Below are 72,089 nucleotides of genomic sequence, written 5' to 3' on the forward strand. Positions count from 1 at the left end.
AGTAGATGTCTGATTACGCCACCAAACAAGTGAGTCAACAATCAATTTTGCATTCCCACGATTGGGTCCACCATCAAGTTTGGTTCCACACAAAAGAATCGACAATCTATTCTACATCCCACATGAGTCAATTGACAATGAATTGTTTGCACTACACTAGTGATTCGGCCATTGGTTTTGTACATCTTTCAAGTGAATTGACAAGCAATTTTGCACACAAGCCTAGTGAGGCGACAAAGAGAATGTGCATTCCACATGGATCAGTTGACTCCAAACGAATGGGAAGATGATCGATTTTGCATACCAAACCAGTGAGTGGACGATTGATTTTTGCACAGCACTGGAGTGAATCGAAAATTCATTTTACATTCCACACGAGTGGGTTGACAATCAATATTGTATTCTGCATGAGCTAGTGAACAAGCGATTCTGAATTCCACAAGAGTTGGTCAACTCCACACGAGTGAGTTGACAGAGATTTGTGCACACGACACGAGGGAATTTTGCATTCCACGCTTGTTGGTAGAAAATCGATTTTGCACACCGCACGAGTGAATCGACAGTCTAGTTTGCACACCAGATGAGTGAGGCGACAAATAATTTAGCATTACACATGAATCAGCAGGGCAGCACTGTAGCTTCACAGCGCCAGGGTCCCAGGTTCGATTCCCTGCTTGGTCACTGTCTGGGCGCAGTCTGCATGTTCTCCTCGTGTGAGCGTGGGTTTCCTCCGGGTGCTCCGGTTTCCTCCCACAGTCCAAAGACGTGCAGGTTAGGCGGATTGGCCATGATAAATTGCCCTTAGTGTCCAAAAAGGTTAGGAGGGGTTATTGGGCTACGGGGATAGGGTGGAAGTAAGGGCTTAAGTGGGTTGGTGTAGACTCGATGGGCTGAATGGCACTGTATGTTCTATGAATCAGCTGACCTCACACGAGTAAGTTGGTAATCGATTTTGCACAGAGCATGATTGAGCCATCATTTGCTTTTGCACAGAACATGTGTGAGACCAATATCGATTTTTGCACCACGAGAGAATCGCTGATTGATTTGTTAGCACACACAGGTGACTTGACAATACTGCATTCCACACGAATGAAGCGACAATTGAGTTTGAACACTACAGATGGGATCGGTGAATCGAGTTTGCACTCGAGTGAACATATGATTTTGCAAAGCACCTGAATTCATTTGCACTCAATTTGCAAACCAAAAGAATGGGTTAGCAATCAATTTTGTACAGCACACAGGTGAATCAGCAATCTATTTCGTATTTCAGACGAGCAAATTGACAATTGATTTTGAACACCATGCAAGAGTAGACAATCAATTTGCAAATCAAATGAGTGAATCAATGATCAATTTTGCACAGCAGACAAGTGAATTGACAATTAATCTTTCATCCTACACGAGTCAGTCGATAATCGATGTTGCTCAGCGTACGGGTGAGTGGACATTCGATTTTGCATTCAAAACGTGTCAATGGATAATACATTTTTCGTACCACATGAAGGATTTAATGACCAATTCGACATGAGTGAATGAATCATTGGTTATTCACACCACATGAGTGAGGCGTTAATTGATTTTACACACCAGTCCAGTGAATTGAGAATTGATTTTACATTCCACATGAGTGTGTCAGGAAAACAAACTTAGTTTTAAGGAATTTATAATTGTATTGTTCAAAATTAGAAATAAGGGTTGGTATTCAGTGGGTTTAATTCAGTTTTGCTGTGTAAGTAAAGGTAAATCTACAGCTACATTCAGGTTAGATGAGGTTTGTACGTGTGGGGCTTTTGGTTAGTTGAAGCTGAGCTTCTAGAACATAGAACAGTACAGCACAGAACAGGCCCTTCGGCCCTCAATGTTGTGCCGAGCCATGATCACCCTACTCACCCTATTCTGCTTAGAGAGATTAAGGCAAGAAATTAAATGACAAAAGGAAATAGAAACGAAGAATCTTGAAATGCAGGAAAGAGAAAGAGAAAAGGAGAGAGCTTTTCATAGGGAATTGGAAATGGAAGAGTTAGCAATGGTAGAAATAGAAAAGGGGAAAGATAAAGGGTGGAATTCTCTGTTCCAGCGGCTAAGTGCTGCGCCAACGGAGAATCCGCGGGTATTTCACGACAGGTATTTCACGACGGGTATTTCACGATCGGTATCGGTGAGGCGCTGCGTGAACCATCCATGGATCTTGTGGAAAACGGCCGGAGAATGGTCCCGGGCCGTGCATGTGCAGGCTGACGGACTGCACTGGACGCGGCGGAAAACATGGCGCCGGCCGCGCTGGAACTCTAACCCACCCACCCCGCACCCACAGCTCACCCCTGGCCTGCCCCATCAGTCCCCCCAGAAACCTGAGCAGAAACCACCCCCCCCCCCAGACAGCAGCACGGATCGCGGACGAGTGTGGCGGCATGGGCACAGTCCGCAGCTGGCACGGCGCGTTCCCAACCGCTGGGAGCACACGTGGCCCATGTCTTCGGGAACTCAGCCCATCGGGGGCAGAGCATCGTGGGTGGACCAGCCGGTGACATGCAAACGGCTTTACGACTGCGCGTGTCCTGATGATGCCAGTTTGGAGGAGGCGGAGCATCGCAAACCGGCGTCAAACCAGCGCCCGCCCTGATTCTGACAACGGAATCCATTCTCCGCCCAATCGTCGATCCTGATTATGGCGTCAGGCTACGGAGAATCCAGCCCAGAGAATTTAACCTTAAAAATGGATAAAGCAGAGACACTAGAGCAGGTTGAGGAAGGAAGTAGTTCTAAACAAGAACCGAGTGGAGAAATGTTTAAATTTATACAAGCGCCTCCAAAATTTATTTCTTTTGAGAAAATAACCAAACAGATGAAACGGCCAAAATAAATTTGGGACATTAGTTTTGCAAAGTAGACTGGCAGGTAGATTTAGTGAGGTGCAGACGTCATTGTCAGAAGAGGTAACTACAGATAATGTCTTTGTAAAACAAAAGCGTAAAGTCAGAAATTTTGGAATGTAAGAAAACAGCAAGGACAAACGTATGTTGAATGTGGGAGGCTAAAGCAAAACAATTTTCACTGTTGGATGTGGGCGTTAATGATAGGGAAAACAGATGAAACCCTTAGAGAGGTGATTCTTTCAGAGAAATTTAAAGATTCACATGCTTTGGTTATCCGGAGACATGTTGAGGAATTAAAGGTTAACCTGCTAGATACGCAGCAGAGCTAGCTGATGATTATAAACTGGTACAAAGAACCAGACATTTGTGAGTCGATAATTGATTTTGCATTCCACACAATTGAGTCAACATCAACATTGCACGCCACAGGAGTGAATCGACAATCAAATTTGCACGCCAGACGAGTGAGTGGACAACTGATTTTTCAAACCAGATGACTGAATTATCAATCGAATTTGCATTTATGCATCAGTGAATCGACACCCGACTTTCTGTTCCAGAGATGAGTGAGTGGACCATCGACTTTGTACTCCAAACGAGTCAGTTGACGTTCGATTTTTCATTCCGCATGAGTAAATCGACAATTTCTTCAGTTAAATGAGAGTCTATTTCGCATTCCACATGACTAAATTGACCATCGAATTCCAGTCAGGACAAGTGAGTTGCCTTTCGAATTTAGATTCCGCCTGAGTGAATCGACAATCGATTTTGGATTCGAAATGAGTGAGTCAAAAAAGAATTCTACATTCCACACGAATGAGTCGACAGTTGATTTCTGCACAACACTCGACGGATTCGACAATCAATATGACGTTCCAACAAGTTATTCGACAATCGATTGTGCACACCCCTTGAGATAATCAATAATTAATTTTTGCATTCGACCCGCGTCGGGTGCCAATCAATTTTGCACAACACGAGTTCCTGTGCACACAACCGCAATGGCCAACCCACCTCCCCAGCCAGATACTACCAGTGGTAGTAGCCACGCTCCCAACATGGAATCAAATGAGGCAAGACTTTGGACAAGCCGAAATGTCCACCATGGCCCCCTTCTGCAATAATCCCAGGTTCACTCCTGCAACAATGAACGCCTCCTTCAAGAGGTGGAGACGGTTCGGGACACGTACACGGACGGTAGAGTAGCAAACCTGGGAGAATCCACAGAGAAGTTTCCACTCCTGAGAGGGAACGACCCAAGGTATATACAGGTCAAAACCTTTCTGCGTCAGGAAACGACGATGTACACCCAGATACCAGGACAGTCACTGCTAGAAAGACTACTGAACACAGGCGACCTAAGGGAGGGGAACTGTTCAGACTTGTATGAACGACTGTTAGAAGAGTTATGCTCACCCCTGAACAAGACAAGGAAGAAGTGGGAGGAAGAACTAAGGAAGGAGATAGGGGGACAATTCTGGATCAAAGCACTGCACAGGGAAAACGTCACCTCCACATGAGCAGGGCAGCGGCCAACGCTATTAAAGCTGGTTTAGCTCAGTGGGCTAGACAGCTGGTTTGTGATGCAGAACAAGGCCAGCAGCGCGGGTTCCATTCCCATGCCAGCTTACCTGAACAGGCGGCGGGAAGGTGGCGACTAGGGGCTTTTCACAGTAACTTCATTGCAGAGTTAATGTAAGTCTACTTGTGACAATAAAAATATTATTATTAATTATTATTAAAGGTGCTACACAGGGGGCACCTAACGAGAACACGAATGAGAGAGTTCTACCTGGAGGTGGAGGACAAATATGAACGGTGCCAGGGAGGCTTGGCCAACCACACCCACATGTTATAGACGTGCCCCAGACCTGTCGGGTACTGGTCAGCCTTCTTTGCGGCCTTGTCCAAGGCTGTGAGAATGGAGCCTTGTCCACTAGTTCATCACCTTTTTTCAAGACCTGTTCATAGCCAGCAACCAACAAAGTAAGGAAGGGGAGGCGGCGGGGGGGACGCAGAGCTAGTCACAGAACAAGGAAGAGAAAGAAGGGGGGGGGAGGACGGGGGGGGGGGGGGAATGCACCCAAGAAAGGCTGCTTTAGCTCAGTGGGGTAGACAGCTGGTTTGTAATGCAGAACAAAGCCAGCAGCACGGGTTCAATTCCCGTACTGGCTTACCCGAACAGGCGCCGGAATGTGGCGACTAGGGGCTTTTCACAGTAACTTCATACTTGTGACAATAAAAGATTATTATTATTATTATTATTAATAAGAGGAAGACGGGGGAAAGGCAGATGGGGGGGGGGGAAGCTGCAAAAGACCGGTTTGCTTGCAAATTAATTCTTGAACCACACTGTACATAAACCTCTGTAAATCTGTGTTTTGGCCAAATTTGACAATGTAAAGTCTACAAGAGAAATATATTCATAAAGGGGAGGGGGGGGGGGGAGCTATTGTTACAGTTGTCAGTTGTAACCTCTTTGTTGTTGATATATGTGTTTATTTTGTTTGGCTTTGTGAATTTATGGTTTAAAAAGCTCAACAAAAATATTTCCAAAATAGATTTTGGACAACACATGAGTGAGTGGGTATAGATTTTGAACTCCAAACGAGTCAGTCGACATTCGACTTTTCATTCCACCCAACTGAAGCGACAATTTCTTTCGAAGTCCGCAGGAGTTAAGTGAGTGTTGATTTGGATTCCTCATGACTAACTTGACAATCGATTCTGCATTGCAGTCAAGTAAACCAACAAGCAATTTTGCATTCCGTGTCAGCGCATCGACAATCAAATTTGGATTCCAAATGAATGAGTGGACAATCGATCTTCCATTGCTCACGTGTGAGTCTCTAATCACATTTGTATATCAAACAAGTGAACATGGTGAATGAGAATGGACAGATTTAGTACACTCCACAATTGAGCCAAAAAGTAATTGATTTTGCACACCACTTGAGTGATTGGAAAATCAGTTTGGGAGACCGTGGATTGGAAGGTCCGTTCCTGAGGCTAAGTGCCGACGCCTATGGAGGATCCGTGGTGTTTAACGATGGGAAAATCGGCTCAAAACCCTCACCGATTCTGGTACCCGTGAGGGGCTAGCACCAGCGCCACATGAAACACCCGTGGAACGTGCGGAAAATGGTTGGAGAATTGGCGGGTCCCATGCTGCACATGCACAGGGTTGACAAGCTGCAGCCGCCGAATGCCTGCACCCCCCCCCACCCCCCACACGCACCGATCGCACCGGAAAGGAGGGCACTGGTTGTGCTGTATCCGCCCACCCTGACCCCACAGCCCTAAACCTGGTCACCCCCCACCACTCCCGCCAGCCCTGGCAGAAGCCCCCCCCGGCCAGCGGCATGGATCTCGGCTGAGTGTGAGGGTGCTGGACACTGTCCTTATTCCCTCTTTCTCTCCCCACACCATCCCTGACACCACACGTGGCCCACACCATCGGGAACTCGGCCCATCGGAGGCGGAGCATCGCGGGTGGGCCCAATAATGACGTTGCAACGGGGTTGGGACTGCATGCGGCGCACGTCTCAATGACGCCGATTTGGAGGGGGCGGAGCATCACGACCCAGTGTCAAAACGGCACTGCCGTGATTTTGGCGTCGGGAGCCATTCTCATTGACAATCGACTGTGCACAACACACAAGTGAGCCAATGATGGCTTTTACATTCCAGACGAGTGAATTGACAATCGATTCGGAACACAAGCGTAGGTCTCCATTCGATTTTTCATTCCATGCGAGTGAATCGATAACCGCTCTTGCATTCTACAGCAATGATTCAACAATCACATTTCTGTGGTGATCTTTGTGAGGGGTTTCCAGGACGGAAGGTGTAGTGATCACAAAGATACTCTTTTGAAGAACTAAACCAATTTTATTAACATTACTAAATTTGAGTTCAACACTTATTCAGAATAGCAAACATACATGTAAGAATTAAACTACACTCATTAACACTATCTCTATCTACTAAGTATAACTATTATATCTTAACTACCCCTGGAACACACTATGAATCTTGGGCAAAATTCTCCGACCCCCCCCGCAGGGTCGGAGAATCGCCCGGGGCCGGTGAAAATCCCGCCCCCGCCGTCGCCGGAATTCTCCGCCACCTGGGAATTGGCGGGGGCGGGAATCGCGCCGCACTGATTGGCATGCTCTCCGCGCCGATCGGCTAGCCCCCTGTGGCAATTCTCCGGCCCGCGATGGGCTGAAGTCCCGCCGCTGAGAGGCCACTCCTGACGACGTGGTTTAAACCACCTCTGGTGGCGGCGGGACTGGCGGCGTAAGCAGGACCCCGGGGTCCTGGGGGGGGGGGGCGCTGGCCGATTGGACCCCGGGGGGTGCCCCCACAGTAGCCAGGCCCGCGATCGGGGCCCACCGATCGGCGGACGGGCCAGTGCCGTGGGGGCACTCTTTTTCTTCCGCCGCCGCCACGGCCTCCACCATGGCGGAGGCGGAAGAGAACCCCCTACCGCGCATGCACCGGTGGTGACGTCAGCGGCCGTTGGCGCTAGTTTTGGCGCCAGTCGGCGTGGCGCCAACCACTCCGGCGCGGGCCTTGCCCCAAAGGTGGTTGGCGCCACTCCGCTACGCCGGGACCCCCCGCCCCGCCGGGTAGGGGAGAATCCCGACCCTTATCTTTGTCAGCTCCAGTCTAATTTCCTCCCCTTAGCTTAAGAGCCAGTGCAATTTATAGTACTGTCCCTTAGTTCCCTCTAATGGCTTGGCTTAACATTACATTAACTATTCACATGCTGCACATTTGTATCATGTCACAATTTCCATTCCACAGGAGTGAACTGACAGCCAATTTTGCACATCACATGAGTGAGACGTCAATCGCTTTCACATTGCACTAGAGTGAATGGACAGTCCCTCGTGCATTCTCCACAAGTGTGTTGACAAACCAATTCCACTCCACACGAGGGAATCGATAATTCATTTTGCATTCCACATGATTGAGTCCAAAATCGATTTTGCATTCCACACCAGTGAAAAGACAATCGCCTTTTCATTCTAGACAAGTGAGTTGAGAAACGATTTGGCATTCCAGTCCATTGAATTGACATTCGATATTGCATTCTATGCAAGTCAACCAACGTTCAATTTTGCATTCCATAGGAGTGAATCGACAGTCAAATTTACATGCCGCACGAGTGAGATGGTCATCGATTTTGCAGTCCACACCAGTGAAAGGACAGTCACTTTTGCATTGCACGAGTAAGCTGACAATAGGTTTTGCACACCACAAAGGTGAGTCAATAATGAATTTTGCACACCTCGCGAGTGAATCAAAAATCTTTTTTGCGCACCGCACGTGTGAGTTGACAATCCGTTTTTCACGCCACATGGCGGAATCAACAATTGACTTTGCACGGCTCGTGAATGAATCAATTTTGCACAGCAGGAGTGAACTGCCAGTCGATTTTCCACTCCACATAAGTCAATCAATCTCCTTCACCAGACGAGAGAATTGTCAATCTGTATTGCATTCCACACAGATGAAGCAACAGCCGATTTTACGTTCCACATGAATGAAGAGTGAATTGACAATGATTTGGCATTCACGAAAAGTGTGGCAACAATCGATTTTGCACTGCACAGGAGTGAGTCAACAGTCGAATCTCCACATCACCCGAATGATTCGGCAGTCGTTTTTCATTCCACCGGAGTTTATTGGCAGTTGATTTGCACACCGCATGAGTGAGACATTTGCGTTCCAGAAGAGCAGGTTGATCATTATTTTTGTATTCCAGAGGAGTCTGTCGCCAATCAGTTTTGCACAACCGACGCGCGAGTCAACAATCAACTTTGAGCACCACATGAGTGACTTAACTGTTGATTTTGCCTTGTACACAAGTGAATCGACAATCAATTTTGAATTGTACACGAGTGAGCCGCCAATCAATTTTGCACACTGGACGATCAATTCTACAATAGATTTTGCTTTTGAAATGGGTGAGTTGACAACCAATTTTGCACAGCACACGGGCGAATGTGCAGTTGATTTTGCATTTGCCCACGAGAGAGTTGACAAACAATTTTGCATCCACAGAAAGGGTACGGGAAAGGGCTAAGGAGCTGGAGGTGGAATGGGCTAAGGTGGAGGAGATTTTCTGTACAGCATTGGCCACGGCCGCACTCCCAGCTAGATACTGAAAAATTCCAGTGATAGTGGCCATGCTGAGGATGTGGATCTGACTGGAGCCCCACTTCGGCCTGACTGTGATGTCCAGCATGCCCCCCATCTTCAAAAACCATAAGTTCACCCCCGCAACTTCAAAAGGTGGAGACAGGACGAAGGGACACTGATGGTAGGGGACCTGTACATGGACGGAAGAGTAGCGACCCCGGGTGAACCCACTGACAAGCTCCAACTCCCCAAAGGGAACAAGCTAAGATACATGCAAATCAGAAACTTCCGCCGAAAAGTGACAATGACATTCCACCAAATACCACAACACTCATTACTGGACAGATGTCACACCACAGGCGTACTAGCGGATGATAACTGCACTGATATGGATGGATGGATGCTGGAAGAAGTACGGACGTCACTTGACGAGACCCATGAGAAATGGGAGGGGGAACTGGGCATGGAGATAGAGGAGGACTCTGGATCGAAGCACTGCACAGGGTGATCGCCACCTCCAGATGCGCAGGGTTGAGCCTAGCGCTGCTAAAGGTGCATGTTCTGGTCTTGCCCCAGGCTCGTTGGGTACTGGACGACGCATGAGGACATGTCCAAGGTAGTAGGGGTGAGAGTGGGGCAGTGCCCACTAGTGGCGGTCTTCAGGGTATCGGAGTAGCCAGATCTCTTTATGGGGAGAGGGGACGATGCCCTTGCCTTTGCCTCCCAGATCGCGGCTGAAGACTCCTGCACGGCTGCTGGTCGGCAGTGCCACTCAAGGCCGCAGACTGACTGCCCGATCTGGCAGAGTTTCTCAAATCGGAGAAAGTAAATTACACCATCCAGGGATCAGAGGAAGGCTTCCACAATGTATGGAGGCCATTCACCAGCCTGTTCCAAGACCTGTTCAGGACAAGTAAACAATAAGCAAAATGGGAGGGGGGGGGGGGGGGAGGTGAGAAACAAAACAGACAACTGAAGAAAGAGAGGAAATGGGAGAGGAGATAGGCAGGGGGTGAGGGGGTTGGGGGTGGGGGAAGATGCCGGGGAAACACAGGACAAACAGGAAAGGGGAACCATAAGGGGCAAAGGGCAAGAGTACAGATGGAAACGACCAACAGTGGTGGGACCAAACTACGCCAGGCTGACGCCAGCACCAAACCCTGGTACGGTTCAGTAACAGGGGACAACGAAACGGGGGGCAAAGCTACACAGCGGTGGTGACCGATCAAGGGGGGCTCGCAACTAGGCGCGCCCACAACTGTACATAGGCTTTATCAGAACCGTGGTCCTGCTTGATCGGTGCCTTACTGGCCGACCTTATACTCACCGGGTAATTGAGATATCCCGTCCCTAGCAGGGGAGCACGTACTCCGCTAGGAGCACAGGGAGACAAGCATTCCCACTCCGTAGGTGTGGGATATTACAGTTCGTAAAGCGCTTTGATTCGTCTTTTGTTTGCCATGTTACAGAACAATAAATTGGTCATTTAAGATGTGCATTGAATGTAATTTGACCTTGCATTCATGCGGCAGCACTGGGTGTCACAACTTAGCTTTGAGAGAATGAACGGAGGAATTGATAGGGTGACCTTTCTGGTGAGCGCAAATATGGGGAGTGTGCTTAATTGATGAAAAAGTAAAGATTACGAATGAAATTCTGTTTGTTAAACTCGGAACTTGAATATTCATGGGACTGCAGAACCAGTTGGCAGGCATCCAAGAACAGAAGCAGAGAAGTCGGGCAAGCCGTACTAAAAAGGGTTGTCTGAAGCTAATTAATGAGACGGATCGCACCAAGGTGTGTTTTCCAAGGTTTAACAGGTAAGAATCCCGGGATCCTGGGAATTGTAACGTAATTGACAGGTACGGTGGATCTTAAATATCTTTAATTTTTTCGAGACATTTGATTAGGATCCTTAGCAGACACTTGTGTTAAAGTTATTTGGCAACAAAATAGGAACTAGCAGTTTTAAAATAATACTTCTGAGTGACGATGAGAAATTGACCTCGGGACCAGTCCAGCTACTTTTGCTGTTCACAATGTTTTCAGCTAATTTAGATTAATATAATAGAAGAACATTAATGCTTGCAGACTATAGGATTTGTGAAAAGTTCTATATTTAGAGTGTAGGAGTACAGTTTGATAGGATTTCAGTCACAATTTTAATTTGGGTAGGAAATGGAGTGTGCAGGGGCTTCAGTATTTCCACCATCCTTGCCCAACACGAGGCCCTGGAAATGTTCATTGTCAGGCCGTATTGAAAATTTTCAAAACTGACTCCTTCTTGAAGACGATGGAATGTTGTGAAGGGATATGAAATGAAATGAAAATGAAAATGGCTTATTGTCACGAGTAGGCTTCAAATGAAGTTACTGTGAAAAGCCCCTAGTCGCCACATTCCGGCGCCTGTTTGGGGAGGCTGTTACGGGAATCAAACCGTGCTGCTGGCCTGCCTTGGTCTGCTTTCAAAGCCAGCGATTTAACCCAGTGTGCTAAACAGCCCCTATGGAATATGGAATGGAGGGGGAAGTTGCACAATCGCACACTTCTGGCTGGGTCTGAACATGCGGCTAGGTCGTCTGGTTTGAATGCAGTTGAACATGGGGTAGTGGGGGGAAGCCCAGGACAGGGAAAGCCTAAGAGCTCTTTGTTGAGCCAGCAGGAGCTCTTTCTTGGCCACAAAGAACTTCACCCAAACTTTTCCAAAGAATAGCTATCCCGACCGCCTCTGGCCCGAGGCTGCTCCATGCCGGCAGCTTTGGAGTGATCCCTGAATCACACATTTCAGAGTTACAATTATCTCAGGCTCAAAATGATGTCATCCTTCACTGACAGTTCAATTTGTACGATGCCTCAACCTATCTACTCTGTCCAGCCCGCTCATGATTTTGAACATCTCTAGAAAATCTCCTCCCAGCCTTCTTCTCTTCAAGATGAACAGTCCCAATGGCACCGACCTATCCTCATAACTGAAGGTTCTCATTCCTGGAACCAGTTTTGTAAACCTCTTCTGAACTCTCACCTGTGCGTTCACATCCTTCTGGTAGTGTGGCGCCCCCGAACTGCACACAATATTCTAACTGAGCTCTAAGTAGCGTCTTGTAAAAGTTCAACATAATCTCCTTGCTCTTATACTCTACGCTCCTATAATGATACTCAGAATACAATATGCTTTACTAACTGCTCTCTCCACCTGTCCGACCAACTTGAATGATCTACATACATATACACCCAGGTCCCTCTACTCATGCACCCCTTTAGAAATTTTACACCCTAATTTATATCGTCTCTGCATGTTCTGCCTATCATAATACGTCATCTCACACTTCTACACATTGAACTTCACCGACCACCTTTCTGTCCACCCCACCAAAGAGCCTTTGTCCTTTTGAATTGCTACACTGTCCTCTTCACAGTTTACAGCACTTCCAAGTTTTGTGTCATCTGCAAACTTTGACATTGTTCCCTTCACACCAAGATCTAGATCATTAATATGTATCAGGCAAAGCAAGGGCCCCAACACTAAACCCTGGGGAACACCTTCGTTCAGCCCAAAATCACTTAACTGAATGGAATAGATTTGGAACAATCTAGCATCTCAACATTGGGCCTTCATGAGAATCCATCATCAGCAGCAAGATTGTATTCAACCACAATCTGCAACCTCATGGAATGACATGTCTCCATCTTCCCCTCTGACATTACCATCAGCCCTGGTTCAATGGTGGGTGCAGGAGGGCAGATCATTGGCAGCACCAGGTATATCTAACAAATGTGAAACTGCCAGGCAACAACGTAGCGTGCGATGGACAGAGTGAAGCGATACCACAAATAATAGATCAGATTCAAAGTCTGCAGTCCTACCATATCCAGTAATGAATGGAATATAGGAACAGGAGATGACCATTCAGCCCATTGAGCCTGATCCGTCATTCAATACAATCATGGTTTCACTTCAGTGCCTTTTGCACACATTGGTGATGGACAATAAAGCGACTCACTGGACAAAGAGCCTCCACAAATATCCCCCTCAATAATGGGTGACCCAGAATATCAGCACAAAATACAGCTGAGGCATTTGCAACCACCTTCAGTCAGAAATGCTGAGTAAATAATCCACCTCAGCCTCCTTCTGACGTGCCCAGCATTACAGGTGCCAGTCTTCAATTCGATTCACTGCACGTGATGTCAAGAATTGGGCTGTAGGCACTGAATACTGCAAAGGCTTTGGGCCTGGACAACAACCCAGCAACAGAATGGTCACAGCAGAGAAAGAGGTCATTCAGCCCTTTGTCTCCACTCTGTGCGAGAACAAGTCAAGCAACCCCACTCCACTGACTTTTCCCCATAGCCCTATAAATCTTTTCTCCAGATAGTTATCCAATTTGCTTTTGAAAGCCACGACGGAATCTGCCTCCGCCACGCTCTCAAGACTGTGCATTCCAGATCCTGACCACCTCACTGTGCAAAAATGTTTTTCCTCTGGTTACTGTTGCTTCTTATCCCAATTACCCAAAATTGGCGTCACCTTCTGCCAATGGAATCAAATTATCCACACTGAAGATAATAAACTATTTTCAGATAGGTAAAAAGGCTATTTTAATGTAAATATTAAAGACCAGTTTGAATACCCATTTTAAAATAAGGATTTCAGTACTCATAACCTTAGGTTATGACAAAACACATAACTTAAACAGAAGAACAAAGCCTCCTGACACATCCACAAACTAATTGGAGATAAAAACAACATTTTTGCTGACAACATGAACGAACGATTGTTCTAATGAACAGATTTCAAAGTTAGTTTCATGTTAAGAAATGAGCTGTACCAGTAATCAAGATCAAGGTCGAAATAAGCACCATAGCAGAATGTGGATAAAGTAAAGTCAGCAGAAAACCAGTAAAAACTAGTCTTGATCACAGCACAAAATCTCATTCTATAGCATTCTATAGCATACACAAATATTCAAACATGAAACATTCAGAACTTATGTTGCACATTGAGGATTGACACTTGACCATCGAATCAAATGTATTTGATTCTTACCCAAACCAATTAGGACGACATAGAGGTGTGGACAGATGGCTTCAGACTGATACAATTCTCTTTAAACATGAGGGTCCGTACGGCCATCTTTATTCTGAGATCTATACTTTGATCTAGCTACTTACTCGTAATCTTTATTTTCATATTTTCACTTTTCCACTCTAACTCTTGAAGTTCATGCAAGCTGTTTTGCCATAAGTAAGAAACCATTTCTATATTATTTTGAAAGTTAAATTGTTTTTATAAATTACTTCTCTTTAGGTCCTTTGCTAGCGGGGCTTTATTGAGAATAGATTTGAGTTTCTCTCAATTGTAATTAAGTAGAGGCAATAAAAGATTTTTATTTGCATCCGGGACGGTTAACTCGAATTTCTACTGAGTTTTTAGTGTTGCGAGACTTCACTAGTTCCGCATGGTAGATCTCTACAATTGGCGCAGATGGCAAAAGAGGAGGAGCGCAGAGTCGGAGGAAATCGGAAGACCGAAGAAAGGACCGAAAACCCAAAGACAACTATCCGTAAAATGGCTAAGACTGGGGTAAGAAAATATCTTTTTCACCCATTAAAAGTCTTAAAGCCGCATCACATAGTGCTTCAACCCCTTAGAAAGGACCTTTTTCAGAAGGTGTTATTCAATCGCGTGCCGGTCCTAGAAACTGAAAGAAAACGGGACTGAATAGTAAATAATCGCGGTAGTGTAATCAAAGATTGCACAAAAACATAGTTGACGACCAAAAAAATTTGACGTAAGGCTGAGTTTATGGCGGACATGAATCCTAAAATAGATTTAGAACCTTCAAAAGGTAGAGAACAACTTCCCACAATTTCAAATGGGAGGTCGCGCTGTACCAGATATCTCTGTTGACGATATACTGGGATATCTTAGATCTTTGATTTATAAACATTTTGGACTGTCTGAAGTATCCACAAAAATTGAATCAAAATATGACACCCCTGAAGGACAGTGGTCCCTTGGCGACATCAAAAAAGCTTTGGAAAAAAAACAGATGAATGACCAAAAAGAAGCCTATGAAATGGTCTTTTGCCATAATGGAACAGCACCTTAAGCAGTAAGAAACAATCACAAACAAAAATACACTGCGAACTTAAAACTGCCAAAGAAAAACTAGTGGCAGTCATTGACCAATTGCGAGCTGGAAAATCTATACTCAAGAAATCTGATCAAACTGAAACACTATTGGCAGACTCAAAATGCAGAACTCAGCTATTACTGTCACAAATGGATGAACTCCAAAAGAAAAATACTGACTCAGAATCCAAACTTCAACAGTTAATATCAGAAAATGATGGTCTTTAAAGTCGAAATTGTCAGTTACGTGAGAAAAAATGCATTTTGGTGAGTGACATGGACACCATGAAATGTCACAATGAATTACTGACAGACAACTTAACAGCGCCACCAATGGGAAGAAGTTGAAATGATTTTAACTAAGGCCCAAGATGTACCAGTGATACCTAAATCAAATTCTGCATTATTGCAAGCTGCTACTGACATGAAAACAATGAATACACTGATCGAAGTTCCACAGGAGCAGTCTGGCCAAATGGACTATCTGTCCATTCCGGGTTCAAGGACCCTTTGACCCCAGAACAAACCGCTACCTTACTCTGAAACCAACCAAGAAATGCTGCTGGCCACGATCCAAAAGTCTCTCATGGCAGCTTTAACAGACTGACATTTTTAAACAAGACAAGACTATTCTGTTGAACAACGAGCCCAGTGGCAAACAAAGTGTAATACAACTTAACCCATTAAGCACCAAACAGCTTGGAGTTGAAGTGATAAAGACAACAGCCTGGGTTTTCAACCATTTCAAAGATCTATCATCTAAAACCCATTTTGTCATTTATTTAAAACCAGAACAGTCTGCAGCTTTAAACATGATCCTGCCAGGACCTCAGTCCCAGTCCGAAACAGCAACTGCTAAAAATAGCACATTAATCGTTGCTTCTCCTCCTCCATTAATGACAAATCCAACCCCTGTACTCACTTCGATAAAGAATTCCAGAAAATATATGAAATTCCTTTCTCATGTTGAAGTTGGCCATTTTGCGAATTTCAGATTTCATGATTACAAACTGGACTCCAACGATGAAGACCCGGTTCCTGGCTATAGGGATACGCCCTAAGTCACGGATCGCCAAAAAGTTGCCATAAACTGTTGAGAAAACTGTAATTTTGAATGTTGCTTTATTAATTTAAAGAAATTAACAAATCTTGTGCGGGATTCTACGGCCCCCCGGGGGGGGGTCGGAAAATCGCCCGGGGCCGGAGTCAATCCTGTCCCCGCCGTGTCCCGGATTCTCCGCCCCCGAGATTCGGCGGGGGCGGGAATAACGGCGCGCCGGTCGGCGGCCCCCCCGCGGCGATTCTCCGGCCCGCGATGGGCCGAAGTCCCGCGGCTGACAGGCCTCTCCCGCCGGCGGGATGACCCCACGGTGGCCTGGCCCACGATCGGGGCCCACCGATCGGCAGGAGGGCCTGTGCCGTGGGGGCATTCTTTTTCTTCCGCCTTCGCCGTGGTCTTCACCATGGCGGAGGCAGAAGAGACCCCCTCCCCTGCGCATGCTCCAGCGCATGCGCGGACTTACGGCGGCCGGCGAAGTCCTTTCGGCGCCGGCTGGCGTGGTGCCAAAGGCCGTTCACGCCAGCCGGTGGAGTGGGAACCACTCCGGCGCGGGCCTAGCCCCTCAATGTGAGGGCTTGGCCCCTAAAGGTGCGGAGAATTCCACTCCGGTGCGGTTCACGCCACTCCGACATGCTGGGACCCCCCGCCCCGCCGGGTAGGGGAGAATCCCGGCCCTTGTTTGCTGTGCTTTCTTTAACAGAGCCAATGAATTAATCTACAGAAAACCAAATAATTCAGCGCAAAATTGGTTCAGTCATTTATTCAATAAGTTATTGTGTTTGATATTTTAAAATAAATGTTTAAAATTAGCTTGGAAATTAAAACTTCAAACAATGTGGAAGCTGTTTTTAAAAAAAAACCCAACTCTGATTAAAAGCAAATCTATGTTTCAAGAGCGCACTGTTCTAAGGCAGTTGGTAACCACCAATTTGGCAGCAATCCAACTTTACTCAACGTTTAGAGATGCGAATGGCATCATTAATATAAATCAGGTAGGTAAAGCAGTGGCCCTAACATCTAGAGCTTGGGAGCAACCATGCATCATCATTTGATTTGATTTTGATTTGATTTATTGTCACGTGTACCGAGCTACAGTGAAAAGTTCTGTTCTGCATCCGGTACAGACAGAGCATTCCGAACATGAAAAAACATAGGACATACCATAAATGCACAATACAAATACATAGGCACAAGCATCGGGGGAAGCATATGGAGCGTAGTGCTACTCAGTACAGAAGATGTGTAAAGAGATCTGTTCAGTCCATAAGAGGGTCATTCAGGAGTCTGCTAACAGCGGAAAAGAAGCTGTTTTCAAACTTATTAGTGCGTGTTCTCAGATTTTTGTATCTCGTGCCTGATGGAAGAGGTTAGAGGAGAGAATAACCTGGGTGCGAGGGGTCTTTGATTATGCTGCCCACTTTCTCAAGGCAGCGATAGGTGCAGACAGAGTTAATGGATGGGAGGCGGGTTCGGGTGATGGACTGAGCTATGTTCATGACTCTCCTGTAGTTTCTTACGGTCTTGGGCGAGCAGTTGTCATATCAGGCGGTGATGCCGCCAGATAGGATGATTTCATATGGTACACCTGTAAAACTTGGAAGAGTCAAAGTGGACATGGTGAATTTCCTTAGTTTCCTGAGGAAGTATAGGCGCTGTTGTGCTTTCTTGGTCGTAACGTTGTTGTGGGTGGACTAGGACAGGTTTTTGGTGATGTGCGCACCTAGGAATTTGAAGCTGTCAATCATCTCCACTGCAGCATCATTGATACAGACAGGGGTACGTATGACACTTCACTTCCTGAAGTCGATGATCAACTCCTTAGTTTTGCTGACATTGAGGGAGAGATTGTGGTTGTTACACCACACCACCGGTTCTGTATATGCTTCCTGTACTCTGACTCATCGAGATTTCACTCACACAGTGGTGTCATCAGCAAACTTTTAGATGGAGTTGGAGCCATATTTTGCCACACAGTTGTGTGTGTATAGGGAGCATAGTAGGGGGCTAAGTACACAGCCTTGTGGGGCCCAGTGTTGAGGACTATTGTGGAGGAGGCGTTGTTAGTTATCCTTGGTCAGGAAGTCAAAGATCCAGTTGCAGAGGGAGGAACCAAGTCCTAGGTTTTGGAGTTTTAAAAGGAGTTCCAGGGATGAGTGTAGGGCCAGGGAGATAGTGTCTGCTGTGGACCAGTTGTAGCGATATGCGAATTGCAGTGGATCAAGACATTCTGGGAGCATGGAGTTGATGCATCTCATGACCAATCTGTCGAAGTACTTCATAATGATCGGTGGCCACAAACACACCCGCCAGTTGTTCTGTGCAGGATCTGAGTGCACGATCAGGGACTCCGTCAGGACCCGTTGCTTTCCGAGGCTTCACTTTCAAGAAGGCCGATCTGATTTTGGAAGCTGTGACGGTAGATTTGGGTGTGCCCAAAGCTGCTGGGGCAGTTCACAACGGTTGTTGGTTTCCTGCTCGAAACGAGCATAGAATGCATTGAGTTCATCGGAGAAGAGTGTGCTGCTGCCAGAGATTCTACTCTGTTTCCCTTCACTCAGCTGACCTTGTATGCATTCTGCTACTGCCATTTGTTATTGCATGGTCTTTGATTTTGCTGATAATCCTGTTATGTGGCACTTTATCACATGCCTTTTGGGAGTCCATGTATGGTACATCAACTGCTTTACCCTTTTCAAATCAACCTTCCCTATTACCTCATTAAAAAATATAATTGAGTCAGTTAAATACAATTTGTCTTTAACAAATCCTTGCTGGATTTCCTTAATTGAGTTTTCCAGGTGAAAGTCCTGAATTTTGTTTCTAAAAACTTTTCCACCACTGAGGTTAAATTAATTGGCTTGTGTTACAAAAGCAAAGTTTCCAGATTGTTATGTTTTGGGTCTGCCTCATTCATTTGAAATAAAATTGATTAATAAGGGATGTCATGTGATGTGCTTTGAATTCTGTCTGACAACAAGACTGGGTGGCTAGGTTGCTAGAGCGACAAAAGTCTTGATGAGAATGTTCAGGATGTTCACACCTGTGGACAATGGCAAGCGTACCTTTTCGGACTGTGGGTAGGTTGTTAGTCTTCAAGTCTCAGGGGGAGGTGATAGGAATGTAAGGGTTTGTAAATGGTTGTACTTTAAATTGTCTACTTAATTCCATAATGTAGTTGGGGCCTAAAGGATAGCTAATTAGCAGCTCTACCTGGATACACAGCCCATGTGATTCATTCTGCAATGGAAATGGCTGTTACAAACCACACTGCTACTAAATGCAAGGATATCCCAAAAACGAGAAGGGTAACTTGGAACAGCAGTTCGTAGTGATGTGTGCAGGACACCTCTTTTGCGAAAAACATGTAACATTATGAGCTAAATTGAGAAAATAATTACAACCAGGTTAAGGTGGTTGCATCTGGGAAATGGTCTTCAGGATCAGCGAAGGTGAGAAATGGCTGCTTTCCTTCGGGAGACTAAATCTGGAACCGCCAGTTCTGATGTTAGCTGTCCCTCTCTTTTCCTTAGTTAGTGTCCTATAGTTGGACTATTTCTTTCCCTGTGATGTCATTCACCCCATGGAATTGGCTTTTGGCAGGGATGTGTTAATATCCTTATCTCTCCACTTCAACGCCATCACCTCGGTAACCCCACTGTTTTCTCCAGTGACATATGTAAAATGCTTGTTTTCCACTGATAGGTGAATTCACATCATAATGTCTCCAGACATCTGCGTCTAATCAACTCCCTGTTTTAATTTGTTTTTTAAGTTTAATTTTCCCCCACTTAACAATGGGCTTCAGGGAAGAAAAGTCTGTGGAAATACATTCTGATATTGGGTTGCATGTTTTCACAACTTAGCCTGAAACTCACGACACAAGCCAATCTGCAAGTATCTTAGAGAATGAAGACGTGTGCGACAGAACTATATGCACCCGAGCCAAGCTGTTCCAGTACAGCTGCTACTTGACAATGCGGAAAGTATCCAGTACTGTACACAAAAAGAAGGGAACATCCAATCCAGCCAGTTACCACCCCTTCAGCCTCTCCTTCATCTTCAGTAAAGTGATATAGGAGTTTGTCAACAGTGCTACCAAGCGGCACTTACTCAGCAATAACCTGCTCCTGATGCTAAGCTCCTGACCTCATTACAGCCTTGGTTTAACCATGGATAAAAGCGATTCACTCCAGGAATAAGGTGAAGGTGACTGCCCTTGACATCAAGGCTGCATTTAAAAAAAAAATTTTGAGTACCCAATTCTTTTTTCCAATTAAGGGCCAATTTAGCGTGGCCAATTCACCTACCCTGCACATAGATTCATAGAAGATTCATAGCATTTACAGTGCAGTGGGAGGCCGTTCGGCCCATCGAGTCTGCACCGGCCCTTGGAAAGAGCTCCCACCTAAGCCCACACCTCCACCCTATCTCCTTAACCCAGTAATCCCACCTAACCTTTTTGGACACCAAGGACAATTTATCATGGCCCATCAACCTAACCTGCACATCTTTGGACTATGTGAGGAAACCGGAGCACCCGGAGGAAACCCACACAGACATGGGGAGATCGTGCCCCAGACTCCGCACAGACAGTGACCCAAGCCAGAATCGAACCTGAGACCCTGGAGCTGTGAAGCAACTGTGCTACCATGCCACCCATCTTTGGGTTGTGGGGGCGAAACCCATGCAAACACGGGGAAAATGTGCAAACTCCACACGGACCAGTGACCCAGAGCCGCAATCTATCCTGGGACCTCGGCGTGAGGCAGCAGTGCTAACGCCAAGGCAGCATTTGATCGAGCATGGCATCAAGGAGCCCGAGCAAAAGTGGAACCATTTGGGAACCGAGGGAAACTCTCTGCTGGTTAGAATCATACACGGCACAAAGGAAGACAGTTGTTCTTGCAGGACGTCAATCATGATGGTTGAAAGATGTTTCTGTGCCTGGAAGCCTGTTACTGGTGGTGTTCTGCAGGGATCGGTGCTGGGTCCCTTGCTGTTTGTAGTGTACATTGATGATTTGGACGTGAATGTAGGAGGTATGATCAGTAAGTTCACAGATGACACAAAAATAGTGAGTAAGCAAGTCTTCGATTAGACGATGATATAGATGGGCTGGTTAGATGGGCAGAACAGTGGCAAATGAAATTTCCAACCTGTATCCAACTAACCCTCGTTATATGGGGAACCTTATCAAGTGCCTTACTGAAATCCATATACACCACATCCACTGCCCGACCTTCATCAATGTGTCAAGTCACATCCTCAAAGAATTCAATGAGGCTTGTGAGGCATGACCTGCCCCTCACAAAGCCATGTTGCCTATCTTTAATAAAAACTATGTTTTTCTAAATAATCATAAATCCTTACTCTCAGAATCCTTTCCAATATTTTGCTCACCACAGACTTAAGACTGACTGGTCTGTGATTCCCAGGGATTTCCCTATTCCCTTTCTTGAATAGGGGAACAACATTTGCCTCCCTCGGCGCAACAATATCCTCCCTCGTTTCCCGTAGTAACCTTGGGTATACCCGTCAGGCCCAGGGGACTTATCTATTGTTATAACCTGCCTGCTTACCACTGGCTGAGGACAACTGACAATCCCACAATCCTATGGGAGTATGCGCTTCCTCAATGAGGGGGCGGAGAAATCATTAGCAGACTCCCTGCATAAATAGAGCTGGCCAGTTTGGAACCAGAGAGAGAGAGGAGTGAGCAGCAAGGGAAGTTGTTGCTGCAGTTGTGTATATATGTTATTGTAAATAAATGTTATTTCTTTGTATCCTGAAAACTCGTGCTGGATTCTTCGTGGCCCTCACAAAACTGTCGACGAGGGTTAAAGTGAATAGCTGTCTACACTGCTGAAGCCACCTCCCTGGATTTTAGTTGGATACAGGTTGGAAGTTGTTTTCTATTACACCATGCCTCTGTATGGACATTTGGATATTTTTGATGCTGCGCTGGAAAGTTGGAACCAGAACGCACAACGGATGCGTTACTATTTCCGGACAAACAACATCACCGAAAACGAGCGCCAGGTGGTTATATTGCTCACCGCCTGCGGCCCGCATACGTTTGGGGTGATTAGGAGCCTTACGTACCCAGCTGCGCCGGACACCAAAATGTTTGATGAACTTGTGAACTTAGTGGGGCAACATTTTAATCCAACCCCATCGACGATAGTCCAACGTTACTGGTTTAATACCGCTGAGAGGACTCCAGGAGAATTCCTTGCCGACTTTCTATCCAGGCTACGCAGGATTGCGGAGTACTGTGACTATGGTGAGACCTTGTCAGAAATGCTACGTGACACATTGACTTTTCAGCAGGCCATTCAAATAGTATTGTCCCGAGAGAGCGCAGAACAAGGAGTGCAGCAGCTACAGGGAATGGAGGTGCATGCCTTGGGGCGCAACCCCTTCCGTCCAAAAGCGTCCCCATGCACCCCTGCGGTACCTTGGGCGAGGCGACATCCGGATCGATGCCAGTGGCCGTTGGACATTCCACCCCGAAGGGAGCCTTCTCCAGAACCAATGGATGAGGAGCCATGTCCGTGTCAGACTTGTAGCCGCCGATCCCGTCGCGGACGCCGATCCTGGGGGCGCCAACCGTCGTACCGACCGAAACTGGGGCCAGCCCAGGGACCGTACCTGTCATTTGGATGAACCTGTGGCGACTACTCCCAAGGACGTGGAGACGGAGGATGACTGCCTGCAGCTGCATTGTGTGACAGCTCCCCGTGTGGCCCCTGTTAAAGTGACAGTATGGGTCAATGGTCACCCGCTTGAGATGGAGTTGGACACTGGCGCAGCGGTCTTCGTGATCGCCCAGAAGACATTCGACAGCATCAAGCAGGGTATACAGACCCTTACATTAACCAACACATAGGCCAGGTTGGCCACCTACACGGGGGAACCATTGGATATTGCAGGACCTCCGATGACCCTTGTTGTTTATGGATGCCAGGAGGGGCGTTTCCCACTTATCATGGTGCGCAGGCAGGGGCCCAGCCTGTTGGGTCGGGACTGGTTGCGCCATTTGCGGCTGCAGTGGCAGCACATCCTCCAAACAGTTTCTGGAGGGTTGACTGAGGTGCTAGGACAATACCCAGATGTATTCCAGCCCGGTTTGGGGAAAATAAAAGGGGCCGTAGGCCGCATCCAAGTTGAACCAGGAGCCACGTCGCACCATTTCCGGGCACGCCCGGTGCCTTATGCCTTGCTCGAGAAGGTTGAAGGGGTGCTCACTCGTTTGGAGACTTTGGGTATCATCAGGCCCATCCGTTTTGCTGACTGGGCAGCACCAATTGTACCTGTAATGAAGCCAGATGCCGCAGTTTGCTTGTGCGGCGACTATAAACTTACAGTGAATGCAGCTTCCCGACTCGACTGATACCCAATGCCTCGCATAGAGGATCTCTACGCGAAGCTTGCAGGCGGACTCTCGTTCACAAAATTAGATATGAGTCACGCCTACCTGCATATGTAACTATTAATACACACCGGGGCCTGTATGAATATACACGTTTGCCCTTTGGAGTATCCTCTGCCTGCGCTATTTTCCAATGCGTTATGGAGGGCATCTTGACAGGTTTACCGTGTGTTGCTGTCTACTTAGATGACGTTTTGATTACAGGGACGTCGGAGCAGGAATATTTGGAAAATTTGGAAGCTGTCCTTAGACGCTTTTCGGAGGCTGGAGTCCGTTTACGTCACACAAAGTGCGTCTTTCAGGCGAAGGAAGTAGTCTACCTGGGTTATCGGGTGGACCACGAAGGTTTGCACCCCGTCGCAGAGAAGGTGCGCGCGATTCAACAGGCCCCCGCCCCGACTGACACTTTGCATCTTTGTTCGTTTCTCGGCCTTGTAAACTATTACGGAAAGTTTCTCCCCAATCTGGCAACTACGCTGGCCCCGTTGCACCTTCTGCTAAAGAAGAATCACACCTGGGTTTGGGGTCAGCCGCAAGAAACCACTTTCCAGCGGGTAAAACAACAATTGTTGTCGTCTGGGTTACTAACCTACTATGATCCTGGAAAGCCTTTGCTCGTCACATGTGATGCATCCCCGTATGGTATTGGGGCCGTCCTGTCCCACAAGATGGAGAACGGGGCCGAGCGGCCGATAGCTTTCGCCTCCCGCACATTGACTGCAGCGGAAAAAAAGTACGTGCAGATCGAGAAGGAGGGCCTGGCAGTGGTCTTTGCGGTGAAACGCTTCCACCAGTATGTGTATGGCCGCCACTTCACTATCGTCACTGATCATAAGCCTCTGCTGGGACTTTTCAGAGATGATAAGCCAATACCGCCCATTGCTTCCGCACGGATCCAGCACTGGGCTTTGTTGTTCGCTGCATACGAGTATTCTCTGGAACACAAACCAGGAACCCAGATAGGGAATGCCGGCGCACTGAGCCAATTGCCTTTATCGACCGGCCCCATGTCGACCCCCAAGACCGGTGAGGTGGTTGCAACCCTAAATTTTATGGACACCTTGCCTGTCACGGCATCACAGATCTGTGAGTAGACACAGACGGAGCCAGTCCTGTCAAAGGTTCGGCACATAGTCCTGTATGGAGGGCAGCATAGACAGCTCCCAGGTGCGTTGCAGGCATTTTCCTCCAAGCTGTCTGAATTCAGTGTGGAAGACGGCATCCTTTTGTGGGGGATGCGTGTGATTATCCCGGAAAATGGACAGGAGCTGATACTGAGAGACTTACACAATGGGCATCCAGGTGTGACAAAAATGAAAATGTTGGCCCGGAGTTATGTCTGGTGGCCAGGCCTCAACACCGACATTGAGAAGGTGGCCCAAAACTGATCCATTTGCCAGGAGCATCAGAAGCTTCCGCCGGCCGCTCCCCTACATCACTGGGAATGGCCAGGGCGGCCTTGGGCGGCTTGCATGCAGATTTCGCCGGCCCTTTTCAAGGATCCATGTTCCTGCTATTAATCGATGCCCAGTCTAAATGGCTAGAGGTGCATAAGATGGGAGGCACAACGTACTGCGCAACAATCGAGAAGATGCGTTTGTCTTTCAGTACGCATGGCCTCCCCGAGGTGCTGGTCACGGACAACGGCACTCCGTTCACAAGTGAGGAGTTTGCGAGGTTCATGAAGTTGAACGGCATACGCCATATCCGCATTGCCCCTTACAGCCCGGCTTCCAATGGGTTGGATTGGGCGGCGTGTAACGAGACGGAGACCGGCGCTTCCGTGATGAACGGCGAGACGGTTGTACATCCACGGCCCGTGGGCCCGAGGATTCCCCCTCTGAGGTGTCTTGTGTCTCCATCTCAGAGTCAGAGTCTGCTGCCTCCGTCATCTCGGTGTCTTTATCTCCACGCGGTTCTGTCACGACCTGCGCAGGCTTTGAGTGAGGAACCAGAGGAAGATTGTGAGGAATACTTTCCATTGTGTCTGGTCTCTGTGGCTGCAGAAATGAGCTCCTGGCGGAGCGTGCAGTGCAGACATTCAAACGAGGCCTAAAGAAGCAGTCTTCCGGGTCGATGGACACGAGACTGGCTTGTTTCTTGTTTTCATACAGGACCACCCCCCATGCGGTGACTGGGGTAGCTCCCGCAGAACTCCTAATGGGCCGGAGACTTCGCACCCGCCTTAGCATGGTTTCCCTGGACATTGGCGTAAAGGTACGCCGCACACAAGAACGGCAGGGTCATGGTTTTTCTCAGCATCGGCCGATTCGCCAGTTTACGCCCGGTGACCCAGTGTTCGTTCGGAATTTTGCTGGTGGTGCCCAGTGGGTCCCTGGCGTAATCTCTTACCAGGTGCAAGCCCAGGGTCGTCTCCAGTGCAAACATGTAGACCACGTTCGGTCCAGAAGACTATCCCCTCCAAAGATTCCCCGCCCCAGGAGCTCAGTCCTACAGCCAGAGACCAGACACAATGAAAAGTATTCCTCACAATCTTCCTGTGGTGCCCCGCCTGATACAGCGCCTCGTGTAAATGGTGTCCGGCCTGCGGCAAAATGAGTCCGCCGCCCTCCTTTGCCAGGGTCTTCGGTGGATTCCTTGGACTTTGAGGGGGAGGGATGTTATAACCTGCCTGCTTACCACTGGCTGGGGACTAATGACAATCCCACAATCCTGTGGGAGTATGAGCTTCCCCAATGAGGGGGGGCGGAGAAATCATTAGCACACTCCCTGTATAAATAGAGCTGGCCAGTTTGGAACCAGCAGAGAGAGAGGAGTGAGCAGCAAGGGAAGTTGCTGCTGCTGGTGTATATATGTGTTATTGTAAATAAATGGTATTTCTTTGTATCCTGAAAACTCGTGCTGGAGTCTTCGTGGCCCTCACAAATCTATCCTGATATATTTCAAAATTTCCATCACATCCTCCTTCTTAATATCAACCTGTTTGATGCCTGGTTCATGCTGTTCTCATGAGCAACAAGGTCACTCTCTCTCGTGAATACTGGAGCAAAATATTCATTTAGGGCCTCCCCCATCTCCTTGGACTCTCGGCTCAAGTTCTCTCCACTATTCCTGATCAGCCCTACTCTCGCTCTGATCATCCTCTTATTTCTCACATAAGTGTATAACACGTTGGGGTTTTCCCTAATCCTTCCCGCCAGGGCTTTTTCATGCCCCCTTCTAACTCTCCGAAGTCCATTTTTGAGTTCCTTCCTGGCTACCTTGTAACCCTCTAGAGCCGTGCCAGATCCTTGCATCCTCAACCTTACATAAGCTTCCTTCTTGCTCTTGACTAGAAGCTCCACTTCTCTTGTCATCCAATGCTCCTTCACCCTACCATTCCTTCCTCGTCTCAATGGGACAAAACTATTCAGCACTCGCAGCAAGTGCTCCATAAACAACCCCCACATTACTGTTGTGCATTTCCCCAATAACAACTGCTCCCACTGTATGCTCCTCAGCTCCTGTCTAATAGCAGTATGATTTCCCCTCCCCCAATTAAATACCCTCCCGTACTGTCTGTTCCTATCCTTCTCCATGACTATGGTAAAGGTCAAGGGGTTGTGGTCACTGTCACCGAAATGCTCTCCCACCGAGACATCTGACACCTGGCCTGGTTTGTTGCCGAGCACCAAGTCCAATATGGCCTCCACTAGTTGGCCTATCTACATACTGAGTCAGGAATCCTTCCTGTACATACCTGATAAAAGCTGCTCCATCCAAACCATTTGCAGTAAGGAGCTTCCAGTCAATATTAGGGAAGTTGAAGTCACCCATGACAACAACTCTGTTACTTCTGCACCTTTCCAAGATCTGCCGCCCAATCTGTTCCTCCATCTCTCTGCTGCTATTGGGGGGGGGGGGGGGGGGGGGGGGGGGGGGTCGGGGGTCTATAGAAAACTACCAATAAAGTGACTGCTCCTTTCTTGTTAAGAAAGATAAGGTTGTTAAGAAGACAGGTGGGATACTTGCCTTTATTAGCTGAGGTATAGAATGTAAGAGCAGGGAGGTTATGATGGAGCTGTATAAAATGCCCGATAGGCCACAGCTATGATACTGTGTGCAGCTCTGGTTGGCACACTACAGGAAGGATGTGATTGCACTAGAGAGGGTGCAGAGGAGATTCATCAGGCAGTTACCTGGGCTGGAGTGTCGCGCAATCAAGAGAGACTGGACAGGCTGGGGTTGTTTTCCTTGGAGTAGAGAAGGCTGAGGGAGGACCTGATTGAGGAGTATAAAATTATGAGGGGCATAGATAGGGTGGATAGGAAGAAATGTTTGCCCTCAGCAGTAGGGTCAATTGATTTAGGGGGGTGTCATAGATTTAAGGTAAGAGGCAAGAGGTTAAGAGGGGATGTGAGGAAAAACCTTTTCACCGAGAGCGTGGTAGGAATTTGGAACTCGCTGCTAAAAGGGTGGTAGAGGTGGGAACCCTCACAACATTGAAGAAATATTGAGATGAGCACTTGAAATGTCATAGTGTACAAGGCTATGGATCAAGTGCTGGAAAATGGGATTAGCATAGATAGGTGCTTGACGGATGGCATGGACACGCTGGGCCAAAGGGCCTCATTCCTGACTGTAAAAACTCTATGGCTATTGACCAGAAACTGAGCAGCCAGTTAAATACTGTGGTTACAGGAACAGGTCAGAGACTGTGTTTTCTGAGGTGATCAACTCACTACCTGTTTCCCCCTAGAAGCTGTCCACCATCTACAAAGCGCACGTCAGGAGTATGATGGAATACTCTCCACTTGCTTCGATGAGTGCGGCTCCAACAACACTCAAGAAGCTCAACACCATCCAGGACACAGCAGCCCCGCTTCATAGGCACCCCATCCACCAACATGGGCAGCACGGTAGCATTGTGGATAGCACAATTGCTTCACAGCTCCAGGGTCCCAGGTTCGGTTCCGGCTTGGGTCACTGTCTGTGCGGAGTCTGCACATCCTCCCCGTGTGTGCGTGGCTTTCCTCCGGGTGCTCCGGTTTCCTCCCACAGTCCAAAGGTGTGCAGGTTAGGTGGATTGGCCATGATAAATTGCCCTTAGTGTCCAAAATTGCCCTTAGTGTTGGGTGGGGTTACTGGGTTATGGGGATAGGGTGGAGATGTTGACCTTGGGTAGGGTGCTCTTTCCAAGAACCAGTGCTGACTCGATGGGCCGAATGGCCTCCTTCTGCACTGTAAATTCTATGATTCTATGAGAAACATTGATTGCCTCCACTACCGAAGGACAATGGCAGCAGTGTTTACCCTGGACAAGATGCACTGCTGCAACTCACTGAGGTTTGTTGGACTGCACTTTTAAAACCTCTACCACTTGGATGTTCAAGGGCAGCAGTGACATGGGAACACCACAACTGCACGTTCTCCTCGAAGCCACACATCATCCCAATTTGGAAATTTATTGCTGTTGCTTCTCTGTCGCTGGATTAAAATCCTGGTACACCCTCTCTATCAGCACTGTGAGTGTACATACGCCACATGGACAGCAGCGGTTCCAGACAGTAGGTCACTACCACCTTCTCAAGGGCAATTAGAGCTGACCAGTCACACTCATAGACCATGGAGTAGAATCCCTAAAGTGCAGAAGGAGGCCATTCAGCCTATCGAGTCTGTACCAACCCTCCGAAAGAGCATTTTACCTCGGCCCATTCTCCCTCCTCATCCCCGTAACCGTGGATCATGGCCAATCCACACAACAATCTCTCCCTCAATGTCAGCAAAACTGAAGAGCTGGTCATTGACTTCAGGAAGCAAAGTACTGTACACACCCCTGTCAGTATCAACGGGGCCGAGGTGGAGATGGTTCACAGCTTCAAAATCCCTAGGCGTGCACATCACCAAAAAACTGTCGTGGTCCACGTCGATGCTACCACCAAGAAAGCACAACAGCACCTATACTTCCTCAGGAAACTAAGGAAATTCGGCATGTCCACACTAACTTTTAAAGGTGCACCATAGAAAGCATCCTATCTGGCTGCATCACAGCCTGGTATGGCAACTGCTCGGCCCAAGACCGCAAGAAACTTCAGAGAGTCGTGAACACAGCCCAGCCCATCACACAAACCTGCCTCCCATCCATTGGCTCTGTCTGCACCTCCCGCTGCCTGGGGAAAGCGGGCAGCATAATCAAAGACCCCTCCCACCCAGCTTACTCACTCTTCCAACTTCTTCCATCGGGCAGGAGATACAAAAGTCAGAGAACACGCACTAACAGATTCAAAAACAGCATCTTCCCTGCTGTTACCAGATTCTAAAACATCTCTCTTGTGGACTGATGGACATATGGACTGTTCTGATCTCTTCACACATCTTCTGTACTGAGTAGTACGATACTCCTGTATGCTTCACCCGATGCCTGTGTCTATGTATTTACATTGTGCATTTTACGTCTGCCCTATTATGTATTTTCTTTTCATTTACGGAATGATCTGTTTGAGATGCTCGCACAACAATAATTTTCACTGTACCTTGGTACACGTGACAATAAACCAATCCAATCCAATCCTTGGCCCACGCCCCATGAATGAACAAAAAGAAATCTACCACTCAAACTGCACTCGACTGTCACTTACTGCACTGCTGTTCTCAACAACGTTATCAGTTAAAGGTACAGTTAAAGTTAATATTCATTATCTACTTAAAATTTCAGTGAGATTATTAAATATTAACAGATCGCTGAGCTATATTTAACTTTGTGTTAACAGTGTGTAATTATGGAATAGGCTGCCATCTAGTGCAGCAAGTCATGATTGAGGATTCAGGAGGGAATTCAATGGGTTACTAATGCAGGTGGCCACTGAAAAAGGCAAAGCATCTGAAGGAGGTAAGCAGCTTCAGTAAGCAGCTCGTGCTTACTTGGTACTCTGTGTCGCAACAAAAATTTGAATTCTTATCTTAAAGATAAGTCCACATGCATGAGTTCCAAAGGATCTGCCAAATTTGATGGTTCCAAATATTTTCAGCTTCTGACACAGGGTTTCAGGGTTAATAATTGGTTCTTTTTTTTTGCCAAATATTTCATCATGTTTATTTTAGATTAACGGGATGCGTCTGGGAAAGTGGTGTCGGAGATTGGGGGGTGGGGGTGGGGGGGTAGTATAAGGGACCCTGCCTCCAGGCCTGAAGCTCTGAGTCATGTCCCACGCCTGGGCTTGATGACCAAGGGATGTGCGAACACACAGTTTGGGTATCAACCTGCAAATCCTCCCAACACGCACCAACGGCAGGCGGGAAGAGCAGGTGGGTTTCCTGGGTGGCACGGTAGCACGGTGGTTAGCACTGTTGCTTCACAGCGCCAGGGTCCCAGGTTCGATTCCAGGCTTGGGTCACTGTCTGTGCGGAGTCTGCACGTCCTCCCCGTGTCTGCGTGGGTTTCCTCCCACAAGTCCCAAAAGCCATGCTTGTTAGATGAATTAGACGTTCTGAATTCTCCCTCTGTGTACTCGAACAGGCGCCGGAGTGTGGCGACTCGGGGCTTTTCACAGTAATGTCTTTGCAGTGTTAATGTAAGCCGACTTGTGACACTAATAAAGATTATTATTATGGTCAGCCATGTGATGGAAGGAAAGTTGGAGGCTCAACCATCACCGTTCATAGCTCCAGACTACAACATACAAGTAAACATGTTGCCTTAGCATGGCAGGCTCCCTGAGCGATCTGTAACACGCTGTGGACAAAGGCTGAGGAAAAAAAAAGCTTCACTTGTTTGTGGCTTTGGTAGTTTTGGTTGCATTGGAACTAGTTCGGGCTTTTGGCTAGTTTGTGTGCATCTGCGATTCAAAACACAAAAGGTACATCAAGCCACTCACTGCTCCCAATGAAGCAACCAATCTATCACTACCTGTAGGCCTAAATCCTCCAGTCCCACCCATTGCAAGAATCATTGCAGGCGGGGCAGAGAATCGACGGAGAACCGAAAGTTTCCTGACCTCGGGTGGGAATTTCCAGTCCCTGGAGCGGGCGGGACTGGAAAATCCTGCTCGGAATATGTGTACGGACTTACAGCCACATGTTTTTCTTCAAAAAGTGCAATTTAATTTTAGGGAGGAGCCCATATTTTGCGAAATATTCAGAGAAAATATCAGACCATCTTGAAATTCAATGGCAAAATGGTAAACCTCAACAATTCATTGGGTTTCTTTACTAATGAACTTGCTTGAAAAAATATTAATTCTTATACAAAGGTTTTGGTCATAAGATTTTATCACTTACAAATTTTGGAAGAGGTTTGCCCTGAATGTCTTGATAGTTGATCGCTAAGCTATTGTATCAATATGTCTATCCAATTTCACTAATACCAGATATTATCTTCATTGACGCAGTATGTTAAGCCGCATGGCATTAATTGGTCATTCAGTAATGAGTGCAACCAGTCACAACTCCTCCACTGAAAGGACTAAAATGTTAAATACGGAGTCATTTTCTTAAGGATTTAATTACCGACTATTAAATGAATTACTGTTCATGGCTATTCCTTTATCAAAAGCCTAAGCACAAAACATCCCAGCATGAAAGACTGAGGAAATGCACATTCCTATAACTTGCTTTGTCCGCTGCAATCTGGAATTTTGTTTTTGCATATCTGACATGCCATGACCATTTAAAACATGGAGTAATATCAGGACATCACTAGGCAGGCATTGTTGCATGTTTTTATAAAATTAGTTTCCCTCAGTGATCCAAGGTTATGAAATGTCATTTGAATTCAAAATGTGTGTGTGTGTGCGTGTGAGAATGTGTGTGTGCGCGCGCGAGAATGTGCATGTGTGCATGAGAATGTTTGCATGTGTGAAAATATGTGTGTATGTGCATGAGAAAGTGTGGGTGCATGTGCACGTGCATGAGACACTGTGTATGTGTGTGCGTGAGAATATGTGTCTGTGCATGAGAATGTGCATGTGTGCGAGACTCTGTGTGTGTGAGGGTGGGTGAGTGTGTAGTTGTGTGTGGGTGCATGAGAATATGTGTGTTTGTGTGGTAGGGGTAAGTGCGTGGGAATGTGTTTTTGTGTGCGTGCATGTGAGAATGTGTGTATGCCCATGTATCTTTGTGTGTGCATGTGAAAATATATGTTTGTGTGTGGATTTCGGTGTGTGCGTGAGAATGTGTGTGGGTGCGCGTGCGTGTGTGCATGGGTGCGTGCATGTATGTATGGATGTGTGTGTGGATGTGTGTGAGAATGTGTGTGTGTATGTATGGATGTGTGTGTGGATGTGTGTGAGAATGTGTATGAGAATGTGTGTGTGTCAGTATGTGTGTGTGTGTGTGTGTATGTATGGATGTGTGTGTGGATGTGTGTGTGTCAGTATGGGTGTGTGTGTGTGTATGTATGGATGTGTGTGTATGTATGTGTGTGTGTGTGTATGTATGGATGTGTGTGTGTCAGTATGTGTGTGTGTGTGAATGTATGGATGTGTGTGTGGATGTGTGTGTGTCAGTATGGGTGTGTGTGTGTGTGTGTATGTATGGATGTGTGTGTATGTATGTTTGTGTGTGTGTGTATGTATGGATGTGTGTGTGTCAGTATGTGTGTGTGTGTGAATGTATGGATGTGTGTGTGGATGTGTGTGTGTGTGTGTGTCAGTATGGGTGTGTGTGTGGATGTGGGTGAGAATGTATGTGTGTCAGTATGTGTGTGTGTGAATGTATGTATGGATGTGTGTGTGGATGTGTGTGTGTCAGTATGGGTGTGTGTGAGAATGTGTGTGTGTCAGTATGGGGGTGTGTGTGTGTATGTGTGTATGTGTGTGAGAATGAGTGTACGTAGGAGAATGGGTGTTGGGGTGTCTGTGGGTGCTTCGTTTATGACGCTGTTATATTACTTATATGTTACTCATTTGTTTATGCCGAGAAGTTCTTAACTTTGATGATGATGAATACTTTAAGTCATCCAGAGATAACAAATAATTTATTGAGTAACTATTCAATTAACTTGAGAGTTTGATTCTTCAATACTTTTACTAGCTATCAAATTCAACAAATAGAATTAGATCAAACTATGAATATTATACTTGCACTCTGAGCTAACTCTACACTTCTGCAGGGGCTGGTTTAGCACACTGGGCTAAATCGCTGGCTTTTAAAGCAGACCAAGGCAGGCCAGCAGCACGGTTCAATACCTGTACCAGCCTCCCTGAACAGGCGCCGGAATGTGGCGACTAGGGACTTTTCACAGTAATTTCATTGAAGCCTACTCGTGACAATAAGCCATTTTCATTTTCATTTCACTTCTGTTCTCTAGTCACAACACACTCGAAGAGAGCGGGAAAACAGATTGAACTTGTATTTATTAACCCCCTGCTAGTGTTGCCCTCTAGTGATCATCTGACTATACTGACTACACATTAACCCTTTATGTATATACATATACAGAGATCACTACACCTTTCAACATCAATCAGTCGACACAGGAGGTGATTGACATTGCAACGGTCCTTTACTGCTACAGGAGTTAAACTAAAAGAAAACATGGATTCTGCAATTCCACAATGGACTGTCCTGCAAAATATAGCAATCCAGACTAGACAAATCATACATAACATATTCCTCCCTCTTTATTGGAAATGCTGGTTTGATAAAAATATTTTGTGACTATAGGAAGAGGGTAGACTGTCCAAAAGAAAGTGCATAGGTTTTTCTTAACTATTACTCAGATCTTTAGGAGGTTTTCTTTTCGGCTGCGCTTTATCATGGGCTTCTGGCGCTTTTACAGAGTAATGTTTAATGGAGACGGATGACAATTTATGACTTCTACCAAATCTGAAGTTGTGTCTAATGCCAGCAAAGGTGAGACGATTTCAACTTCAGTCAAGCTAGACTGAAGAGGTGAGGCTGGAGTTGTATTTCTTGACTTGGAGATGGCTCACTTGAAGTGGTGAAATCAGGATCTTCCATAAGACGTGTATCCTTTCTTGGTTCTTGACTTGACAACAATTGGTCAACATGTCTCCGCCAGGTGAGATGATTCACCGTTTGGATTGCGTATGAAACAAATCCTGGCTGAGCAATCACAGTCACAGGATTCCATTTAGCTCAACTGGCATAATTACAAGCTAGAACCTCTTGTCACGAATAGAAAATTCTTGGCTATGATCTTTGTGCTCTTGTCTTCACTTAGTCATGTTGTTGATCTTGCACAACTTGTTGTTTTTCTGTTAGTTTCAGCAGAGCAATGCAAGTGTGCAATTACCATCGCATCAGTAGGAATGCTGGAGATGCTTTAGTCATAAGACCATAAGGCATAGGGGCAGAATTAGGCCATTCGATCCATCAAGTCTGCTCTGTAATTCAATCCTCACCCCCATTCTCCTGCCTTCTCCCCATAACCCCTGATCCTCTTATTAATCAAGACCCTATCTATCTCTGTCTTGAAGACACTCAGTGATTTGACCTCCACAGCCTTCTGCGGCAAAGAGTTCCACAGATTCACCACCCTCTGGCTGAAGAAATTCCTCTTCATCTCTGTTTTAAAGGATCGTCCCCTCAGTCGGTTCCCTCATAGCACGAGACGTGTTTCGATCAGCGGGAATGTGTCCAAACGCTTTTGAATAGAGGAATGCCTTTGTGACGACTGGGTGTTTCCTGGCTTGAACAAATCTCTCTGGTAATCCATTGGTGGATGGCGATACAGTGCTGAGGTGATGCGTTGAATTCCATTACGCCTCAAAGAATTCTCCTGCGAGACAAGTTGAGGTCTACTGCCTGTCGTAAGCTGTTCTGGTAACCTGTAATGACTGAACATTTCGCTGAGCCTTTGAATTGTACTCTCAGCAGTAATAATGGACTTGGCTGAAACTTCTGGCCGTTTCGAGTGAACATCCATAACCGCCATGAACATGGTTCCTTCAAATGGACCAGTAAAATCGATGTGGATGCACAGCTAAGAGTTTTATGTCCAGTCCCATGGGTGGAGGATGCCATTTGTGACATCTTATGCACACTCTTGTCTTAGCTTCTATGCTTTTGTCCAGGCTAAAGTAGCCCCTGGAGATCCCTTTATTGCAAACTATTCCACAGTGTCCAGAATGCCGTTGGTCCAACACTTGTTTTCTCAATGTTGGTGGAAAAGTAACTCGCGTGCTCCAAAGCAAACATCCTTGAATGACTGATAACTTCATCTTCCTGGAAACTTAAGGATGAAGATCAGGTGAGATTTGGAAGCCCGAGGAAGATTTTACATGCGCCCCAAGGTGCATGACTTTGGACAACGTTGCGTCCACCCGAGCAGCCTTCTTGATTTGGTTTGAAGTGATGGATATGTTTTCCACGTGTGCAAAGTAGAATTTGTCTTTTAAGAAGCGTCCCTATGGCTGACTGATAGTGGCGGCCTTGAAAGACATTCCGTATTGCCGTTCAAGGTAGCTCCTCGAGATTTGATGTCATATGGGTGAACACAAAGCATCAAGGACCAACGCTGCCACCAGCTGGCAGGGGCATAGATTTAAGGTAAGGGGCAGGAGGTTTAGAGGGGATGTGAGGAAACTCCTTTGCCCCCAGGGGGTGATGGGAGTCTCGAACTCACTGCCTGAAAGGATGGTGGAGGCAGAGACCCTCATTTTTTTTTTTATAAATGTTTTTATTCAGTTTTCATATTTTATATTGAACAAATTACAAATTGTTAGGAGAGAAAAAAAAACAAAAAAAACAAACAAACACGCAAAAATTAACATACATATTTACAGGTAAGCATCTTCGTAGTAGTAACTGCGCCCGCCCCCCCCCCCCCCCCCCCCCCCCCCCGCCCCCCCCCCCCCCTCAACATGTTTATTTAGTTTGGTTTTGGGCCTTAGCTAGCCATCGAACCCCCGTACCGAACCTGTAGCCCCCCCCCTCCCGCTACCTTCCCCCGACTATTCTTCCTCTTGTACATTGGCCACAAATAGGTCCCGGAACAGTTGCATGAATGGCTCCCACGTTCTGTGGAAGCCGTCGTCCGACCCTCGGATGGCAAATTTGATTTTCTCCATTTGGAGAGATTCCGAGAGGTCGGACAGCCAGTCCGCAGCTCTGGGCGGTGCTGCTGACCGCCAGCCAAACAGGATTCTACGGCGGGCGATCAGGGAGGCAAAGGCAAGGGCGTCCGCCCTCCTCCCCAGGAATAGATCTGGCTGTTCTGAAACCCCGAAGACCGCCACTATCGGGCATGGCTCCACCCTCACTCCCACCACTTTGGACATAACCTCGAAGAAGGCTGTCCAGTACTCCACGAGTCTGGGGCAAGACCAGAACATGTGGGCGTGGTTGGCCGGGCCTCTTTGGCACCGTTCACATCTGTCTTCCACCTCCGGGAAGAACCTACTCATACGGGTTCTTGTTAAGTGGGCTCTATGTACCACTTTTAGTTGCGTCAGGCTGAGCCTTGCGCACGTGGAGGTGGAGTTGACCCTATGCAGTGCTTCGCTCCAGAGTCCCCACCCTATCTCCATCCCCAGGTCGTCCTCCCATTTCCTTCTTGTTGCGTCCAGTATGGTGTCGTCCCTATCTACCAGTCGGTCATACATGTCACTACAGTTCCCTTTCTCTAGGATACTTGCGTCCAGTAGGTCTTCCAGTAGTGTCTGTCGTGGCGGTTGTGGGTACGTCCTTGTCTCCTTTCGTAGGAAGTTTTTGAGCTGCAGGTACCGTAGCTCGTTCCCCCCAGCTAGCTGAAATTTCTCTGTCAGTTCGTCCAGTGTTGCGATCCTGTCGTCCGTGTATAGGTCCCTGACTGTCAGTGTCCCCCCGTCCTGCCTCCACCTTTTGAAGGTGGCGTCAGTCAGTGCTGGTGTGAACCTATGGTTGTTGCAGATGGGAGCCCTGTTCGACATTTTGGTCAGGCCAAGTTGCTGCCGCAGTTGGTTCCAGGATTGGAGGGTGGCTGTCACCACTGGGCTGCTGGAGTGTTTTTTGGGTGGGGATGGGAGTGCTGCCGTGGCGAGGGCCCGGAGGGAGGTTCCCATGCAGGAGGCCTCCTCCGCACGCACCCACTCAGCCTCTGGCTCCTGGATCCATCCCCTTACTCGCTCGGCTGTTGCCGCCCAGTGGTAGAATTGTAGATTCGGGAGGGCTAGCCCTCCCCTGGTTTTTGTTTTTTGTAAGACCTTCTTTGGGATCCTAGCATTTTTACCCCCCCATACGAACGCCATGATGAGTTTGTCCAGCGCTTTGAAAAAGGCCTTGGGGATGTAGATCGGAATGGATCTAAACAGGAAGAGGAACCTGGGCAGTACGTTCATTTTGATCGTCTGAACTCTCCCCGCGAGGGAGAGCGGGAGTGTGTTCCATCTTTGCAGGTCCTTTTTAACTTCCTCCGTCAGGCTGGTGAGGTTCCATTTGTGGATCCCTTTCCAGTCATGGGCTATTTGGATCCCCAGGTAGCGGAATTTATGTCGGGCTTGATTGAACGGCAGCCCCTTTAGTGCTGCCCCCCCCCCCCCCCCCCCCCCCCCCCCCCCTTGCGGGTGTACTGGGAAGATCTCACTTTTGCTCATGTTGAGTTTGTAGCCCGAGAAGGCTCCAAACTCTTTCAGGAGCGCGATGATTCCGTCCATGCTGCTTTGTGGGTCCGAGATATAGAGGAGCAGATCATCCGCATAGAGTGAGACTCTGTGCTCTCTACCTCCCCTTCGGATCCCCCTCCAATTTTTTGCTGCCCTGAGCGCGATTGCTAGCGGTTCAATTGCTAGTGCGAACAGCAGCGGGGACAGTGGGCATCCTTGTCTGGTGCCCCTGTGCAGCTGGAAGTATTGGGAGTTGGTATTGTTGGTCTGTACACTCGCCATGGGAGCGTTGTACAGGAGCTTTACCCAAGCGGTGAACCCTGTTCCAAGCCCGAACCGCTCCAGTACCTCTATGAGGTATTTCCACTCGACTCTGTCGAAGGCCTTTTCTGCGTCCAGGGAGACGATCACCTCTTGTGTTCTCTCCCCGGAGGGGGTCATTATCACGTTCAGCAGGCGCCTGATGTTCGCGGTAAGCTGTCTACCTTTGACAAAGCCCGTCTGGTCCTCTGTGACCACCTCAGGTACACAGTCTTCTAGCCTCTTGGCTAGGATTTTGGCCAGTATTTTGGCGTCTGCATTCAGCAGAGATATGGGTCTGTATGACCCACATTCCGTTGGGTCTTTGTCTTTCTTAGGTATCAGCGAGATTGAGGCCTGTGCTAACGTGGGTGGCAACGTGCCCCTAGCTAGCGAGTCTGTGGGCAGAGACCCTCATAACATTTAAGAAATACTTAGATGTGCACTTGTAATGCCAAGGCATACAAGCGATGGGCCGACAGGCCTTTTCTGTTCTGTAGACCTTGAGGACTCTAAAGAGTGTGTGCGTGGACTGAATATTGAGGTGAGTGGCCGATGATCAGTCAGGAGCATGAATTTCCATCCAAATGAGTACGGATGAAATATCTGGATGCCGGAATCATCTCCAGTGCTTTGCGTTCAATTTGAGTATATTGGCTGTCAAATGCTCTGGGTTTTTTCATTATGTGTGAGCCAACATCCCCAACTCCCCAACTCCATGAGGTGGTGCATCACCTGCGAGCTGTAGAGGAAAGGAGAGGTCAAAATGCGTCAGTACCTCTGAATTTGTCAGAGCTGCTTTAGCCTTCTTGAACGCAGCATCACCAGTTTATGTCCATTTCCCGGCTTTGTTCCGATACAGGAGCTCACATAGGGATTTCAGCAGGTTTACCAACTGTGGAATGAATCTCCCCTAATAATTCGGCAGCCCTAAGAATGGGTGAAAATGGCGGATATTCTGAGGTGCTGCAGCATCCAGAATGGCCTTGACCTTGGAGGGTGCTTTGCGAATCCCAGCAACATCAATGACAGGCCCCAAATATTCCACAGAGGGCTGAAAAAACTCGCATTTGCCTTTGCGAACCCGACTATAGGCCATCGTCCTCTTGCCTAGGTAGGATGGCTTTGAGGTTCTTGAGATGATCCTCATCCGTCTTGTCCATTACCAAGATGTCATCAAGGTAGCACTGGAGTCCAAGCAAGACACTCAGGATCTGGTCCGTGGCCCTCTGTAACAGGGCTGGAGCTGACATTGTGCCAAAGGGCAATATCTGTACAGTCTCTCGTGCGTTGTGATGGTAAAGATATTCTTGTGACTTCTCAGCAACGTGAATTTGTAAGTAGGTCTGCCAAGGTTCTATTTTGCTGAATCTCTGACCACCAGCCAGACCAGCAAAGATGTCCTCAATCCAGGCAAGTGGATTTTGTTCAGCACACAGCACGTGGTTAACCTTGAAATCTCCACAGATGCATCTGGAGCCATCTTTCTGAAGCACTAGAATGAATGGTGTAGTCCAATCACCAAGAGGGACAGATACCAAGACTTCTATCTTCAACAAGATACTCCAGGTCAGCTTCGACATTTGATTGTGTGGCCTCAGTCTGACCTTCAGAAGTTTTAGTTGAGAGTCAGCTTTGATATTCAATATTATGGTAACCTTCTTCATGCTTCCCAAATCTCCTTTGAAAATAACAGAATGTTGTTGTATAACAGCTGTCAGGCCAGTTTCCTCGGTTGCAATGCAATGTACCTCCACTCCATTAATTGGATCTACTCCAGCCATGACTGCCCAACTAAAGCGGGGTATTTGCCTTTCACCACAAACAGTGGTAGCTCAGCAATCTGCCAATTCCGTTCCACGTTAACTTCCGTCCTGCCCATCATAGGTATAGGTTCCCCAGTATATAATTTCAGAATGACTTTTGCTGTTGCCAAGGGAAGATGTTTCAGTTTTTCTTCATTGATGGTGGGCGGGATTCTCCGTCCCGGCCGCATCAGATTTCTGGTGTGGTGCGCCCCCCGGGATTCTCCGTCTCGCCAGCCGGCCAATGGGGTTTCCCATCGTGGGCAGCCCCCGGGCTGCCGGCGCGATGGAGACTCCCGACAGGGGAGAATCCAGGCCAGCATCGGAGACCAGAGAAAGAGCTGCCCCGTATGTATTGATTGGCCCTCAAGCAGCAGTGTTACCCAGTAGTCCTGTGAAGTACTTGCCATGGACAAGATGTGAATGGGCCCTTCTTCTTTGGACTCTGTGCCTCTGGGGTCCTCCCAGCACTGCTGCATAATTTGCAGGTTCTTCTCCTGTAAGACCATGTGACCATAAGACATAGGAGCAGAATTAGGCCACTCGGCCCATCGAGTCTGCTGCGCCATTCATTCATGGCTGATATTTTTCTCATCCCCATTCTCCTTCTTAATCAAGAACCTATCCTTGTTTCATCGAACTCCAGATACCCTTTCCCCTGGTTTGCTTTTGTGATTCAGGGCATCTTCTTTGTTCATTAAGCTATGCTCAATGTGTCCCTTCTTACCACACTGACAGCATTCACGGTCTCTGCATTTTCTATGCTCATTCTAGATCTTACAATACTGGAAAATGCACCAAATAAAATGTCAAAATAATCTTTTTTCTGAGGGGATGACCCTAAATCAGGTTACAGTGGTGATTCTTTTTGATTGCAGTCTTTTTTTCTGAACGAAGACGACACTTTCAGTTGGACACAGAGAAGTTGCAAAAGAAATTCTGAATACAATGTTACTGGAAGAGTTGAAGCTCACAACATTAAAAGTTTACAAGGCTTCAAATTTGCAAAGCTCTGATTTTCTCTCTCTGATTTGATGAAATCTCTCCAAGAATACAGTGTAAGAACTTTTATTTTTCTCATGAGATGATAGAATTTACAGTGCAGAAAGGGGCCGTTCGGCCCATCGAGTCTGCACCGGCCCTCGGAAAGAGCAACCCTGCTTAAGCCCACACCTCCACCACAACCCCGTAACCCAGTAACCCCGCCTAACCTCTTTGGGCACGAAGGGCAATTTATCACGGCCAATCCACCTAACCTGCACATTTTTGGACTGTGGGAGGAAACCGGAGCACCCGGAGGAAACCCACGCAGACGCGGGGAGGAAGTGAAAACTCCGCACAGACAGTCAGCCGAAGCCAGAATTGAACCTGGGTCCCAGGCGCTGTGAGGCAGCAGTGCTAACCATTGTGCCGCCCCATACTTACAAAACTTCAATCAACACCAGGAAGTCATATCGATACAGCAAAAGGTATATGTTTTGGGTTTAAAGATTTAAACCTACATAATACTCTTATAACATTTTGGGAGTACAATCTTTATGGTGCTTAGGTTATTCTTGGATCTATTCTATTGAATTGGAAACACAAACACCGACCACACACATACACACAAATGGACAGATATACACGCACATACACACACTGTTACGTCACGCTGGGAAAATGCACAGCCACTTTCAGCTCCACAAGTCCCAGAGTCCTAAAAACAAGTGAATTAACCAATAACTCATATAATACTTCCCGGAATATTTGGCCCTTGGCTGCCCAATAATTTAAGTCACCAGGTTTATAAGTTAAAATAAAAATGCTGTTTATTTTTAACAGAAATAAAGATGAAATATGCAGTAATTACAATGGAACATGACAAGTAACCTACTACCCCCCTTTTACTGTCCCACCCTCCACTTACACACACAAGACAGCCAAAGATGCCGGCGTCGGAGTGGGGTGGGCACAGTAAGAAGTCTTACAACACCAAGTTAAAGTCCAATAGGTTTGTTTCGAATCACGAGCTTTCGGAGTGCAGCTCCTTCCTCAGGTCAATGATTTGAAACAAACCTGTTGGTCTTTCAGCTGGTGTTGTAAGACAGACAAACACAGAGGGAAGGAAAGGGGTAAAAATAATAAGGATTAAGGTGAAAAGGATAAGAGTCCTTGCTTTCAATTATGATTTCTTTGCTGCAGGCGTTCCTCACTGATTGACTGAAGCCATTGGTGTACAGCTGTTGATGGTCATCTTGGAGCAACATTCATTCAATACTCACAGGTAGTAGGATTCATACTGGAGAGACATTTTAGCTCTGAGTAAACTGGACCTTCAACTCAAAGGTCCAACTCTGAGTCTACTTCTCTCTTAAGACACTTTGTCTCACATCAAACCCAGCGTCCAGCCTGAGTTTTAACCTCAATCCTTTGCAGTTTCAATAAAATGACATTCAGCCTTACGGGGGGGGGGGGGGGGGGGGGGGGGGGAGAAGAGAAGGGTTCTTACACTGGATTCTTGGAGACATTTAATCAAACCGGAGAGAGAAAATCAGAGCTGCTCCTTCCAGCTTCAGAACCAAAAGCAAAATTAAAAACCCAGCCTTATGACACTGAGAAAGGGGCCAGAGAAATCGGCAAAGCCCAGATCTATGAGCCAGTCAGTCAAACTGAGTCATCGCTGATCTCTCCTGCTTGAACTAAAGACAAAGGCTGCATTAAAGTCACAGGTGCATTAACCATCCATGGATCAATATTGTAATAGCAAAAAATAAAAGGGAAAAATAAAGGAATAAACAGGGTTTAAAAAGGAGGACCCATAGAACACACAGACAGACAGATACTGACATGCACACACACACAAATAAACAGGCACACCCATACCGAGGAATACATACACTCACATATACAGGCAAACACACACGCACACAAATAAACAGGCACATACACACCCAAACACACACACCGCCGCACACAAAGACACACACACAGATACACACATGACATGAAAATGAAAATCGTTTATTGTCACAAGTAGGCTTCAAATGAAGTTACTGTGAAAAGCCCCTAGTCGCCACATTCCGGCACCTGTTCGGGGAGGCTAGTACGGGAATTGAACTGGGAATTGAACTGCTGGCCTGCTTTCAAAGCCAGCGATTTAGCCCTGTGCTAAACCAGCAGTAGCATGCAGACACAGACATGCACACACATGGGTACAAACAGGCACCCACACACCGACACGCACACACACACAAACACATGCATGCATTCAATATGGTTTGCCATTCATTATTTCCTTCACAAGACTGAGAAAGCTCAAATCCATAATTTAGAGGAAAAATAATCACTGAATTTCTAATATTTCAGTGACTCAGATGTGAGCATCAAAGGATTAGCATGATTGCAAATCTAATAACTAATTTTATAGGTGTTATTTTGAAGCATAATTATCTCTGTTTGTGTATGATATTACATGTACTTCAGATTCACTCATTCTTCCTTTATTACTACTTAAAAAGTCCTGTCTATGAGAATTGTAATGTCTGATCTTTCTGCAGTCGCTGAATAACCTTATGCTGCCTCGATACGTATGCTAAATTATACTTTAATTACACCAAAATTAGTTATATTATGAATGATCCCTGCGGCGGGCCATAAAGCACAGTCTGTGTGCTTGCCTGTTTAATGACGACAATTGCAGATTAGCTGCTAATAAACAGACTTTGCAAGTTGTGCAACGTGACGGAGGGTTGAAAATTTCCGTTCTGTTTAAGTAAAAGAAAGTTGAACACGATAAAGCTCCTCAATCGAAGTAAAAAGGTGACCTTACTTCCATGTCTTGTTGCTAGCGTCACGCGTGTTTTTTTTACAGAGTAATTCTTGTTGAGGCTAGCTGCAGAGGAAGCCCGGGTCCGAATAGACAGCTCCATGCTCAATTCATAACCAGCAGATGCACAATCCACTCAGGTATTTGCAAATTCCACATGACTGCAATTATTTGGATCATCTTTCCAATTAATATCCATAATTGTTTGGTTTTATTTGCTGTTGGAAGTTCATTACTAATCATTTCAATTTATATCAGCAGATGACTGTTAAACGGCACGCTGCTGTCCCTTTGGGTCGGTTTCCATTCGTAGAGGGGCCAATAACCATTGGGCATAGATTTAAGATAAGAGTTAGAAGACTTAGAGGGGAGTTGAGGAGAAGCCTTTTCACCCAGGCGGTGGTCGGAGTTTGGAACTCACTGCCTGAAAGTGTGGTTGAGCCACAAACCCTTGTAACATTTCAGTAGTATTTAGATATTCCCTGGCGCTCCCATAACCTTCAGGGCTGTGGGCCAAGCACTGAAAAATGGGATTCATGTGGTCAGATCCAGGTTGACCAGCACAGACACAATGGGCCAAATGGCCTCCTTCTGTTCTGCAAACATCAATTAATCTAAAATTCCCAAGTCCGCGCTTATTTTTAATTAATTAACTATTAATTAACTATTAATTAACCAATCAGTAACAGACAAATTATAGACAAGGAACTTCCTTTCCCTCGTAAACACACTCAAGACAATGGACACCCCGGGTGCCAGGAGCTTGTACATGTTGTGAGGGCCAAGCCTGGTTACCATGACACCGGCGAGCTGCATGCCCAAACTAGATGTCCTTTGCAGTGTACCAGCTCTAGGCAAGCACAGGATCGGCTGTTGTGCAGGTTGTCAATCCAGATGGATGATCATACCAGACCGGGGAGCGGGGTGCGAGAGAGAGGAGGGAGGGGGGAGAGGGGGGGGGGGGGGGGGGGGGGAGGTCTGTGGAGAAATTGCAGCTCAAGCGAGACTCTTGTCAAGCCCAGAGGAAAACTCTTACACTTTGTGGCCCTGCAAAAATGCACGTACAGTTAAATAGCTGCCTGCTCCATCCAGTTGTCCCTCCAAATTATATTGATGTTTTACTGACATCATAGCTTTTTATGCAGTAATGTGAGTCCTACCTGACAGTCAACAGGGCTGCTCAAGAGAAGGTCCTGTGCAATATGATGCAGGGGTAGGAGGTCCTGTGCAATATGATGCAGGGGTAGGAGGTCCTGTGCAATATGATGCAGGGGTAGGAGGTCCTGTGCAATATGATGCAGGGGCAGGAGGTCCTGTGCAATATGATGCAGGGGTAGGAGGTCCTGTGCAATATGATGCGGGGGTAGGAGGTCCTGTGCAATATGATGCGGGGGCAGGAGGTCCTGTGCAATATGATGTGGGGGTAGGAGGTCCTGTGCAATATGATGTGGGGGCAGGAGGTCCTGTGCAATATGATGTGGGGGTAGGAGGTCCTGTGCAATATGATGTGGGGGTAGGAGGTCCTGTGCAATATGATGTGGGGGTAGGAGGTCCTGTGCAATATGATGCAGGGGTAGGAGGTCCTGTGCAATATGATGCAGGGGTAGGAGGTCCTGTGCAATATGATGTGGGGGCAGGAGGTCCTGTGCAATATGATGCAGGGGTAGGAGGTCCTGTGCAATATGATGCGGGGGTAGGAGGTCCTGTGCAATATGATGTGGGGGTAGGAGGTCCTGTGCAATATGATGTGGGGGTAGGAGGTCCTGTGCAATATGATGCAGGGGTAGGAGGTCCTGTGCAATATGATGCAGGGGTAGGAGGTCCTGTGCAATATGATGTGGGGGTAGGAGGTCCTGTGCAATATGATGTGGGGGTAGGAGGTCCTGTGCAATATGATGTGGGGGCGGGTGTGGGTTACTACACTGATTTTAACTCTACACGACTGTCCCATTTCTGCCGGTGCTGACTGCTGCCGTCACCTCATCCCAGGCAGCACTGGCTGCCTTGTGGCTGACTCTCCGGGACCCTTGGGGGAACAGGACATCCCTCCTGGCCTCCACCGCATCTAGGAGCCTTCCCAAGTCAGCATCTCTGGATCTTGGGGCAGGTCTCCTGGGTGCCATTATTTCGAGCTGGCTGGGGTTGGCTGAGCAAGTGCAGCTTAAGTGCTGCTCGGCCTTGTTAACGGGGGGGGGGGGGGGGGGCAGGGGGAGCGGCTGGTGCGTCCGTTCCTGGCCAATCAGCTGGCGAGCCTTCATTTGTGACGAGAGGCCCGTGAGGCCTCGTTAAGTGGACCGATTAACGTTTGGTTGCTGCCAGGCTTCGAAATTTTCCCGGAGAATTGCGGCCTCTGTTGAACGTGATTCCCTGTTCAAACGCAAAATTCGAAATTCGCTGATGAGACCCTGGACGTTTTTCAAAGGGTGCGAGGGAGCGGTGGAGACTAATTGGTAAATAAAGGCAGATATCAGCAGCTTCGGAAGTGAGGGAGAGGTGGGGTGGGTGGGGGGGGGGATGGGGGGGGGGGGGATGTTGGGGGCGGTGTGGTCAGTGCAATTTCCCTCAGCTTTCAAAACTGATGTTCATCAGGTGTCAACTTGATGGAAGTAAGTGCAAGATAACGCACCGAGCATTCTAGAAACGTAACTTCTAGATGCTAATAACCTTTCCTCGGCTAACTTGAACAAGTACTGGCTACGTTGCAGTTTGTAATAAATCATCATTAATCGCGAGAAGCGAGACTCGACTTCCGGGCGGCGAGCGAGGAGGTCGCAGGGAGAGGGGCTCCCGCAAGCGCCAGGAAGGAACCCCCCCGACAGGCCGGACGGCGGAGGAGGAGCGGGCGGCAACGGCAGAGGAGGAGCGGGCGGCAACGGCGGAGGAGCGGGCGACAACGGAGGAGCGGCGGGCGGCAGCGGCGGGCGGCAGCGGCGGGCGGCAGCGGAGGAGAAGCGGAGGAGGAGCGGGCGGCAGCTGAGGAGGAGCGGGCGGCGGCGGAAGGCGGAGGCGAGGAGCGACGGCGACAGGGAGGCCCAGCAGCGGCAGGTCCAACCCCTCTCTCCCCCCCCCCCCCCCCCCCCCACGACGCGGGCCGGGAACGGTGCGGTAGCGGCGGGCCCTCTTCCCCCCCCAAACCAGCAGCGGGACACCACCTTCCCCCCCCCAATCAGCAGCGGGGACACCAACTCCCCCCCCCCCAACCAGCAGCGAGGACACCAACCCCCCCCCCCCCCCCCCCAACCAGCAGCGAGGACACCAACCCCCCCCCCCCCCCCCAACCAGCAGCGAGGACACCAACCCCCCCCCCCCCCCAACCAGCAGCGGGGACACAAACCCCAACCCCCCAACCAGCAGCCCCACTCGCCCCTCCCCCTCCCCCCAACTGCAGTGACCACCACGTGGCAAGGACAAAGGGGGACTCTCTCTCTCTCTCTCCTGGGCGAGTGGAGAGAGAAAACAAAAGAAAAAAGAGACTTATATTTCTGTTCTTTTTTTTAAAATAAAAACCCAAAAGAAAACTGGTAAAGAGAAAAGGGGTGAAATAAAGGGGTAAAGGAAAGAAGGGGGGAAATAAATTTTTCATTTAAAAAAAAAAATATATACATATATTTTTATATATATATAAATAAAAGTAAAATAGGGTGCGGAAAAGGGGGAAAAGAAGAACAAGGAGAGAAGAAACGATGAAGGGGAAGGGGGAGAAAAAAATGCCAGAAGGGACCCAAGAGAAAGGGGGCACCGGAGGTGGACGGGGCAAAGGGCAAACCAGCTTGGGCGAACGAGTCAACACGCGAAGCAGCGGGAAGAATGTATCGCCGCATCCAAAAGGGCTGGACGGGCGGGCAACCTCTCCCCTGGGGTTAGAGGGGGGCGTGAATTGGAAGGAAGCCATTGCAGAGGTGGTGAGGGAGCAGCTGCAGGCAATCAAGGCAGAGTTAAAAGCAGACACAGAGGCCGCAGCACAGGCAGCAATGACCAGGGCCATGTCAGGGGTGCAGCAGGCTCTGACCAGAATAGAGGAGAAAGTGGATGCCCAAGGGAAGATACTGGAAGCCCAAGGGAAGATACTGGAAGCCCACGGGGCAACCATTAAAGAGCTGGAGAAGGCAGCGACTGACGTGAGCGACCGGGTCATGTCCCTGGAGAGGGAAATGGCGAAACTGAGTGCAACACAGGGGAGCCTGAAGGGCAGGGTAGACGACCAGGAGATCAACTCGAGAAGGCAAAACATTAAGATAGTGGGCCTGCCAGAGGGGATAGAGGGTAGAAATCCCACAACATTCGTGGCTGCGATGCTGGGCTCCTTAGTGGGGCGGGAAACTTTTCCCACCCCACCGGAAATGGACAGAGCTCATCGGTCACTGCGCCCGAAGCCCAAGGAAGGGGAAAAACCGAGAGCAGTTATAGCCAGACTGCACCGGTACCGGGATAGGGAGACAATCCTGCGCTGGGCCAAGGAGAATAGAGCCTGCAATTGGGACGGGCACGCCATCAGAATCTACGAGGATTTTGGAGCGGACATAGCTAAGAGACGGGCGGAGTTCAACAGAGCGAAAGCAGCTCTCTATAAGAACAAAGTACGTTTTGGTATGCTGTACCCAGCAAAACTCTGGGTCACATACCAACACAAGGAATATTTCTTTACAGCCCCTGCCGAGGCGAATAGATTCGTTGAGGAGCACGGGCTGGAAAAACGCCATGGGAAGTAGGGACGAGGGGCCCATGGCAAGGAGATACGTCATGCCGACGGGGGGGTGGGGAGGGGCGAGGCAAAGCCAGCCCCCTCCCCCCTGGCAGGAGCACCCAGGAAAAACAACCCAATGCCCAAGGGCCCGCTCCAGGTGGGAGGCCAGGCCCCGGCACGAGGGAACGGGAGTACTGGAGAGGGGAGAGGGGAAGGGGGACAGCAACCTCCGAGCGGGGAGCCACCGTGCTAGCAGGAAAGCTAGCGAAGGGGGCGCGCAACAGAGCAGGGCCGCAGCGCACCCCCAACAGGGGGGAAGGCGCCAGGCAGGGGAGGGGGGGGATCACCCATCAAAGGTGGGAGAGCAAATGGGGACAGGAATGGGGGAGAGAGGGGCAATGGAGGGGTACACAGGGGTATCCCCGAAAGGGATAGAGCGGGGGGGGGGGGGCACTCGGGGGGCGAGAGACCAGGGAGGGGAAATGCAGGGACGAAGGGACAAAAGAGGCCAGAAAGGGAATAGGGCCACAAAGTGCCACAGACAAGGGCTCGAAACAGGGAACTGCTGCAAACACCCACCCAGTACGGTCTGTGGGTGAAGGGGCCCCCCGGAGTGCAGGGGGCTACCCGCGTGGCGGACACACAGTGGACGGCCATGGCGGGTGTCCCCGGGACAAGGGGGAACCCCGGAGCGCAGGGACCCGACCGCATGGGGAGAGCAGTGATAGTGGACATCCTGGACGGCCCCCTAACAAAGGGAAACCCCAGAGGGCAGGGGCGCGTCCACCGGACAAATATGGTTAACCCCACAGGAGCAAGGGGGCAGAAGCCCCCCACCAGAATAGTCACCTGGAACGTAAGGGGACTTAATGGCCCAGTGAAGAGATCTAGAGTCCTCACCCACCTTAGAAACATGAGGGCCGACATAGTCTTCCTCCAAGAGACGCACTTGAGGGAGCAGGACCAACTGCGGGTAAGAAAGGGCTGGGTGGGACAAACCTATCATTCCTGTTATGGGGCAAGGGCCAGGGGGGTGGCGATCCTGATTGGCAAGAGGACAATGTTTAGGGCGACAAAGACGGTTACGGACCCAGGGGGACGGTATGTCATGGTCAGCGGGGCCCTGGATGGGGCGCCGGTAGTCCTAGTTAACGTGTATGCGCCCAACTGGGACGACACGAGCTTCATCCAAAAGACCATGGCAGAAATCCCGGACATAGCGACGCACCGACTAATCATGGGGGGGGACTTCAACTGTGTACAGGACCCAACGACGGACAGATCAAACCCCAGAACGGGGAAAACCTCAAACATGGCAAGGGAACTCAGTCACTATATGGAGCAGATGGGAGCAGTAGACCCCTGGAGATTCGCCCACCCGGGGGAGAAAGAATTCTCTTTCTTCTCCCCAGTACACAACGTGTACACCAGAATTGACTTCTTTGTGGTGGGGAAAACGGTGCTTCCAGAGATAGACAAGGTGGAATACTCCGCAATTGTGATATCAGACCACGCCCCACACTACATGGATGTGCGGCTAGAGACGGGAAGGGCCCAGCGCCCCAAATGGAGGTTGGACGGTGCCTTACTAGCTGACAAGGCCTTCAGCGAAAGGATAGCGCGGGCCATAGCGGAGTACACTGAGATCAACCAAAACGGGGAGGTCTCACCCTCCACGTTCTGGGAAGCGCTTAAGGCCGTACTAAGAGGGGAAATCATAGCCTACAAAGCGCAAAGAGATAGGGAGGAAAGGGTGGCTAGGCAGAAGCTGGTCGACTCCATACTGGAGGTAGACCATAAATACTCCGAGGCCCCGACCGTAGAACTCCTGGCGGAGAGGAAAGAATTACAAAGGAACTTTGACCTGCTCTCCACCAGGAAAGCAGTACACCAACTCCGCCAGGCACGCGGGGCCCTATACGAACACGGAGACAAAGCCAGCCGCCTGTTGGCCCACCAGCTGAGAAAGCAGGCAGCCAGCAGAGAAATTGCGCAAATCAGAGATACCAGAGGCACGTTGGAAACAGAACCAGAGAGGATTAACAAAACCTTCAAGGCCTTCTACCAAGAGCTGTACACCTCAGAGCCCCCAACGGGGAAGGCTGGGATGAACCGGTTTCTTGACGGACTGGACATACCAGTTGTGGGAGAGGGCAGAAAACGGGATCTGGAAGCACCACTAGCACTGGGAGAGATCATGGACAGCATTAGCTCCATGCAGGCGGGGAAGGCGCCGGGACCGGACGGATTCCCGGCGGACTTCTACAAAAAATTTGCGACAGCGCTGGCCCCGCACCTGCGGGAGATGTTCACAGACTCGCTAGCTAGGGGCACATTGCCACCCACGTTAGCACAGGCCTCAATCTCGCTGATACCTAAGAAAGACAAAGACCCAACGGAATGTGGGTCATACAGACCCATATCTCTGCTGAATGCAGACGCCAAAATACTGGCCAAAATCCTAGCCAAGAGGCTAGAAGACTGTGTACCTGAGGTGGTCACAGAGGACCAGACGGGCTTTGTCAAAGGTAGACAGCTTACCGCGAACATCAGGCGCCTGCTGAACGTGATAATGACCCCCTCCGGGGAGAGAACACAAGAGGTGATCGTCTCCCTGGACGCAGAAAAGGCCTTCGACAGAGTCGAGTGGAAATACCTCATAGAGGTACTGGAGCGGTTCGGGCTTGGAACAGGGTTCACCGCTTGGGTAAAGCTCCTGTACAACGCACCCATGGCGAGTGTACAGACCAACAATACCAACTCCCAATACTTCCAGCTGCACAGGGGCACCAGACAAGGATGCCCACTGTCCCCGCTGCTGTTCGCACTAGCAATTGAACCGCTAGCAATCGCGCTCAGGGCAGCAAAAAATTGGAGGGGGATCCGAAGGGGAGGTAGAGAGCACAGAGTCTCACTCTATGCGGATGATCTGCTCCTCTATATCTCGGACCCACAAAGCAGCATGGACGGAATCATCGCGCTCCTGAAAGAGTTTGGAGCCTTCTCGGGCTACAAACTCAACATGAGCAAAAGTGAGATCTTCCCAGTACACCCGCAAGGGGGGGGGGGGGGCAGCACTAAAGGGGCTGCCGTTCAATCAAGCCCGACATAAATTCCGCTACCTGGGGATCCAAATAGCCCATGACTGGAAAGGGATCCACAAATGGAACCTCACCAGCCTGACGGAGGAAGTTAAAAAGGACCTGCAAAGATGGAACACACTCCCGCTCTCCCTCGCGGGGAGAGTTCAGACGATCAAAATGAACGTACTGCCCAGGTTCCTCTTCCTGTTTAGATCCATTCCGATCTACATCCCCAAGGCCTTTTTCAAAGCGCTGGACAAACTCATCATGGCGTTCGTATGGGGGGGTAAAAATGCTAGGATCCCAAAGAAGGTCTTACAAAAAACAAAAACCAGGGGAGGGCTAGCCCTCCCGAATCTACAATTCTACCACTGGGCAGCAACAGCCGAGCGAGTAAGGGGATGGATCCAGGAGCCAGAGGCTGAGTGGGTGCGTGCGGAGGAGGCCTCCTGCATGGGAACCTCCCTCCGGGCCCTCGCCACGGCAGCACTCCCATCCCCACCCAAAAAACACTCCAGCAGCCCAGTGGTGACAGCCACCCTCCAATCCTGGAACCAACTGCGGCAGCAACTTGGCCTGACCAAAATGTCGAACAGGGCTCCCATCTGCAACAACCATAGGTTCACACCAGCACTGACTGACGCCACCTTCAAAAGGTGGAGGCAGGACGGGGGGACACTGACAGTCAGGGACCTATACACGGACGACAGGATCGCAACACTGGACGAACTGACAGAGAAGTTTCAGCTAGCTGGGGGGAACGAGCTACGGTACCTGCAGCTCAAAAACTTCCTACGAAAGGAGACAAGGACGTACCCACAACCGCCACGACAGACACTACTGGAAGACCTACTGGACGCAAGTATCCTAGAGAAAGGGAACTGTAGTGACATGTATGACCGACTGGTAGATAGGGACGACACCGTACTGGACGCAACAAGAAGGAAATGGGAGGACGACCTGGGGATGGAGATAGGGTGGGGACTCTGGAGCGAAGCACTGCATAGGGTCAACTCCACCTCCACGTGCGCAAGGCTCAGCCTGACGCAACTAAAAGTGGTACATAGAGCCCACTTAACAAGAACCCGTATGAGTAGGTTCTTCCCGGAGGTGGAAGACAGATGTGAACGGTGCCAAAGAGGCCCGGCCAACCACGCCCACATGTTCTGGTCTTGCCCCAGACTCGTGGAGTACTGGACAGCCTTCTTCGAGGTTATGTCCAAAGTGGTGGGAGTGAGGGTGGAGCCATGCCCGATAGTGGCGGTCTTCGGGGTTTCAGAACAGCCAGATCTATTCCTGGGGAGGAGGGCGGACGCCCTTGCCTTTGCCTCCCTGATCGCCCGCCGTAGAATCCTGTTTGGCTGGCGGTCAGCAGCACCGCCCAGAGCTGCGGATTGGCTGTCCGACCTCTCGGAATCTCTCCAAATGGAGAAAATCAAATTTGCCATCCGAGGGTCGGACGACGGCTTCCACAGAACGTGGGAGCCATTCATGCAACTGTTCCGGGACCTATTTGTGGCCAATGTACAAGAGGAAGAATAGTCGGGGGAAGGTAGCGGGAGGGGCTACAGGTTCGGTACGGGGGTTCGATGGCTAGCTAAGGCCCAAAACCAAACTAAATAAACATGTTGGGGGGGGGGGGGGGGGCGGGCGCAGTTACTACTACGAAGATGCTTACCTGTAAATATGTATGTTAATTTTTGTGTGTTTGTTTGTTGTTTTTTTTCTTTTTTTTTTTTTTTTTTTTTTTTTTTTTTTTTTGTTCTTTTTCTCTCCTAACAATTTGTAATTTGTTCAATATAAAATATGAAAACTGAATAAAAACATTTATAAAAAAAAAAAAAAAAATTAATCGCGAGAAGCAACGAGAAGGTTGTAGAAGGAGATGGAGCAAAGCTATTGTCGAGGTTTTCTTGCAGATCACAAAGCCACACAGTGAAGACTGTTTGTTTGACTGCTGTGATGTTGCTGAGGGGAAGATGGTGGCATTGTGGTGACATCAATTAGCCCAGTAATCCAGAGGCCGAGGCTAATTCTTTGGGGGCACAGATTCAAATCTGTTGTGACCTCCGCAAGACCCAAGGGGGCCGGGGGCCTACCAGGCTCCCCGTGAGTCTCGTGCTTCCCGGCCGAGGGGACGGAGCTCCCTCATCAGCCGGAGAGCAAATCAGGACATTAAAAACCTCAGCCCGAGTGTGGGTGGGACGTGTGTCGTCCCTTCTGGGACCACTTTGTTGTTAATAAATCTTTCGTTCCTTACGCTTCCTGTGTGGCCGCTGCTTGAACTCAACAAAATCCCACCGTCTCAAAAATAGACACCATGAAGCATCAATTATTTATAAAAACACCATCTTCTTCATGAATGCCTTTTACGAAAGGAAATCTGTCGCCCTTACCTGGTCTGGCCTACATGTGGTGCCGAGGAATAGTAATGTGGCTGACTCTTAACCGTCCTTTGAAATGGTCTAGCCATCCATTCAGTTGTACCAAATTACTACAGAAAAGTCAAAAACAGCACAGTGGGTGCACCTACACCTCCCGGTGCATTGAGAAGGTGGCCCACCGTCACCATTTTAAGGGCAATTACGGATGGACAACATACTGGTCTTGCCTACGATGGCCACATTCCATGAAATCATTTCAGAAAAATGGCGAGTACAGCATTAGATTTTAAATTTCTGGAGCACCGCGTGTTGACGGGCACCATTTTCCAACCCCCCCCTCCCCCCACCCCCTCGAATCGTGTCCGGCAGCAGCAGAGATGGCCCACAATTGGCCTGGCGGTGAAATATCCGGGTCCCGCCGCTGTTAGCAGGGTTTCTCGTTGTTCGCACCCTCCTCTGCAGGGGAACCTATGGCAGGGGTGCGCCGCTGTCAGGACCGGATGATCCTGTCGGAAGCGACGGCGGAAAATCCCGCCCATTTAAAAAAATTGAAAATGGGAATTTTTAACAGGCTTCTTGCCGCTAATTGCTCGCACCCTGGATGGAAATACAGCTGAGTGTATTGAAGAATTCACCTGACCTATAATTATTTGTTGAATTTGGCTAGGATGAACACAAGAGCCTTCACTTGAGATGTGATTCAACAGTCTCCCTGGACACTTCAATCAAAAAACAAGCTTTATTCGAAGAATTTAGTTAACATTTATATAAACACACACAGCACAAATTGTTTATCAATTACAAACATAAAGACCCCACACAGCTACAGTAATCTATGTTTAACCCTTAATGAATTCCACCTTAACTGTTCCAATTCAAAAACAAAATCCCATAAACCAAAAACACCTTTTTAAGGGTGCGGCCCAGCACTCTGCATTCTCACTTGAATAAGACTGGCTTTCCCTGAGATTCTGACCCCGTCTCATCAGCATATTTAGACCCTTCCAAAGAGCAAACTATATTTTTTAAGTTACTAAAGTAATATAATCAATGGTATTTTTCCTGGAACATACTTTAAAATGAAAATAGAAAGTCAGGAACAAAACACTTCTTTCTCCTTGAGTCCACAGCAGCCAAATGTGAAAGCGAAACCAAAAAACAGCTCACAGAGTCACAGCCCGGCTCCACCCACACAATGACATCACTGAAGCCATGTGACAAGACAAAAACCTTTCTTAAAGGGGCACTCACAAGACAGTATCTGCATAGCCACCATAATGTCTCTGAAGCATCTGTGATGTTGATACAATGTTCTATTTGGCTAATCGGTGCCAGCCAGCATGGATTTATTGAAGGCAAATCAAGTTTGATTAACTTGATCGAGTTCTTTGATGAAGTACTGGAAAAGGTTGATAATGTGGTTGATGTTGTGTGAAAGCTGTTTGACAAAATACCACAAAATAGATTAATAAACAAAATTAAAGTCCTCGAGATTAACGAAACAGTGACAGCATGGATACAAAATTGACCAAACAGCATAATAGAAAGTTAGCTTTACTTTCAAAAGAGAGCTGGATAAATGCCAGGAGGGAAAGAAATACAGGACAGTGCAGACCAAGCGGGTCTGATTGGACACCACTTTCAAGAAGTTAGCACAGAAACAATGGGCTGAATGGCCTCCTTCTGCACTGTATCATTCTATGATTCGATACTTGCTTCATTCAATGGTAAACAAGAAGATCATATAATCCTGCTATCCAAGGTTTGTCAAGCCGTAATGTATTATTCACAGTGTAACATGAGATTTAAATTTTCACTGAACTGTGGAGATGCTTTCACCAAATACTGCTTTTTCCTGAGACAGAGTGCTACGTTGAGCCGGCAGATGAGTTGAATAATTGAGTACGGCATGCAGTAATTGAAATTTATTGCACATTTTGAGTGTGTTTTCCTGAATGCCGCAGAAAGGAAGCCACAGAGTGTGGTAGAAACATGGAGCCCCAGGTGCTGAGATGATAGAATCTTACCAGTGCTGGAAGGCAGCAACTTAAAAATATTGAGTGGGCAGGGTTGTGTTATAACACGGGCCACAATCCCTAATGCACCAAACTGCTTCTGACCACGTGACATGCCGTCTTCGCAAAGAAAGATCCCACAGAGGCAACAGCAGTGCCTTCGGCTCACAGCTCACAGGGCTTCATCCCTGCCATGATTTGCACTAGTCCGCAGTTCGGAGCTGATCAGGTCAATTGATTTTAGAAATTTGGAAGAGACACCACAGGTTAGGTATGCAGCATGGGTCAGGGAGGGCCTGAGGTGATCACTAATAATGGGCAGCTGGATTCCAGAGTTAAGGAGGGATATTTAGAAGATCATAATACAATCAGGCAAAGTCAACCTGGTTTTATAAAAAGGAGATAATATTGGAGAAATTCATTAAAGTTCTTTGAGGATGTAACGAGGTGGATAAAGGGCAGCCAATAGATATTGAATCCTCATGGATTCGATCCTTCTTGCCTCCTCTTAGCTGCCGATCTTCCCAATAATGGGGAATTTGACCTCCATGGGTTTAAAATAACATTTTGGTTACCAAGAAGCTGTATAGACGCCTTAAAAAAAGATTTTCCTGAGAGGTCCTACTCCTGAGAGTGGATCCACTGTTATATAGGCCGACATGAGGAAATCAAGTTCAGGAATGGGCTGTGAACCTAACTTAGCGACATTAACCGCACATACAAGTAGCTGGTGTGAATCCATGGAGTGGTCTGGGAAAAGATGTAAGGTGCTGAATCCTGCCCCATCAACTTGTTTGTGTGGACAGTAAATGTTGGATTTAATGCAGCCCTATCAGAACAGGAATCTTGAAAAAGGATATGGGGTGGAAGGGAATAAAGAATGATGAGATACAAAGCAGAACTCACCTGTTTGTACTATTGGGTATGTTGTGAATTATCCTGATTTGGCAATTTAATTGCTTTTATTTTACCAGCCACTTTATTAAAAAAAAATCCCAGCACTCAATTACCATTGTGTGAAGTCAATTTAATGGTCAGTGTGATCTTTAAATATAAAATTTGAGAGTTGTTTTATTTTCACCAGGAATAACAATGAATGCTCAAACCAATGTGATTGTCTTCTCCCTTTGACGATTATTAAAAAAAGGTTTAGAACAATCTCATTAGTTGGCACTAATGGGCAGATCACATTTAGCAAGGCTATAAAAGGTGGCTCTTGTGGAATGCGGAAAGATTATATTAGCATAATGGGAGTTGTCTTCTGAAAAATTGGTTGAATGAATATGGTTAAGGGGCGTGAGAAGCTACATCTAACCTTTCCTTCAGAGCTTCATGTGATCACGGTTAGAATAAGAGAAAATAATCAGCACATTCAAAAAAAGCTAAGTGGTGTGTAACTGTTCACTCAGGGTGTCTGTGTTTCTGAGGAAATGGCACTTTTACATGTATGTTGCAGCCTGGATCTATGGATACATAGATACATAGAAGATAGGAGCAGGAGGAGGCCTTTTGACCCTTCGAACCTGCTCCGCCATTTATCACGATCATTGCTGATTATCCAACTCAATAGTCTAATCCTGCCTTCTCCCCATAACTTTTGTTCCCATTCTCCCCAAGTGCTATATCCAGCCACCTCTTGAATATATTAAATGTTAGGGGGCAGCACGGTAGCATGGTGGTTAGCATAAATGCTTCACAGCTCCAGGGTCCCAGGTTCGATTACCGGCTGGGTAACTGTCTGTGTGGAGTCTGCACGTCCTCCCCGTGTGCGCGTGGGTTTCCTCCGGGTGCTCCGGTTTCCTCCCACAGTCCAAAGATGTGCGGGTTAGGTGGATTGGCCATGCTAAATTGCCCGTAGTGTCCTAAAAAGTAAGGTTAAGGGGGGGGTTGTTGGGTTACGGGTATAGGGTGGATACGTGGGTTTGAGTAGGGTGATCATTGCTCGGCACAACATCGAGGGCCGAAGGGCCTGTTCTGTGCTGTACTGTTCTATGTTCTATGTTCTATGTTTTAGCATCAACTACTTCCTGTGGTAATGAATTCCACAGGCTCACCACTCTTTGTGTGAAGAAATGTCTCCTTATCTCTGTCCGAAATGGTTTACCCGGAATCCTCAGACTGTGACCCCTGGTTCTGGACACACCCGCTATCGGGAACATCTTCCCTGCATCTACCCTGTCTAGTCCTGTTAGAATTTTATAAGTCTCTATGAGATCCCCCCTCATTCTTCTGAACTCCAGCAAGAGCAATCCTAACCTAGTCAATCTCTCCTCACATGACAGTCCCGCCATCCCTGGAATCAGTCTGTTAAACCTTTGCTGCACTCCCTTGAGAGCAAGAACATCGTTCCTCAGAAAAGGAGACCAAAACAATATTGTAGGTGTGCATTGTATAATTGCAACAACACATCCCTGCTCCTGAACTCAAACCTCTCGCAATGAAAGCCAACATACGATTTGCCTTCTTTACCGCCTGCTGCACATACATGCTTACCTTCAGCGACTGGTGCACAAGGAGACCCAGGTCCCGCTGCACACTCTCCCAATTTACAACTGTTCAGGTAGTAATCTCCCTTCCTGTTTTTGCTTCCAAAGTGAATAACCTCACACTTACCCAAATTACACTGCATCTGCCATTGATTTGCCCACCCACCCAACCAGTCCAGATCATGTTGTAGGATCTCTGCATCCTCTTCACAGGACAGTGATGGTAGAGGCACTAACGTTCTCTCCTTCACATGGCTGATCAGGATTCTTACCACGTGTCATTGGCATGTGTTATAGAGTCATAGAGTCTTGCAGTGCAGGAAAGGCTCTTCGGACCATTGAGTCTGCGCTGACAATAACTACCCCAAATCTCTCGCTTACCCCACTTACTAGCACTTGTCCAATATCATTGAAGTCACATGGGATCAGGGGTGAGCTGGCAAGATGGATACAGAACTGGCTAGGTCATAGAAGGCAGAGAGTAGCAATGGAAGGGTGCTTTTCTGATTGGAGGGCTGTGACTAGTGGTGTTCCGCAGGGATCAGTGCTGGGACCTTTGCTGTTCGTAGTGTATATAAATGATTTGGAGAAAAATGTAACTGGTCTGATTGGTAAGTTTGCAGATGACACAAAGGTTGGTGGAATTGCAGATAGCGATGAGGACTGTCAAAGGATACAGCAGGATTTAGATTGTTTGGCGACTTGAGGGGCGAGATGGAGTTTAATCCGGACAAATGTGACGTAATGCATTTTGGAAGGTCTAATGCAGGTAGGGAATGTACAGTGAATGGTAGAACCCTCAAGAGTATTGACAGTCAGAGAGATCTACCTGAATGGTTGACCACGTCCGCAGGTCACTGAAAGGGGCAATACAGGTGGAGAAGGTAGTCAAGAAGGCATACGACTTGCTTGCCTTCATTGGCCAGGTCATTGAGTATAAAAATTGGCAAGTCATGTTGCAGCTGTATAGAACCTTAGTTAGGCCACACTTGGAGTATAGTGTTCAATTCTGGTCGCCACATTACCAGAAGGATGTGGAGGCTTTAGAGAGGGTGCAGAAGAGATTTATCGGGATGTTGCCTGTATGGAGGGCATTAGCTATGAGGAGAGGTTGAATAAACTCGGTTTGTTCTCACTGGAACGATGGAGATTGAGGGGCGACCTGATAGAGTTCTACAAAATTATGAGGGGCATAGACAGAGTGGATAATCAGAGGCTTTTCCCCAGGGTAGAGGGGTCAATTACTAGGGGGCATAGGTTTAAGGTGTGAGGGCCAAGGTTTAGAGGAGATGGACGAGGCAAGTTTTTTACACAGAGGGTAGTGGGTGCCTGAAACTCGCTGCCGGAGGAGGTGGTGGAAGCAGGGACGATAGTGACGTTTAAGGGGCATCTTGACAAATACATGAATAGGATGGGAATAGAAGGATATGGACCCTGGAAGTGCAGAAGATTTTAGTTTAGACGGGTAGCATGGTCGGCAGGCTTGGAGGGCCGAAGGGCCTGTTCCTGTGCTCTACTTTTCTTTGTTCTTTGTTCTTGAATGTGATGGTGCTTCAAGTACTCATCCAAGTGCCTTTTAAAGGTTGTGAGGTTTCCACAGGCCGTGCATTCCAGATTCTCATCACCTTCTGAGTGAAATTTCTTTTTCTCAAGTCTCCTTCGAATCTTTTGCTCCTCACCCTAAAATGATGTCCCCTTGTGACTGACCTCTCAACCAAGGGGAACAGCTGCTTCCTATTTGCACTGTCGAAACCCCTCATAATCTGATACACCTCAATCATATCCCCCCTCAGCCTTCTCTGCTCGAAAGACAACAACCCAAGCCTACCCAGTTACTCCTTATAGCTCAGATGCTCCAATCCCAGGAAATTCAGGGCAGCACGGTAGCATTGTGGATAGCATAATTGCTTCACAGCTCCAGGGTCTCAGGTGCGAGTCCGGCTTGGGTCACTGTCTGTGTGGAGTCTTCGCATCCTCCCCGTGTGTGCGTGGGTTTCCTCCGGGTGCTCCGGTTTCCTCCCACAGTCCAAAAATGTGCAGGCTAGGTGGATTGGCCATGATAAATTGTCCTTAGTGTCCAAAATTGCCCTTAGTGTTGGGTGGGGTTACTGGGTTATGGGGATAGGGTGGAGGTGTTGACCTTGGGTAGGGTGCTCTTTCCAAGAGCCGGTGCAGACTCGATGGGCCGAATGGCCTCCTTCTGCACTGTAAATTCTATGAAACCTCATGGTGAATCCCCTCTGTAGCCCCTCCAGTGTAATCATCTCCTTCTTATAGTGAGGTGACCAGAGCTGTACACAGTACTCCATCTGTGGCCATCCAACATTCTGTACAGCTCCAACATAACCCCCTTGCTCTTATATTCTATGCTACGACTGATAAAGGCAAGTATCCCATATGCCATAACTATCCTATTCCCCAGCTCTGCCAACTGCAGGGATCTGTGAACAAGTATTCTGTTCCTTTGAGCTCCTTAGTGTCCTGCCATTCATTATATACTTCCTTGTCCTGTTTCTCCTTCCAAAGTGCATCATCTTGCATTTATCAGCGTTAAATACCATCTGTTACTGCTCTTCCCATCTGACCAACCCACCTATATCTTCCTGTAGTCTATGACCCTCTTCTTCACTGTTAACCACCCTACCAATGTTAGTGTCATCTGCAAACTTACTTATCATTCCCCCCACATTCTGTCTGCATCATTTATACATATAACCAACAATAAGGGACCCAGCAGTGATCCCTGTGATTTAGCGCTGGACACCGGCTTCCAGTTACTCAAACAGCTTCTACCCCCACCCTCTGTGTCCTATTACTGAGCCAGTTTCAGATCCATCTTCCAGGTGCATCAACTTTCTCAATCCGTCTCCCAGGTGAGACCTTGTCCAAGACTTTGCTAAAATCCATAGAAACGACATCAACTGCACGTCCTTCATCCACACACTCAGTCGCTTTATCAAAAAATTCCATCAAATTAATTAGGTATGACCTCCCTCTGACAAATCCATGCTGACTATCCCTAATCAACCCATGTCTTTCCAAGTGGAAATTAATTCTCTCTTTCAGAATTTTCCGATTGTTTCCCTACCACTGTCGTGAGACTTGCCGCTCTGTAATTCCCTGGTTCATCTCAACCACCCTTCTTGAAGAGTGGAACAACATTAGCTGTTCTCCAGGCCTCTGGCACTTACCCTGTTCCCAGAGAGGAATTAAAACCTTGCGTCACAGCCCCTTCAATTCCCTGCTTCACCTCCCAGAGCAGCCTGGGATGCAAGTCAGCCGGGCCTGAAGATTTGTCTGTTATTAAACCCATAAAGACTCAAATATCTCCTCACTTCCTATGTCAAACTGCTCAAGGTCCTCACAGTCCATTTCCTGAACTCTGTACCTATGTACTCCTTCTCCTGAATGAAGACCCATGAGGACTATTTATTTAACACTCCAGCAATGTCCCGTACCAGCCTCCCCGGACAGGCGCCGGAATGTGGCGACTAGGGGCTTTTCACAGTAACTTCATTGAAGCCTACAATAAGCGATTTTCATTTCATGTCCTGCAGCTTCACACACAGATTGCTCCCTTGGTCTCTAATGGGCCCCACTCTTTCCTGGTTAACCTCTTTCCATTAATGTATTTATAGAATGTATTTGGGTCCTCTCTAATCTTATTCACAAGTCCTTTTTCATGCTCCCATTTTGCTCTTCTAATTGTCTTCTTAAGTTCCTTCTTGCACTTCCGATATTCCTCTAGCGCTGCAGTTGAATGTCTCCTTTTAGACTTGCTAAAAGCCTTTCTCTTCCTTCTTATCCATTCCTGGATTGTCCTTGAACCTATTGCTCCGATGTTTCCCCCTGTAGGGAACATGTTGGATCTGTACTCTTTCCATTTCCTTTTTGATGCTCTCTACTGCTTTGCTGTAGATTTTCCCGCAAGGAGCTGTACTGTAAGTAATAGAATCCTTACAGTACTGAAAGAGGCCATTCAGCCCATCGAGTCTGCACCGACCCTTTGAAAGACCATCCTACCTAGGCCCTATCCACTGCCCTGTAACCTCACCCTAAGGGGTAATTTAGCATGTCCAATTCACCTATCTCGACATCTTTGGAGATTGGGAGGAAACCGGAGCAGCTGGGGGAAACCGATGGAGAAACGGGGAGAAAGTGCAAACTCCACACAGACAGGAACCCAGGTTCCTGGTGCTGTGAGGCAGCAGTGCTAATCACTGTCGACTTGGGCCAGATCCTGCCTTATTTTAGTCAAACCTGCCTTGCCCAATCCAAAACTGTCTTTTGCAGGTCATCTTTTCCCTTGACCACAACAAACCTGAACCGTACCGTGTTGTGGTCATTATCACTAAAATGCACCTCCCCTGCCACATTGAACACTTGTCTGGCATTGCTCCCCAGAATTAGATCCAGCACTGCTCGATCTCTTGTTGGGCCTTTGACACATTGATGCAAAAAATGAATTTATTTCAAGAAATTCACCCCCTCGAAACCCTTTACAGTATGTCTGTCTCAATTTATGTTAGGGAAGCTGAAATCACCTTGTATAATTACCAGATTATTATTCTAATGTACCTCAGTAAATTGTCTACATATCTGGTCCTCTATTTCCCTCTGACCCTTTGGGGGGCCTATAATACACTCCCAATAATGTGGATTCCCCTTTGTATTCCTACCTTCTACCCATAAAGCCTCATTTGAAGACCCTTCCGAGACATCATCTCTCCTCACTGCAGTAATTGTTTACTTAATTAATAGCGCAACACCACCTCCCTATTTACACCCTCCTCTGTTTCGTCCAAACAGGAATGTTAAGTTGCCGGCCTTGCCCTTCCCTTAACCATGTCTCTGTGATGACAACAATTCTATGTGCCAATCCACGCCCTTAACTCATAAGTCTGACCCATTACACTCCGAGCATTAAAGTAAAGGCCATCCAGCCTGGTCTTACTGTCTTGACATTCAACATAGCTGAACTCACTCTGACTTGCTTCTTTTACTATCGCATGATGTGTCTCTATTTTACTAATACTCTATGTCCCCCTTCCCCTGGAAAACTAGTTTAAACTCCCCCCAACAGCACTAACAAACCTACCTGCGAGGCTGTTGGTCCGAAAGTGGTTCAGATGCAGACCGTCCCTCTTGTACATGTCCCACCTTCCACAGGAACGATCCTAGTGATCCAAGAATCTGCTCTATTTTCCTATTTCTATACTCGCTGGCATGTGGCACTGGGAGTAATCCAGAGATTACAACTTTAGAGGTCCTGCTTTATAATCTATTGCCTAGCTTCCTGAATTCTTGATGCAAGACCTCATCCTTCATTGTACCTATATTGTTGAAACATACATACTCCACACAGACACTGACCTAAGCCAGGAATCGAACCGGGGACCCAGGAGCTGTGAAGCAACAGAGCTAACAGTGCTACCGTATAAATTCTTAAAACAAAAGGAAATAATTTAACTACTAACTTATACCTTATCTAGCTCCAATCAAGCAAAGCCCATTACAGGTCAAAGTCACTAGTAGATAAAGTCCGCAAACACAGGGATATTTGCTGTACTCTTGGATAGGGCTTTCTTGGAAAGACTGCTGGGAGACAGAGGTCTGTTAGGGACAGTCGGCATTCCTTCTGTTTTTGTCAGACTAAACACTCCTGCAGCCAAAACGGTTTGCTACAGACATGGCTCTGACATTAATTATAAAATCTGTATCCCACTCAGATGTCCCATGACCGGTTTACCTAAGTCAAAACACAATGTATCAAATTATCTGCTCTCCAGGGAATCTCCAGTAATCATAACCAAGGTCCATTAGGCATCTCTTTATTAAAAAATAAATGGTTAATACTAATTATGACCTCACCTTTTATGACCTCTTAATTGTAGCTTGATTGCAACAGACAGAGAGTCTGGATACCTTAACCTTGGTTCTTTAATAATAATACTGGAACAGATACACTTACCTTTACCCAGGCTTTTAATAATGTTGCTGCAATAGATATAAATATATTTAAAAATCCAACGCTCATCACACATTGCAACATTCATACATTCCCTTCTGATGCAAAAGCACAGCTTAAATAGTGGCCAATCGTGGCTTATAAAAGAAATTAGGGATATAATTATATCCAAAGAGGAATCATATCAAGTTACTAGAGAACATAGCAAGCCTGAGGATTGGGATCAGTTTAGAATTCAGCAAAGGAGATCAAAGAGATTGAGTACAAGGTGAAAAATCGAGTATGGCAGTAAACTTGCAAGTAACATAAAAGCAGACTATGAATGTTTCTATCAGCACATAAAAAGAAAAAAATTAGTGAAGACAAATGTAGCATGAGAATTTATAATAGAGAACAAGGAAATGACAGAGCAATTAAACATCTACTTTAGCTCTGTCTTCATGGAGGAAGACACAAATAACTTCCCCGGAATACTAACAAATCAAGGGTCTAGTGAGAAGAAAGAATTGAAAAAAATTAGTTTTGCAAGAAAAATAGTCCAAGAGAAATTTATGGGACGGAAAACAGATAAATTCCCAGAGCCTGGTAATGTATATCCTGGGGTACTAAAGGGGGTGGCCATAATGATTGCGTTAGTTGTCATCGTCCAAAATTATGTAGGTTCTGAAACAGTCTTTGCAGATTGGAGGGGTGAATTTCACAGTAAATTCATTGCAGTGTTAATGCAAGCCTATTTGTGACAATAAAGATTATTATTATATTATTATAATTCTGTCCTCCCTGTGTTTGGGAAATTGCGCTGTAAGAGTTAGCCAAAGTTCCCTTCGGTCCGGGGTTCCCATTGTTCTCTTCCTCTGTCAGTTTGCTTTTAAGCTGTGGGTGTGATGTAGGTTTAAATGATTGCCTTTATCCTGTTTGGATGCTGACAGCTCATTTATCCATGGAGGGAACATATTGTCCATGATTCATCTGGTCCTGTTATTCCTAGCACCGCATTGGCTGTATTTTTTGGACTCTACCTGTTGTACATTGACACCTGTAGCTGTCCTTTTGCTTTTGCTTGTTTTATACTAATTGAGCAAATTTCTTTTAAAAAGGAGGTAGGGAGGAAAGAGGGAATAGCAGACTGGTTAGCCAAGCATCATTATTAGAGAAAATGCTAGAGTCTGTTACAAAGAATTAAATAACAGGACACTTAGAAAATATCAATGGGATTGGACAAAGTCAGCGTGAATTCATGTTTGACATGCCGATGGGTGTTTTTTGGGCAGGGAACTAGTAGAATAGACAAGGGTGAACCAGTGGATGTGGTGTATTTAGATTTTCAGAAAGCTTTTGATAAAGTTCCACAGAAGAAGTTAGTATGCAAAATTAAAGCATATGTGACTGAGGGTAATGTCCTAGCATGGACTGAGAGTCAGTTAGCAGACAGGAAAAAGAAAATAGGAATCAATGGGCCTTTTTCGACGTGGCAAGCAGTGATGAGTGGGGTCCCACAGGGATCAGTGCCTGGGCTCCAGCTATTCACAACAAGCATCAATGATGTGGATGAGGGAACCGATTTCCAAGTTTGCAGATGAAATTAAAACTTGGTGGGAATGTGAGTGATGAGGAGGACGTTAAGAGGCGTCAAGGTGATTGAGGAAAGTTGGGTGAATGGCAATATGCATGGCGGATGGACAAATAGAATGGCAAAGTGTTATTTAAATTGTGATAGATTGGGAAATATTGGCACAAAAAAGGGACCTGGGTGTCCTTGTACACCAATCACTGAAGGCAAGCGTGCAGGTACTGTAAACAATTAGGAAGGGAAATGGTATGTTGGCCTTCATTGCAATCAAACTGTGAAATTACAGATACCATTGAGTACCTTATGTTTCTATGTTTCCAGCCACTGCATCACAAGACCTCCCAAATTAAATGTAACCTTTTATTATTTCAGATGAAGAGTCTTCAGTCTATAGTGGAGGTAAATGACATTGGTGATAAATGTGCTGATCAATTCTGAACACAAAATGAAGAGGGGAAATAAAGTTATAAAGGATCGAGTTTTTGCTCACGAGTTGGGAGAGAAGAGTTGGAAAATTCCCAACTTCACCCAGCCAACTCGGAGGTTGGGTACAGGTGCTAACTGAAGTTGGGCTCACTGCCTCGGAAAGATTTGGGAGGAAGCCATAGGGACTGCCACCTGCGGAGGTGGGCTGTTCAAAAGGCCGGCCTTAATCCCAGTTGTAAACACAAAACAAAAACAAATGTTCAAGTCATACCACTCACCTCCACACGATCCCCACTCCCTTTCCATGCCGACTCATGCCACCCCGTTCGCCACACCCACCACCACCAGCACCTCATGCACTCCACGCCAACCTATGCCCTTCTATACACCTGTAATGGCCCTTCAAACTCCATGGCAATTCAGTGGCAACTCATGGCAGCACGGTAGCATGGTGGTTAGCATAAATGCTTCACAGCTCCAGGGTCCCAGGTTCGATTCCCGGCTGGGTCACTGTCTGTGCGGAGTCTGCACGTCCTCCCCGTGTGTGTGTGGGTTTCCTCCGGGTGCTCCGGTTTCCTCCCACAGTCCAAAGATGTGCGGGTTAGGTGGATTGGCCATGCTAAATTGCCCGTAGTGTCCTAAAAAGTAAGGCTAAGGGGGCGGTTGTGGGGTTACGGGTATAGGGTGGATATGTGGGTTTGAGTAGGGCGATCATTGCTCGGCACAACATTGAGGGCCGAAGGGCCTGTTCTGTGCTGTACTGTTCTATGTTCTATGCTCATGCCAACCCATGATCCTATTGGCCTTTATAACCCATATGCCAACTGAATGCCAACTCATGCCAACCCATGAACCCCACCCTATATCCCTTTCCCTTCCATCCCCCATGCCCATTCACTCAGAATCTACCATTGGCAGCTCTCAGGAAATTGGTGAGATAAAATATAATAAAGAATAAGTATCTATTACAGACTTTACTATATTGACAAAGCATTTGCAGTGATATAAGCCCATTTGATACACTTAAATTCCTAAAAATATGTAACCCTTTACAAAAATAAACACTTCCTTCAAATATTTATTAGATAAAACAAACATTTGTTTTCATAACCCTACATCAAAGATAGCTAATCATTAGCTCTGAGCTGCCAATCAAACTGTGAAATTACAGATGCCATTGTGATAATGTTAGATTATGGAAGCTCTCAAGCAATGCCTACCCTATAAAGATAACCCTTGGGCTTATGTCAACAAACATGTATTGAATTTTCAACCACTGATTTTTTTCAACTGTAAGCTGGCTGTGTTTGTTTTAACATTTAAAGGGCAGGGGATCTAAATGACTTGTCAGCTTGACAGTTCCAAAGAACTTATTATTTTTCATGCACATTCATGTGTACTTTTAATTGACCTTACATTTCCAAAAGGGTAACTGACCTCTCCAAATAACTCTAGCAGGTTTAGACATTTCCCTCAAATACCTGGCACCCAGGCCGGGATTCTCCCCTACCCGGCGGGGCGGAGGGCCCCAGCGTAGCGGAGTGGCGCCAACCACTCCGGCGTTGGGCCTCCCTAATGGTTCAGAATTTAGGGGCTAGGCCCGCGCCAGAGTGGTTTCCGCTCCGCTGGTCAGCGGCAAAACTGCCGCCAACGGCCATTGGCGCTACGCCGCCCGGCATCGGGGCTGGCCAAAAGGCCTTCGGCGATCCGCGCATGCGCCGGTGCGTCAACGGCCACTGACGTCACCATCGGTGCATGCGCGGTAGGGAGGGTCTCTTCCGCCTCCGCCATGGTGGAGGCCGTGGCGGCGGCGGAAGAATAAGAGTGCCCCCACGGCACTGGCCCGCCTGCCGATCGGTGGCCGCCGATCACGGGCCAGGCCACCGTGGGGGCACCCCCCTGGGTCCGATCGCCCCACGCTCCCCCCAGGACCCCCGGGGGCCCGCTCGCGCCGTCAATCCCACCGGCATCAGAGGTGGTTTAAACCATGTCGGTGGGATTGGCCTGTCAGCGGCAGGACTTTGGCCCATCGCGGGCCGGAGAATCGCCGCGGGGGGCACGCTGATCGGCGGGGCGTGATTCCCGCTCCCGCCGATTCCCGGGTGGCGGAGAATTCTGGCCATGGCGGGGGCGGGATTTCCGCCTGCCCCGGGCGATTCCCTGACCCTGCGGGGGGTCGGAGAATTCCGCCCCCGGGAGTTGTGTTTCAGAAACCTGGGGAACCAGAATTGCTCTTGTTGACAGGCAGCTGCCCTTTTATATGTGCTGCTGTCTCTGTGAACTGCGGACATGCAAAATACCTCCCACCCTTGTTCACTACCACCCTCTACCTCTCCCTCCCACATCTCGCCCACCCCCTGTGAAAATGGTGTGCGCCGGTTTCGGGAATGTTTGGTTTCCGGCCCCGGGTGCCTTTTAGGCTAAGGTGTCAAGCTACTCCCAACTTTTTGAACGTTCAGGCCAATCGCCCGGCCTATATTTATGCCATATTAAGTGATGGAATTTTAAAAGCTACATCGAGAAAATAAAGGGAGACTATTGTGATTGAAGCTTCTGTTTGATCGTGCAATGAATTTTGTTTGGTTAATTTTGATTGTTACCTCGTTTCGATGCATTTTTCCTCCCTCTTGTCCGTGCAGATGTCAGGTGGTGATATATCTTGTTCACTAATGTTGAGGGATTCCTCAGCCCTTAATTATCAGAGTAAATGGCAGGCCAGCAAGCAAGATGAGTCAGACCCACTGTGCATTGAGGTAACATATATCTGTTTTAAGTATAAAAGACAGAAGAGGGGCGTTGTGGACAACGAAAGCCAGGATTAAAGTAAGAGAGAGCTTAGTCAGTGTATTGAGTCAACATTGTGCCCTTTTCTATTCACTGTGTCGAAGCAGATGTCTATCCTTCTGCACAAGTTGTGTTGTGGAATGATTCTTGTCGTGCCTTTTGATCTCAGTACCTGCAAACATGAAAGCACAACAGATTGATGCACTTCCTCGAAATAAGTTGTTCGCTTTTGATTGGTGGTGTATTTGCTTGACATGTTAACTTATCTTTTGTTTTTACAGATGCTTACAGGCCTCGCTGTGCATTTCTAGAATTATTTTCTACACCCTGTTTTTAGCACCTGCGGTTTTCCTCTTTTTGATTTGCATATGATTGGATTGCTTTTTAATTATGTTAATTGCTACTGATGTTGGGGATCAATCAGTTCAAGCAGCGTTCCTTTGTATTAGGACGTTGTTTATGCCTTGGCACGTTCCGAGCTGTGTTGATTTAACTGTTCTGCTCACCTGGATTCAGGTGTTGGGTCTTCCTTTCCAGTTGGAATTTTTCACCTTTTAACAATGAGATCACAAATTGTCTTTCTGTTTAAAAGAAGTAAGAGGTTTCACCTGAGCTGAATGCAATGTTTGGGTAGAATTTTCCATTTATTTGTGTGAAACTGAATCGGCCTCGTGATAAGGAATGAAATATCTTGATAAATTATAGAATTACTACAGTACAGAAGGAGGACATTCAGCCCATTGAGTCTGCACCGACTCTCTGAAAGAGCACAATACCTAGCTCCATACACTCACCCTATCCCCAAAATGAAATAACCCCACTAACCTTTGGTACACTGAGGGGCAATTTAGCATGGCCAATCCACCGAACCTGCACATCTTGTAACTGTGGGAGGAAAGCAGAGCACCCGGAGGAAACCCACGCAGACATGGGGAGAACATGCAAACTCCACACAGACAGTGCCCCAAGGCTGGAATTGAACCCTGGTCCCTGGCACTGTGAGGCAGCAGTGCTAACACTGTGCCGCCATTCCACCTTGCCACCATGCCACCCAGTATGAAGTACTGACAAAGTGCTATAATGGTTGTTAGAAAATAGAGATTATTTAAGTAATCTATATTTGTTGTTGTGGAGTGTTGGAAATAAGATACAGGTTTAAGATTAAGCTAATTTGTGGTTCTGTATTTGTGTGCTAAGAAAAGCTCAACACTTCAGTTTAGCTTCACGTTGAACAAAGGTGCCTCCACGCCTGTAAGTTTTACTTTCACTTTAAACTTTGCCTGCATTGTAATTGAGGTTTTATGACCTAAAAGCAATTACAGGCTTAAATAAAACTGAGCTGTTGTTGAGCAACCAGGGGACAACATTGAAAAGCAGAAGTATTTCAGTTCAGTAGGAACCAGGGAACCCAGAAGCAAGAAGCGTTCCACAGAAACATCCAGAACAGGCAGGACAATGCAGAGGGACCTAAACCAGGGAATGAGAATTCCAGGAAGTTAACGAAACAAGGAACAGATCAGTGAAGTCAGGAGCAGAGAGTGCTGTAAGATGCAGACCTGGAGAAGTCAGCTAACAAGAAGCCAGACATCAGTTGATATCCTAAGATTGGTGACACCTTAATAAAGCCTGTGGAGCAGTAGTGTTCTGCTGGCATGGTAACCTGCCTGAGAGATTGTGCGGCAGCTTGGATGCATGTGGCGATCCAGGGCAGAGAAATACTGAGGGGAGAGGCTGAAATCCTGAATGTGGACCCTTGGTGAAAGCATCTGAGAGGAAGTCTTGTGTGGGAGAAGATTCCAAACCGTCTTCTTCGAGAGCGGTAATTGGAAACTCTTGTGTGAAATTCAGAGCTCCAGTGATACCATTTGATTCACAGTGTGACAAGCATCTGGCAGGTATTTGATGAGAAACCGCAGAAGTTGTATTGGGTGGCATCTGTCACATGGTGTCAGTGCGGTGTGTCTGACCGCACTTTCCCTACTGGTTTATATGGACTGTGCACTTACTGAGAACATTAAAGTGTAAGATTGATTTTTTAACTTGAGTTATCCTGACAAATCCGTTGCCGTACGGGTGCAACTGGGATGAAGGAGAAGTGTACTCTATTTAATCCTTTCTTGTGTCATAAATATTTGATTCTTTTGTTAAAATTTCATTGTCAGTTTTGTGGCACTATTCACCCACGCCTCTAAATTAAAAATACAGTTTAGGATCTATTTAGCTGGATTCCATCCTGGGATCTGACTTATTCAGTGGTAACATCAGCCGGGGTTGTAACTTTGTTGAATGGCTGGCGTCTTGCACTGGATTCAGAAGAAGAATATAAAAAGCTCAGAATCATTCAGGTAAAACGTTTGGGTGAGTTAACATAAAGTGTGGGGGTCGGATAGGAAGGGTGTGGTGCAGAGCCCTTGTGGGGCATACAGACTGGAACAGAACAGTTGGGCTGGATGGTTCTTTTATAAATGTATCAATTCAAGGTGTGTGGGTGTCACTTTAAGGCCAATGTTTATCTCTCATCTTCAATGTCTTCAGGCCTTGTGGCGCATGATGGAACTCCCATAGTGCCTTTAAGTAGAAAATTCCAGAACTTTCACCAGCATCAACGAATGTACAGTGATGTACATCAC

At 47.5% G+C, this 72,089-nt stretch overlaps 1 long non-coding RNA gene across 1 annotated transcript; it reads left to right on the forward strand.

The window, feature by feature from the left end:
- The first annotated feature begins 14,407 nt into the window (after positions 1-14,407).
- LOC119971025 lies at positions 14,408-44,200 on the forward strand. The gene is made up of 3 exons (XR_005461725.1): positions 14,408-14,619; positions 30,374-30,492; positions 44,105-44,200. It is a non-coding gene; the product is annotated as an uncharacterized LOC119971025 (long non-coding RNA).
- Positions 44,201-72,089: the final 27,889 nt, after the last annotated feature.

Source organism: Scyliorhinus canicula, chromosome 9 (assembly GCF_902713615.1).
Source record: "Scyliorhinus canicula chromosome 9, sScyCan1.1, whole genome shotgun sequence".
NCBI lineage: Eukaryota > Metazoa > Chordata > Chondrichthyes > Carcharhiniformes > Scyliorhinidae > Scyliorhinus > Scyliorhinus canicula.